Source organism: Nyctereutes procyonoides, unplaced genomic scaffold (genome assembly GCF_905146905.1).
Source record: "Nyctereutes procyonoides isolate TBG_1078 unplaced genomic scaffold, NYPRO_anot_genome, whole genome shotgun sequence".
Lineage (NCBI taxonomy): Eukaryota > Metazoa > Chordata > Mammalia > Carnivora > Canidae > Nyctereutes > Nyctereutes procyonoides.
In genome coordinates, this window is record NW_026575052.1 from 12,349,281 (window position 1) to 12,415,797 (window position 66,517).

At 49.9% G+C, this 66,517-nt stretch overlaps 4 protein-coding genes across 5 annotated transcripts in view; 2 read left to right on the plus strand and 2 right to left on the minus strand.

The window, feature by feature from the left end:
- Positions 1-4,475: 4,475 nt before the first annotated feature.
- Positions 4,476-18,525, plus strand: NUDC (nuclear distribution C, dynein complex regulator). The gene is made up of 9 exons (XM_055332611.1): positions 4,476-4,676; positions 6,751-6,828; positions 15,201-15,404; positions 15,488-15,553; positions 16,362-16,481; positions 16,558-16,752; positions 17,602-17,685; positions 17,768-17,886; positions 18,252-18,525. The coding sequence occupies exons 1-9, from the start codon at positions 4,596-4,598 to the stop codon at positions 18,301-18,303; spliced, it is 999 nt and encodes a 332-aa protein (XP_055188586.1). The 5' UTR covers positions 4,476-4,595; the 3' UTR covers positions 18,304-18,525.
- A 133-nt stretch (positions 18,526-18,658) lies between these two features.
- Positions 18,659-28,087, minus strand: KDF1 (keratinocyte differentiation factor 1). 2 transcript variants are annotated; one of them, XM_055332610.1, is made up of 4 exons: positions 28,024-28,087; positions 21,566-22,633; positions 21,034-21,108; positions 18,659-20,585 (listed from the first exon to the last, which is right to left on the minus strand). In XM_055332610.1, the coding sequence occupies exons 2-4, from the start codon at positions 22,599-22,601 to the stop codon at positions 20,503-20,505; spliced, it is 1,194 nt and encodes a 397-aa protein (XP_055188585.1). In that variant the 5' UTR covers positions 22,602-22,633; positions 28,024-28,087; the 3' UTR covers positions 18,659-20,502. The 2 variants fall into 2 exon arrangements, with proteins under 2 accessions (XP_055188585.1, XP_055188584.1); XM_055332609.1 differs by lacking the exon at positions 28,024-28,087 and adding an exon at positions 27,963-28,007.
- A 25,533-nt stretch (positions 28,088-53,620) lies between these two features.
- TRNP1 (TMF1 regulated nuclear protein 1) lies at positions 53,621-63,054 on the plus strand. The gene is made up of 2 exons (XM_055331986.1): positions 53,621-54,547; positions 59,258-63,054. Exon 1 carries the CDS (start codon positions 53,711-53,713, stop codon positions 54,383-54,385), a length of 675 nt encoding a protein of 224 aa, XP_055187961.1. The 5' UTR covers positions 53,621-53,710; the 3' UTR covers positions 54,386-54,547; positions 59,258-63,054.
- A 133-nt stretch (positions 63,055-63,187) lies between these two features.
- TENT5B (terminal nucleotidyltransferase 5B) overlaps positions 63,188-66,517 on the minus strand; it is a 7,388-nt gene continuing 4,058 nt past the window's right edge. Inside the window, exon 2 of the mRNA XM_055331985.1 lies at positions 63,188-65,106. Coding sequence (XP_055187960.1) covers positions 64,087-65,106 — 1,020 coding nt within the window. The 3' untranslated portion in view covers positions 63,188-64,086. The remainder of the gene's footprint in view (positions 65,107-66,517) is intronic.

The window sequence follows — 66,517 nt, forward strand, 5'->3', positions numbered from 1 at the left end:
CACTCCTCGTAAGATGATGTATGTGAAAACGCTTTGCAATCCTATGGCCAGGGTGCAAGTATTTGCCCTCTTGTTGTGTACAGAGGCCTCAGACTAATTGAGAGGGACAGCCATGAGATCCTAGGGTATAGAGGGCCTGGGTTAAGAATCAGAACTGGAAATCAGAAGGTGGCACTAGGCACCTTTTCATTCCCTGGACATGTCATCTATCTTCGTGCCTGGAAACTTTTGCTCATGCTATTCCCTCTGCCTGGAATGCCTTTCCCTTACTCTGCCTGCCTCGTAAGCTCCCTATCACCTTTCATAGTTTTGGACAAATGTTAATTCTCTAGCACAGGATTCACATCTTTCTCCACCTTTTCAGAAGACTAAATTGCTGCCTTTCTAATTTCCCAGGTCATCCAGCCCACAACCCTAACACGATGCTTAGCACCTGGTGGTACAATCTTACCCACTTACCTGCTGTTGGAGGTGTTGCTGGCTGGTCACCAAGAGGCCTTCCAGGGCAATATTTATTATCTCAACGAATTCACCAGGGTCCAATATCAGGTCTGGGTTCCTCAGGGAGCATTCATATCCAACAAGCATCTGGGAGTGATTTATAAAATCAGAATGCTAATTCAGGGAGACAGAACTCTAGGGTGAAGTGGGTAATGTATGTGGACTCTGGAGTCTGGCTTTGTGGGTTTGAACCCTGGCTCTAGTCTTTTAGTTGTGTGACCTTGAGCACATGACTTCACTTCTCTGTCTCTATTTTCTTTTCCCCCAAAGGGAAAATAACATAGGAGCACTATGTTAAGTCAAATAATGTTTCTAAAATGCTCATACAGTACTAAGTCCTTATGTCAATACATTTTACAGCATTTATTGATAAGTGATATAATGAGATTCAATGGTACCAGGCAAAGACCATTTATCCATTCCCTAAATATTTGCTCAGGCTCTACAATGTTTGAGGTTCTGAGCTGATTGCTCAGATGAATCAAGCAGGTGCTATCTTTCATGAAATTCATATTTCAGCAAGAGGAGATGAACCAACATTTCTTAATTAATTGTTTCAGTGTAGTCAGTAATTACAGAGGATGAGCACAAGGCACTTTGAAAGCAAGAATCACAGAGGTGGAGACTTAATCTGTGTATCAGGTTTAGTAAAGGCCTCACAGAAGATGTTGCATTTCAGTTGAGATCTGATGGACAGAAAGGAGTTGACTGGCAAAGGCCTCAGAACCAGGACAGGGCATTTGAAGAAGTGAAAGAGGCCAATGAGAAAGGAGCCTGATGATTGAAGGGGAGCCTGGGACAAGATGTGCCTGGTAAGGCGGGCAGGGGTTTGTTGGTGTCACTCCTCAGAGGCCATGGTTGAGAGTTTGGAATCTGTCCTGAATGGCAATTCATGAGGGCTTAATTTTAAGCAAGAGAGTGCCAAGATCTGGCTTGTCTTTTAGAAGAATTGCTCTGGCTGCTGGATGAAGGATAGACCAGAAAGGGATGAGAAAGGAGGGAAGGAGACAAGCTAGGATGCAAGAGATGATGCTGGTTTGGACCAGAATAACAATAGCACCTTGCTTCACATAGTAAGCTGAGAAGGGGACTGAGGATTGAGTTTGGAGGAGGAGCTGACAAAACTACTAAAGGATGAGGCTAGATTTTGGCCTTTGCGAATTGGTGGATGAGTGTTTTGGACTTTGGTAAATTGGTGCTAAAAAGGCCATTAGACTACATGGGGAAGACTTTGGGAGAAATTAATTTGCACATGGGGGGAGTATTGATGTTGGCCATGTTAGTTTTTTATTTTTATTTTATTTTTTTAAGATTTTATTCATAGACACACACACACACACACACACACAGAGAGAGAGAGAGAGAGAGAGAGAGAGAGAGAGAGAGGCAGAGACACAGGCAGAGGGAGAAGCAGGCTCCATGCAGAGAGCCTGACGTGGAACTCCATCCAGGGTCTCCAGGATCACACACCCTGGGCTTCAGGGGGTGCTAAACTGCTGCGCCACCGGGGCTGCCCCATGTTAGTTTTTTAAAAACAATAATTATTTTTTAAAAAAGATTTTAGAGAGAGCACGTGGATGCACAAGCAAGGGGAGCAGCAGGCAGAAGGAGAGGGAGAAGCAGGCTCCCCAGGGAGCTGGGAGCCCCAGTGTGGAGCTCGATCCCAGGACTCTGGGATCATGACCCAAGCTGAAGGCAGATCAACTGAGCCACCCTGGTGCCCCCAAACAATAATTCTTGAATATGATCAAATATCTAGTCATAGTTCAAATTTCAAATTGTCTCATAAAATTATACATTTTTTTATTGTGGTAATATATATATATGACATTAAGTTTACCATTTTAACCATTTTTAAGGATACAGTTCAGTGGTATTAGGTACATTCACATTGTTGTGCAACCATTGCCACCATCCATCTCGAGAACTTTTTCATCTTCCCAAAGCCATGTGAGTTTTGAGATACCTATCGGATCATCAAGTGGAGTTTCCAGGAGGTAGTCAGATAGAAGAACCAGGAGCTTAGGTCAGCTCTGGGCCAGAGATATCATGAGATTACCTAAGGAGAAAGTGTAGAGAGGGAAGAGGAGAGAGCAAAGGACAGAGCCGCCAGCATTTTAGTAAATGTCTAGGTGGTGCAGGACACTAAGAGTGTTAGTGCAGTGGGAAGAAAACCAGGTCACTGTGGTAACACAGAAGCTCTATTGGGTTGCTAGAGCTGTATAATAAAATACCATAGACTCTGTGACTTCAACAGCATAAACTTATATTCTCAGCTCAGGAGGCTGGAAGTCCAAGAACAAGGTGTTTGCTTTCTCCACGTCCTCTCTTTGTCTTGTGGAAGGCTGCTACCCATGGCCTTTCCTCTGTGTACCTATGATTTCCTAGGGATCTCTCCCTCTTCTTGTAAGGACACTCTTTCATATGGGATTAGGACCCCACGTGCTTATGAATTAATTTCACCTTAATTACCTCTTGAAATGGCTCTTCGTCCAAAACGTCACACTGGGGGCTTCAACATATGAATTTCGGGGAACACAATTCCATCCAGATCAGAAGCCTAAAGAAAAAAAAAGTGTGTCTAGAAGAAGGGGCAAACTGTGTCAAATACAGCTGAGAAGTTGAGGCATCTGGGTGGCTCAGTGGTTGAGTGTCTGTCTGCCTTTGGCTCAGGTGGTGATCCTGAGGTCCTGGGATCCAGTCCCACGTCAGGCTCCCCACAGGGAGCCTGATTCTCCCTCTGCCTCTCTGTGTCTCTCATGAATAAATAAATAAAATCTTAAGAAAAAAAAAAGAAGTTGAGGAAGATAATTGTGGTTCATGCGCTTTGGCAAAAAAAGTCATTGTACCCTTTGCTAGAGTCTTTTCAGAAAAGGAAAGATGTTAGGTAACAAATTGGAGATACATGTAATCTTTTCAAGTTTTGCTGTGAGAACAGAAAACTGGCGTGGTAGGAGGAGAAAAGCAGGGGTCACAGAATAAAAAAAAAAGGGACATTAGAACAGGTTTGCAAATTGAAGGGAATGATCCAGAAGAAAGAAATCTGTGATGCAGGAGATTAAAAAAAGGATAAGGGGCGTGTCCCTGGGTGGCTCAGCGGTTTGGCGCCTGCCTTCAGCCTAGGGTGTGATCCTGGAGTCCCACATCGGGCTCCCTGCATGGAGCCTGCTTCTCCTTCTGCCTGTGTCTCTGCAGCTCTCTGTGTGTCTCTCATGGATAAATTTTTTTTTTTTTAAAAAAAGAATAATAACGAGGCTAGAATCCCTGAAAAGACTAAGATGATGAAATTCACTGCAAAAGTGGAGGGGTTGGCCATCTTGATGGCTGGGATGTGTCCCCCACTAACGGGAGTGAAGGTGGAGTACAGCAACCATTACGTAATTTGCAGAGCCCAGTACAAAACGTGCTGTTTCTTGTTCAAAAATTTAGATTTTCAGGACTGCATCAGAAGAACATTAAAGCCAAGCACGGAGCCCTTCCAAGACGGACGCCCGCGCGACAGTACGGTTTGTAATCCCACGAAGCTGGTTCTGGCGAGTATGCTGTGACGACGGAGGTGGTAGGCTGTCCTTTGGGCCAGCCCCGGCTCCCTTCTGGGCCTGCACTGCCTCATGGAAGCGCTGGAGAAGAAGACGAAGGACACGTTCAGCCCCGCCCTTCTACAGGCTGGTAAGTCACTCTCAAGGAGGAGGTGCAGAGTTTGTCCCTTTTTAACTTCGAACCCGCCAGATTTGTAGCTCAGGGTTTTCTGGAAGGCTCCAAAGCATCTGGTGACCATAGCAACTCACGCCAAACTCCGGATCCCTCAGCTCCGCCCACCGCTTCCTGAATGGGCCCGTCGATTGGCTCAGCGGGCGGACCAATCGCGGGAGACGCGGGCTGTTTGCCGCGCGGTCAATGGTCGCGGGCCAGGAGGGAGGCGGGAAGAGAGGGCGGGAGGGCGGGACCGGCCGCGCGGCGCGTGCGTGTTTCCGGCTCCGCTGCGGAAGGCGGACGGCTGGAGCGGTTGGGCCGGACGCGACTCTAAGGCGCCGGGAGAACGCGGGCCGCGAGTGCGGAGCTGGGCCCTCGGAGTGTGGCGAGAGGCCGGCGCGATGGGCGGAGAGCAAGAGGAGGAGCGGTTCGACGGCATGTTGCTGGCCATGGCGCAGCAGCACGAGGGCGGCGTGCAGGAGGTAACGGCCCGCGCGGCGTCGGCCTGGCCTGCTCCTACGGCGCTCGCCCACCCGCGCGGCGCTGGCACGCTCCCTCCGCTTCCCTGCCTTCGGGGGCCGAGATCCACCTCTGGGCATCGCGGGTTCCTGGGACCCGCGTCCATCTCCGCGCGCCCCCAGCTTCCGGTCTGGCCTCCCCGCCGCCCTTAAGGCCTCAGTTTCTGTGCTGGGCCCCCCGGCGCCACTCAGGAGTTCCTGTCTTAGCAACTCCTGCATCTCCGAGCGCGGCCCTGGAAAACCTGCAGCGCCCCCCTTAGCCCGTCCCCCGCTCTCACACATGCTTCCGGCCTCGTATCCCTACTGATGGCCGCCCCCGAAGAGCACTTCTTAGGATGAACCATCCCAGTCTTTGGCATTTGCATCTACCAAGACCTGGACCGAGCTGACGAATGCTTGTGGGGGGGTGCGGGGGTGCGGCGGGGCGGGGCGATGTTAGCACGTGGTCCTTTCAGGCCTAGAATGGGGAATAGGAAGCCTGGGTTCACCATTTATCTCCACCACCTACCAGCAAGGGGCCTTTCCACATCAGCAAGCCTCAGTTCCTTTTGTCTTTGAGGCAGCCACAAGTCTCTTCTGAGTAGTGAGGAGAGTAGTGTCTTGAAGTAAAGGACAGTAAGGAATTCACAATAAGCAGGTTTGTTCATTCAACAAATATTTGTTGAGTGATGTGTGTCAGATACTCACCGGATTGGGTCCTGGGTGTATATGTGAGCAGAAGTCTATCCTTGCCCTGATGGAGCTTGGAAAGACCCTTTCAAAAGCACAGTTCATGCGTACTGACCACACATAACACAAAGACGTACTGGTATAGATGCTGGAGTTTGTTTTTTTTTTTGACCCAAACCATGGAAAGTTAGAAGTAGAAAAGCCTATCAGGATCAGTTCCAGAACTCTTAATTCTGAAGAGAAACTGAAGGAACTTGCCTCAGATCACCCAGCAGGTTCCTGAATTAGACAGGACCAGACTCCTTAGGCCAGTGTGCTGGTTCTGTGTGTCACTGGGAGCAAGTTTTCTTTGAGCTTTCCATTCCCATTCTTTTAGCTGGGCACCGGTGGAGACCAAGGACTCTTCAAGCCCTTTGAGGTGGGAAGAGTTACTACTTTGCTTGTGTGTAAAGTTTCCCTCTCCCATCCTCCTAAATTGTTGATCCCAAATAGGATTCGGAGTGAGTTCATTTTTGAATGAATCAAAAAATTATCTAGAAGTAGAAACTCAAACCATGAAGATAAAGTCTAGCATCAGACTTAGAACCACTCATTTGGGCAAGTAAAAGGGCTTGTATATGCTAACTCTACATCACCACTAGATCATTTCATTCAGAAGATTTACTGAGCATATACACTGAGCCAGATCTGATGTCAGGCTTTGGGGATGTAGACAAAATAAGCCACAGTTCATGGTACCTATGTGTGAATCGTTCACTCTGGCAGGAGGTGTCTTGCTCTGGGCCAGACATTGCTAAGGCCCTCACCTCCATTATCTCATTTAATTCTCACAAGATCCCTAGAAATAGGCCCGGCTGCTATTTCTCTTTTAGAAAGGTGACAGCTAATATATTATCAGTGTGATAATCAAACCCATGTGCTTAATTAACCACTTGATACTTTACCAGCCAGAGTTAGTTGGTTTTAACCTTTGAAGTGGCTCCCCTCTTTCTGGCTCTGCCCTAGTAACTCAGCCAGTGCCAGTCTGGATGGACTTTTCACTGTCTGGAAGGAAGCTGGTGTTTCAAGCCCTGGATGCAGAGGAGTGTTCTGTATCCTTAGGCTGTTTCTAGAGCCACAAGGAATGTGAAACACAGGCACACATACACAGGAGATGGAACTGCCTTTCAGGCCACCTAAATCAGGTTAGGTTAGGTCTCCTAGTGGAGGTGACTAAAGTAGGGCCTGCTGGGGAGCCTGTCTTGTCCAATGAGAGGCTCAGGAGGAAACTACCAAGTTTCTGACTCCCTCCTGGACTAGGATCTGGTTTCTGGGCAGCTGAGGGCTCCCTGGGGGCATCTCCACAGCTTCAGTCTTCTCTGTTTTCCAGCTTGTGAACACTTTCTTCAGCTTCCTTCGACGCAAAACAGATTTTTTTGTTGGAGGAGAAGAGGGGATGGCAGAGAAGGTGAGTGTTGGGGCCTGCTGTCCCTTTGGAACCTGTTTCTTCATAAGGAACGCACATGTAATCTTCCTTTGGCATTATAACAACCTTCAGTGAAAGTAAAATGCCAAGGGTAAAGAGTCAGGGAAAGGAAGCAAGCTGTCATGTATTGAAGCCCCTCTCCTTGCCAGGTACTTTATCTACTCCTATTTCCTGTGATCCTTTAGCAGCTTGAGAAGGCCAGGTGTTACTATTCCCATTTTGCAAATGAAATTGGCTCAAGTGTTTGGCACTTTGTCCAAAGTCCTTTTTTTTTTTTTTTTTAAGCTTTATTATTTGAGAGAGCGAGAGAGGGCGAGAGCATGTGCATTCATGCATGCACATGAGCTGGGTAGGAAGGGTAGAGGGAAAGGGAATCTTGAGCAGAATGTGGAGTTTGATGCCAGGTTTTTTTTTTTTTTTTTTTAATTTTTTTTTTTTAATTTATTTATTTATGATAGTCACACAGAGAGAGAGAGAGAGAGAGAGAGAGAGAGAGAGAGAGGCAGAGACACAGGCAGAGGGAGAAGCAGGCTCCATGCACCGGGAGCCCGATATGGGACTCCATCCCGGGTCTCCAGGATCGCGCCCTGAGCCAAAGGCAGGCGCCAAACCGCTGCGCCACCCAGGGATCCCTTGATGCCAGGTTTGATCAAACAACCCTGAGATCACAACCTGAGCTGAAACCAAGAGTGGATACTTAACCAACTGTGCCACTCAGGGAGTAGGATTTTGTATAAGATCTTGAGCTGAATTGTAGAAGAGCCAGGGTTCAAACCCGAGTCTGTTGTCAGACTACCTTCTGCCTGACACCATGCTTCCTGGTTCCTTTTCCATTGAGGAGGTTTTATCTAATTACCTAGCTGGAGATGAGAGTGGAAATTGAGCTTAGAAAACAAATACAGGAAAACTTAAAACCATCTAATCCCAGTCTTCCCAGATACTATGACCCAAAATTCATAGATTTGGGGATTGCGTTTTGTGCTACAGGCTCTTGAGACCTTGAACTTCCTTTTGATTTGTTAGGTTGTAATTATATTTTTGAAGATTGGTAAGTCATGAAAATGTTACCTCACTGAACAAATATTTTTAGGACCATGATGTTTGTTTTTACCTAAAGAGACATAGTAACAAGAAGGAGTTTTGCAAACCGCTTTCTGTGGCTTCAGGGGTTGGACAAACTGGAGTGCTCTATACTGGATCTTAATGATCTGAGGCTACTCTGTCATAGACACTAGCCCGGACATGGAGAGTCCCGAGATCTTGGCTAAGCTGTATGGCTTTGTTGATTTCCCACTAGTTCTCTGGTCCTTTCATTTTTTTTTTTTAAAGATTTATTTATTTATTCATTCAGAGAGAGCGAGAGAGAGGCAGAGACACAGGCAGAGGGAGAAGCAGGCTCCATGCAGGAAGCCCGATGCGGGACTCGATCCCGGGTCTCCAGGATCACATCCCGGGCTGCAGGCGGCGCTAAACCGCTGCGCCACCAGGGCTACCCCAGGTCCTTTCAGTCTACATGTCTGCAAAATGGAAGAAGGTAGACTTACCTGTAGGCCACTTCTGGCTCAAATATTCTTCCTGTGTTAGTATCAGCACCTTTTTTTTTTTTTTTAAATATTTATTTATTTATTCATGAGAGACACAGACTGAGAGAGAGAGGCAGAGACACAGGCAGAGGGAGAAGCAGGCTCCTCACAAGGAACCCGATGCGGGACTCGATCCCAAATGCTGGGATCATGACCTGAGCGAAAGACAGGCGCCCAACCACTGAGCCATCCAGGCGTCCCTTTTTTTTTTTTTTTTTTTTTTTAAGATTTTATTTGTTCATGAGAGACACACAGGCAGAGAGAGACACAGGCAGAGGGAGAAGCTGGCTCCCTGTGGGGAGCCTGATGCGAGACTCGATCCTGGGACTCCGGGACCATGCCTGAAGCTGAAGGCAGACACTCAACCACTGAGCCACCCAGGCATCCCAGCACCAGCACTTTTTGTTTTTCTGTTGGCCAGACTGCATAATAGTAGTCATTTATTCATTCACTCAATGAATATTCATTGAACACCTAATGCTTTGTTTGGTAGGTATTAAGCCAGACCCTTTAGAATAAAGAGGTGAATACAGAAATGGTCTTTGTGTACTTGGATCTCACAGTGTAGCACCCTGCCCCCATCCCCTAAAAAGTGAAGTCATGGGTGTTAGGGAGAAGTCCTGGAAGCATTAAATGGAGACTAACCTATGCTGAGGGCTCAAGGGAGACTTTGTGAGACAGTGGTGCTCGAAGTATGAAGGATGAGTAAGAGCTGGACGAAGAGAGTGTTGAGTGATACGAGGAAGTGGTATTGGGGTGCCTGGGCAGCTCAGTTGGTTAAGTGTCTGACTCTTGGATTTGGCTCGGGTTGTGAGATCGAGCCCCATATTGAGTTCTGTGCTTAGCCAGGAATCTGCTTGACATGGTCTCTCTCCCTCTACTCCTCCCCCCACCTATCAATCAATCAAAATCTTTAAAAAAAGGGAAGTGGTATCTTACAAGTGTGGGGTGATATAACCACCACATATTGGATGTCTGCTGGTCCGTCTTAGACCTTGTCATGCTCCTTGGTTCTTTGTTTCGTAGAAACAAAGCTCTTTCCCAGGTGGTTGATCAGACCCTTGGGCTGGCAGAAACATCCAGCTTTCCTACCTGGTCTCCGTTTGTAGCACAGTAACTTTTATATTGAGTGCCTACTGTGTACAGGCCACCACATACATCATTTTCAAGTGCACTAGTTAGGAGCATGGGCTCCAGAGTCAAGCAGATATGAGTTGGAATCCCAGTTCCCCATCCCTTCCTTGACAACTGTGTGGCATTGGGTGAATCCTTTTTTCTCTGAGGCTCACTTTTTCTTACCTGTAAAGAAGTCTTAATCATTACCTTACAGGGCTATTGGGAGGATAAAAAGAAGTCATGTAGATGAAGTGGGTGGCGTTTGAGAATACAAGTTCATGGTGTTTTTTTTTTTGTTTTGTTTTGTTTTTAAGATTTATTGATTTATTTTAGAGAGTCCATGAGGGGAGGGACAGAGGAAGAGGTAGAGAAGCAAACTCCGGGCAGCCCCGGTGGTGCAGCGGTTTGGCGCCGCTTGCAGCCCGGGGTGTGATCCTGGAGACCCGGGATCAAGTCCCGCATTGGGCTTCCTGCGTGGAGCCTGCTTCTCCCTCTGCCCCTCTGCCTGTGTCTCTGCCTCTCTCTCGCTCTCTCTGAATGAATAAATAAATAAATCTTTAAAAAAAGAAAAAAAAAGAGAGAAGCAAACTCCCTCCTGAGTGGGGAGCCCAACGTGAGGCTCAGCCCCACAACGCCAAGATTGTGACCTGAGCTGCAGTCAAGAGTCGGACACCCAACCAACTGAGCCACAAGTTCAAGATCCTTTTTTTTTTTTTTTAAGATTTATTTATTTATTTGTGATAGAGAGAGAGAGAGAGGCAGAGACACAGGAGGAGGGAGAAGCAGGCTCCATGTCAGGAGCCCGACGTGGGACTCAATCCCAGGACTCCAGGATCGCGCCTTGGGCCAAAGGCAGGCGCTAAACTGCTGAGCCACCCAGGGATCCCCCTGCTTTTTTGAACCTCTTGGGGCCAGATGTGTTTGGGGATTTAGAATTCTTTGGATTTTAGGAGGTGATATAGTTACATATACTATACTTACAGTAGTTTGTTAACAGTGGAGTAATGTATGTAATGTATGCTCCATGAGTTAGGAGCAGCATCCTGTAAAGAAGCATTAGTATTTCTGTAGAGAAATGTATATCAATATTCTTACCAAGTGGGAGATATGAAGACTATAATACCTTCATGTCACAAACTTCTAAGTCCAAAAACACTTTTATATTTTTTTAATAGCTTTTGAGGCTAGGAATTATGGATAAAGGATTGTGGATTTGAGGAAAGCCATATGATCAAATCAGTGTTATTGACATAGGAAGAGACAAATGGAACAGTGAAACAGAATAGAGAACCCAGAAAAAGTCTAACACAGGAGAATTCAGTATATGCTAGAGTAATTCAGTTCCGTACCCAAAAGATGATTAAGTCGTTGCTGCTACAACTGGCTGTTTTTCTATAAAGAACCAAAAGTATACCATCTGTTTTATTCATATGTAAAAATAAATTGCAGACCAAGAAGGGTCTAGTAAGGAAAGCTAGGAAATCGTATGATCTTGTGTGGAGGAGGCTTTGCAAGATTACAAACCTGGAAGCTGGGGCACTGGGGTGGCTCAGTGGTTGAGTTCTACCTTTGGCTCAGGTCATAATCCCAGGGTTCTGAGATTGGGTCCTGCATCAGGCCCCCCATGGGGAGCCTGCATCTCCCTCTGCCTGTGTCTCTGCCTCTCTGTCTCCCATAGATGAATAAATAAAATCTTAAAAAAAAAAAAGGAAAGAAACCTGGAGGCCATAAGGGAAAAAGTAGCTTTTTACCTCTTTAAACATTAAAGATTTTGTGGGTCTGACAAAAGAGACATACAGAGTTCATTGGAAAACCATAGATTTGGAAAAAATGTTCAGTGCAGAGGACAGAAAGTTTAATGACTGATTCAATTTGCAGGAACTCTTGTAAATTGACAAGAAAAGGATAAACAGAAAAATAGGCCATTCCAAGAGCAGATCCAAAGAAATTTGAAAAGATCTCCAATTTGACTAGTAATCAAGAAATCTAGGAGAAATAAACAGTGAGATGCCCCTTTTTTCCTGCCAAACTGACAAATAGAACCCCCCCCCTCGAAACCAATTCTTAACAGGGCTGTGGAGAAAAGGGTAATCTTCAGATATTTCTGGTAAAAGGGAATTATTGTGAAAAATCTTTTATTTTAAAAGATGCTCAACATCATTAATCAGAGAAATACAAATAAAAGCATGCTGAAATATCACCTCATACCCATTAGGATGGTTTCTGTAAAAAACCAGGAAACTCCCAAGTGTTGGCGAGGGTGTGGATAAATTGGCACGTTTGTGTATTGTTGATGGGAATATAAAATGGTGCAGCTGCTGTAGGAAACAGCATGGCACTTCATCAAAAATTAAAAATAGAAGTACTGTATGGTCCAGCAGTCCTGCTTTTAGGTATATACCCAAAAGATTTGAAAGCAGGTTCTTGAGAGATTTGTACGTCCATGTGATAGCAGCATTATGCACAGAGCCAAAAGATGGAAGCAATCCAAGCATCCATCGATGGATGAGTAAATAGTGTCGTATATATGTATAATGGATCTAAAGGAATATTATTCAGCCTTTTTTTTTTTAAGATTATTTATTTATTTATTCATGATAGTCACAGAGAGAGGAGAGAGAGGCAGAGACACAGGCAGAGGGAGAAGCAGGCTCCATGCCAGGAGCCCGACGTGGTACTCGATCCCGGGACTCCGGGATCGCGCCCTGGACCAAAGGCAGGCGCTAAACTGCTGAGCCACCCAGGGATCCCCTATTGTTCAGCCTTTTTTTTTTTTTTTTTTAATTTTTTATTTATTTATGATAGTCACACAGAGAAAGAGAGAGAGGCAGAGACACAGGCAGAGGGAGAAGCAGGCTCCATGCACCGGGAGCCGACGTGGGATTCGATCTGGGGTCTCCAGGATCGCGCCCTAGGCCAAAGGCAGGCGCCAAACCGCTGCACCACCCAGGGATCCCTGTTCAGCTTTTTAAAGGAAGACACACACATAAGAGCACTCATTGAGGGGATGTCCAGTGACAGATGCTTGGCTCTCTGACAGCCTGCCAGTTGACAACACTGAGTAGGTTGACAACACCACCAGGGGTCTCTGCCTGGGGCTGGGCCTAGGTAAAGCTGGGAGGAGGAGATTGGGAGGAGGGGTCAGAGGCTGCTCTGATTGGCCCTTGGTTGTGCCTAGTGGTTCAGCTCTGCCCTCAACTAACCTCCAGGAGCTAGGAAGGAACAGGACAAATGGGATGTAACATGATTCACTGGAGCTGGGAGAGGGAGGGCCCTGTTCCCGCCTCCCCTTGGCCACTGGTTGGCAAATGGCTTGAGTTCAAGGTCTTCCTGATTAGGGATTTGGGACCAAGGCCCTGTGGTGGAACAGCATCTGCTGGCGTAATTGTCTCATGACTGATTCTATTGATAGCAGAATGGCCTGCGGGTGACCCACTTATTTTTCATACGCACCCCATTTTGTTAACTCATTGGGTTTGGGAGATGCTTTGGGCGCCGTTCAGCCTTGCAAAGTATGGAATTACCACAGTGTGGCATGAGGTTGGGAGTTCCGAGGTAGCAGGAAGAATTGACATCAAATGGATAAGAAGCCAGGGGATATTTACCAGAACCTACGTCTAGGAGTCCATTCGTGACTTTGGTGACCCTGAGCCCCACCTAGGTCTCTCAGCTCTTGCAGACCCTTTCCTCCCTCCAGCTGTGGCTCAGAGATGTTTGGAAGATGGTATTGACCATCTGATTGACCACTGATCATGTGCTGAGTGCTCTGCAAGGCCTCTTCCAGGTGTGTGGGCTGACACGGTTGGGCTTTCTGTGTTGGATGTATTCCTGAGCCTACTGAAGGTGAAGAGATGACGTTCTGGAGACATTGGATCTAGTCCTAGAGGATGAGTGGGAGATTGCCCGGTGACCTGGGAGTAGGGACAAGGACATTCTAGGCAAAGAACAGCTTATGCAAGATTGCTTTTGAAAATAATGAAATAGAAGCACAGAGTGATGACCTCAGGGTCACACAGGTACAAGGAATAGCCCGGGAACTCCAGTCCAGGTGTGACTCTCATGTCTGCTTGAGACTTGGGCAGGAGGGCTTGTTAAAAATACAGATTGGGATGCCTGGGTGGCTCAGTGGTTGAGCATCTGCCTTTGGCTCAGAGCGTGATCCTGGAGTCCCGAGATTAAGTCCCACATCGGGCTTCCTGCATGGAGCCCACTTCTCTCTCTACCTATGTCTCTGCCTCTCTCTTTATGTGTCTCTCATGAATAAATAAATAAAATCTTTAAAAAGAAATACAGATTGCTGGGGCACTGGGGTGGCTTAGAGAGTTAAGTGGCCTGGCTGACTGTTGATATCAGCTCAGGTCAGGATCTCAGCCCCCTGTGTCAGGCTTCATTCTCAGCAGGGAGTCTGCTTCAGGATTCTTCCTCCCCACCTCCCACTGCTCGCACACAGATGCTCTCTCTCTCCAAATAAAATAAGTCATATATATATATATATATATATATATATATATATATATATATATATGCTGCTGAGCCCTACCCAGAATGTCTGATGCAGTAAGTCTGAAGCAGGGCCAAAGTTTAGGATTTCTAGCAAATTCTGGGTGATGTTGGTGCTGTACGTGTGGGGTACCACATTTGGAGACCTGTTGGTATAAACAGGTGAGCTGTCTCTCCCACTGCATTTTTTATAGCAGAGAATGTGCTTGTCCCCCGCCCGATCAGCTGACACTGGTTTAGCCTCAACCAGGCAAGGGATGTTGGGCAGCTAACACTTAGTATGTGGCTGTGATATGGCAGGGACTGTGCCAGCTTCTTGGTAAGTGTCATGTTCAATCCTCATTACAGGTGGGAAAATAGGGCTTAAAAAGTGTCAAAGTTGTTCACTTGTCCAAGGCCACACAGCCAGATAGTGACAGTGGCAGTAGTATAGTAGCTCTTGGGCAGCAGGGAGGCCAGCCAGCAGGATGCAGGTTGGAAGCATCCTGGGGAGGGATTTGACATTGTTGGCCTATAGGCTGAGGAGAGGAGGAACCTAAGCTCCTCCCTCAAGAAAGCTATTTCTGACTCCCTGCTACCATGGCAGTCCTGGGTGCAGTGCTGAGTGCTGCAGGGCTGGGCCTGCCATCCTGGAGATGGGTACAGGTGGGTAAGAGATCAGTCAGGAGCTGGGCAGTGTGGGCCTGTGAGCTCAGGAGAGGCCTCTCAGGTGGAGGCTGGAGTTTGGCTTCTAACAGCCCTGCTCTGTAGGGAAGGACTCTGAGCACCACAACCCTATGAGGTTATAGGGATTCATCTTCACAGATGAGAAATCTGAAGCTCTTACAGGTTAAGTCCTTTGCCAAAAATATAATAGCTCGTGTGTAACAGCCTGGGTTAGAACTCAGCTTGTCCAACTTCACTGTCCCGTGTTTTTTTGTCAATAGGTTATTTTTTTTTTAAGTAGCCACTGTTTATCCCTCCAGGTACTTTGCAGGTGTTCTCATCATAGCTTTGAGATACGTGTGTACAGTGTGATCCCCGTTTTATAGATGAGGAACTGAGGTTCTGAGTACAGTGCCTTGCCCAGGTACCCTAGCACATGGAGGTGGGACTCTAGGCCTTGGGATACTGGCCACTGCTCCAGTGCCTCATCGCCTTCTCTCCCTTCCCCAGCTCATCACACAGACCTTCAACCACCATAACCAGCTGGCACAGAAGGCCCGACGGGAGAAAAGAGCTCGGCAGGAGACTGAGCGGCGGGAGAAGGCCGAGAGGGCAGCCAGGCTGGCCAAAGAGGCCAAATCAGAGACCTCTGGGCCCCAGATCAAGGAGTTGACTGATGAGGAGGCAGAGAGGCTGCAGCTGGAGATTGACCAGGTAAGAGTGGGCTCCCCCAGCCCTGTCCCCATCGGCACTGGCAGTGAGGATACTCTTTCCAACTGCTGTGCCCTTTGCTACAGAAAAAGGACGCAGAGAATCATGAGGCTCAGCTCAAGAATGGCAGCCTTGGCTCACCAGGGAAGCAGGTGAGATGGACTGGGAGTGCCTGAGACTAGTAAGGACTTGGGAACTTCCAGGGACCTTCTAGCCTTTCTCTATCTCTGGAATGCCTTCCTTTATGCCTTCTCCCTCAGCTTTGGGGGTCCTTCCCACACTTCAAGATCCCACTCATAGACATTGGACCACAAGACCAGGTTTGAAAAAAAAAAAAAACCCTGGCCTTAAAGTCTTGGCAGGAGAGCCCAAGAGCCAGAGAGGGCAGTGCCTGGATAAGTATCATTCAGGTAGGCTGGGGTCACTAAGCCCAGCCTCGCCCTCTGTGGTGGGCTGCTCTGATACATCTGGGGGATGTATCAGGGCTCTTCCCTCTGACTCAAGTCCAGCTTCCCAAACAATCCTTGGAGCATTAATTTGGCTTTCCAGAGTTTCTGGTTTGACACCACGGGTGTCAGCCCTACAGATACAGAGAAAGAAAATTGACCATTTGGCAATCTGGTTTTATTTTAAAACAACCATGCCCATGGCTACCTTGTGACTTTTTGTTTTTGTGCTAAGCTTTCTTTCTGAGTCCCATGGCTTGGGTCCCTAGCTAGGTTCTGTGGGTCCATCTCTATCACTTTCCCCAGCTGCTTTTTTTTCCACATGGTATGCTGTTCCTCTCAGCCAGAGATCAGAACCATTTTTTACCTTTGGCTCCCAGTGGGCCATGGAGTGGGCAGGGACCAGGTCTGTTTCATCTTGTGGCTGTATGCCCAGTGCCAGCCCTGGGCCTGGCTCAGTGGGGTTCAGTCTGTGTCTGTCAGGTAAGTAGCTGAGCACCCCAACTGTGAGCAGGAGGCTGAGGAGGACGAGGAAGAGGAGGATGAGAAAGACAAAGGGAAACTAAAGCCCAACCTTGGCAACGGGGCGGACCTGCCCAATTACCGCTGGACCCAGACCTTGTCGGAGCTGGACGTAAGTGGCCAGGGCTAGGGTTTGGAGCTTAGGGAGCCAGGCTGGGGCTCCTTCTGACTTCTCTTGCCCCGTGCAGCTGGTCTTGCCCTTCCGTGTGAACTTCCGGCTGAAGGGGAAGGATGTGGTGGTGGACATCCATCGGCGGCACCTCCGGGTGGGGCTCAAGGGACAACCGGCGGTCATTGATGGGGAGCTCTACAATGAGGTGAAGGTGGAGGAGAGCTCATGGCTCATTGAGGACGGCAAGGTGGTGACGGTGCATCTGGAGAAGGTGTGAGCGGCCTGGCCTCTTGGGTCTGCGTCTTGTTGGAGAAAGGAGGGGAGGGTTTCTACTCATTCACTCAGGGACCCTGCTGGGGGCCTTGTAGACATATGAAATCAGCACAAGAGTTTTAATGTAGGTCCGTCCCGTTTTAAAGTCAGGAAAAGGGAAACTCAGAGATTTGCCAGGCTTCTCCCTCTAGGTAGGGATGGAATCAAAATTGAAAGTCTTTGGTACCAAAGCATCTTCCTTACGTTAGGTTTGTACGTGCATTAAATTCAGCAAATAACTTGAAAACCTACTACATGCCAGAGACTCTTCTAACTGCTGGTGAAAGAGCAATGGACAAAATGTAGAGAATTACCCTCAGAAAGCCTCTGCTCATTCCCGCAGTGATGGGACACAAGACACCAGTAAATAAACGTGGTGTCTGTAAAGTGCCATTGGTCCAAGGGAGGCTTCCCCGGAACCTAAGGCCTGTCCTAGCCTACCTGCCTCTTCCTCACCTCTCGGTGCCCTTGTGTCTGCTGTTCCTCCCAACCAGGGTGCCCTGCCATGCTTTTGATCAGCTGTGCTGAGTGTCCCTCAGGCCCGGCCGCCACTCTAACTTCTCTCCCCCTTCCCTGGACGCATAGCTCCCTCTGCACCTTATTTTTGCCCTTATGACACTGATTTGTAACTGTCAGCATGTTTCCCCCAGCCACTACAGAGGGCAGAGACCTCTCCCGTCTGCACCCTGCGTCCCTAACACAGGTCTTCACAGGTCTCAGTTGCAGGCTGTAGAGGAGAGTTGGGTTCTGGAAAGGCGGAGGGGTGGTTCCTAGGGCACAGAGGAAGCTACCTTCCCCCCGCTCACAGATCAACAAGATGGAGTGGTGGAGCCGCTTGGTGTCCAGTGACCCTGAGATCAATACCAAGAAGATCAACCCTGAGAACTCCAAGGTGAGCCCTGGCTGGTCAGGGTGTGGGGTGGGGTGTGGATGGCCCCAGAGCTTCAGCTGTTCCTGTTACCGCCTGCCCTCAGCTGTCAGACCTGGACAGTGAGACCCGCAGCATGGTGGAAAAGATGATGTACGACCAGAGGCAGAAGTCCATGGGGCTGCCCACCTCGGACGAGCAGAAAAAGCAGGAGATTCTGAAGAAGTGAGCAATGCGGAGATGGGGGTTTGGGGGAGGCAGGTGTTGGGCCTGGACCTGGATGATAGTACTTAGTGGGTCACGGAGCGGGACACAGGAGCTGCCCTGCCCCTTCTGGGATGAGGTGGCCGGGTTTATGGATTTATATATAGTGTGAGCTTGCCTACTCTGGTCACTTTCTGAGGTCATCTTGAGGGCAGAGCCACCTCAGGGTAGGAAGGGATGACCCTGAGGTGCTACCAGTGTCTGGCCTGGCTCCAAGTTGCTCAGGGTTCTGAAGAAAATTAGACCTGATGTGGGGGAGCTGGGAGAAAGGGGCTAATTGTGCGGGACGGGACGGCCTGTTTTAGCTTCTTACTTTCGCTCCCCAGGTTCATGGATCAGCATCCAGAGATGGATTTTTCCAAGGCCAAATTCAACTAGTTCCTGTGTTTGCCTCCCTGAACTCTTGGGGCTGAGCCACCAGCCGTCCACCTTCTTTTCCTACCCTTCCCTGGGACTTGGGAGCCTTAAGGCTGGGGCAGGCATGGGACCCGCTCAGGCACACTGGTCCCAGGGCATCATGGGAGAAGGGCTGGGGCCTTGGGGGGGGTGCCTTATCTTCCCCAGTTGGCCTCCTGTTACACATTAAAACTATTTACTCCAGCTGTGTCTCCTCTTCCCTCTGGCCTTTCCTGGGGGGGGGGGGCAGGCCTCACTGTGCCTGCTGGGGGCCTGGAGTCCCTCCCAGATCCTGCCATGTGACCTGGAGCAAGTCCTTACACCTCTCTGGAGCGGTTTCTCTACTTAAAAGGGAGAATTAAAACAAGGCTTTTAGTCTCTGTGACTGAGCATAGGTGAGTTTTTCTGGTTATAGGACCAGAATATACGTCAGATTCTTAAGGGGCCCATGACTCAGCAGAACTTAAGACCAGCTGGACCTGATTCCATTTACATCTCTCAGTGTCTCACTGTAGACACTCTGAGTCTTGGAGAGGCCTGGCCTTGGATGGGACGGCAGAGCTGCAGGAAAGGGGCCAGTTTGTCCCTGGTACTGGGGCCTATGGTCACAAGCCCCTAAGGGGACTGGCCTGTGTGTCTGTAGGGAGCTAGATAAGTAGTTTGGTTGTCATCTTCCAAAAGGGCCTATGAGGACAATAGAAGGACGCTGTGAGGGCTCTAGGTGAGGTAGTGGCTAAGGAGGGGGATCCTGGGCAAGGATGGGCTGGTGGGCTTGCTCTGTCCTCACTGCTGAGAGGCTGAGGACACTCTCCTGTGTGGGAGGGAGGGCTAAGTAGGATCCTTCTGAACCCAGTTAGGCTTGTGTCCAAACAGATCTCGCGGGGATCCCTGGGTGGCGCAGCGGTTTGGCACCTGCCTTTGGCCCAGGGCGCGATCCTGGAGACCAGGGATCAAATCCCATGTCGGGCTCCCGGTGCATGGAGCCTGTTTCTCCCTCTGCCTCTCTCTCTCTCTCTATCATAAAATAAAAAAAAATAAAAAAAAAAATTAAACAGATCTCGCTTCTGCCCCAAGCAGGTCAGCTTGCCAGCTTTGGGACAAAACTGCCAAGAGGCCAGCTTCCAGGTCCAGAGCCAGTTACTAGCTGTGTGACCAAGTTTCTTGACCCCTCAGAGCCCTAGCCTCACAGTCCATCAAAGAATGAGCCCACTCCAGGGTTGTTGGGAAGGTCAAGAAGATTCCAGTAGACCCTGGTGTTTTGTCAGAACCTGGAAGAGGGGGATGGGGCTTCAAGTCAGGCTGGGTGGGGGCTGACCAAGCTCAAAGGATTTGGGGAAGCTGCAAGAATGGCTGGGAACAGGCCAGCCTTCAGGAGTTGGTAGGCCTGCCTAGAAGAACCTCTCAACAGTGATAGAAACCACTTATTAGAACTTTCTCAGGTACAGAAACTACAGAAACTGGCTCTTTACCTGGAACTCAGTGAACCTCCTAGGTGGGCAGTCTTGCTCTCATTTTAGCCTTCTGACTGACCCCATAACGCTAAGGCAGGCTGGGCACTCTATCCTGTCTCCTGCTCTGTGTAGCAGTCCAGCAGATTGGACAGAAAGGGCAGTATCACAGCCGAGATGACCAGGCAGTCATCTACTACTTTTGTACTTGCAACTGTGGTCATGTTAGTATACAGAACATCAGCCAAGAACCAGTAGAACATAATGTGGAGTGGGCACTGCCCACAGAATTCCAGACAGACCCTGCCTGCCCCCAACCCAATCCATTCAAGATAAGCTTCTGTGAGCTATCACTCTTTCCCCCCACCCTCATCCTGGGGAGGAGGAACTTTGTATGATTATGGGTGCATATAATGGGGGTAGAGCTGGGATTCAATCCCAGAAAGGAACTGTAAGTCTTCGCTTTCCATGATTCGGGCTTCTGAAGACCGAGCAGGAAGGAACAGGCCCAGTCAGGGGTCAGGCCAGCAAGGGAACCAGGGTGATGTGGGCACCATGGCCCAGTGAAATGCACATGGTTCAGGAACCAGTCAACTGAGGTGGGAGGAGCCAGGGTGGCCCCTGCTTCTGGTCTTAATGGCCCAGCTTCCTCCAAAAGGGCTCCTGCTTCCCCTCTTCATGCTGTGGGCTGTACTTCTCCCAGAAGGGGTTGCTGTCCTGGGCCCAGTTGGGGTTAGCAGTACACCTGGAGCAGCGGTGCTCCTGATGAGTCTGTGTCTGTACCCTGGAAGGATGAATCATGGCTGGCTGGGTATCCTAAGGGGAAGGGAAGAGGAAACAGGCTCAGAAAGGGGAAGGAGCTCATCCAGGTACCATGGGCAGGGAGAAGCTTGCTGAGAAGGAACAGTGGGACTCAAGCCTGGTCAGTCTAATCTTGGCTGGATGACCCACTCAGCTTCTTGACCTCTCTGAGCCCCAGCCTTACTGTCTGTAAAAGGGTAATGACACCACTCCTGGGGGCTTATGGAGACCAAGAAGGCAGCAGTAGAAAGCACACTGGGTGCCTGTTCATTGCTAGCAGATGGCCTCCGCCTTCTTCACTGTCCCTAGTGACTGGGGGGCTTAGGATGGGGTCTGTGGCTGCTCAGGCTTCTGGCCCCTTTCTGATCCCATCCCCACCCACCCTCTGGGAGAGGGGACATGCAGGGGGGAGGGGGGAGCCCCGGGGCACTCCCATCACTGCACTCTCAGGTCAGGACCAAACCTGGAGCTCCATAAGGCCTCAGCTTCCTGGCGATGGCATCTGCAGTAGTCTCCTGGGAGATCTGCACTGTGAGCTCTAGGGAGGGAACAGGAGGGGGCAGTGGTCATTATCACATCCTTTTAGCCCAACCCCCCACTTTAGCTCCTGCCTGACAAGGGCAGGGTCACCTACTCCTGGGCCGACTTAGAGAACCAATGTTTAAAACAAAGACACAACTTGAGTGTGAGTGTGCTCGCATGCGTGTATGCGTGCATCTGTGATGGTGGGCAGGTGTGGGGATTTTGGTTAGGCCAGGGCAGAGGTCCAAATTCACATGGGTTCCTGGGCTAGGCCTGCAAGTTCTGGCAGGTGACAGCGAGGGGACAGAGGGGCCACTTAGGGGACACAGAGGGGTTGAGAAAGGGGAGGAAAAAGACAACAGGGAGCAGGGACTGGCTGAGGGGTGGGCCCATTGTGGCCACAACCCATTGCAGCCCCCCCTTGGCCAGAGTGTCCTCCACTCTGACCCTCAGCCGTGTGGAACCCCACCTACCATCCTGGCTGAGCCCTGAGCCCACCATGGTCTCATGGCCACTGTCAGGGGCAGCAGCAGGGGCAGCACCCCGCATGGAGCGCCCCTCTGTGGTCTGCGGGCGGGCTCGGCTCTTGCGGGTACTGATGCGAATGATGCCGCGAACCAGGCGGCCCTCAGCGTCCTGCTCATCCAGGTGGTAGTCCTGGGTGATGCTGCTGATAAGGTCCGAGATCTTACTGGTCTTCTCCAGGAACACAGTGTCTGATGTGCACTTGGCCAGCTCGTCTATCTGGTGTACGCTGAACAGCTCTGTCAGCTTCTTGAAGATGAGCACATCAATCTCTCGGCTGGACATGGAGCCGCTTCCTATCTCGGGCAGGTCCAGGTCCGACTCATGGAAGGAGTAGTACTCTTCAGAGCCCCGGGGGCTGCTGGCAAGGGTGCTAGGCAGGCTGTGCCGCATGGGTGGGGGCTCGGCCAGTGGCTCCTTGCAGCAGGAGTCCGCATCCGGGGCTGGGGAGGTGGTGCTGCGGTAGGGATATACAGGGATGCCTTTGAGCTTGACGTCAGGGTAGCTGAAACTGCTACCCATGGTTGACTTGAGCCGTTGGCCATCCCGCCGGCTGGGAGGTGCGCGGTCGGGGCTGGGGGGCACTCCATTGTGGTCTTTGGCCCAGGTGGCTTCAGCAGCCCCCTCGGGGGAGTCCCCAGCAGACAAGCAGGGACTGCAGCCCCGCATGCACGCCCCACAACGCTGGAGGCAACTCCGGCAGCGACGGAAGCAGAGGGCAGCCCGGCACCAGTCCCACACCCAGGGTCGCCAGAGCAGGCAACAGGCTGGGGGCTCAGCAGCCGACTCAGCAGAGCCGGAGATGAAGGTAAGGCTCTCCGGCCCGTGGTGGCCAGGGTCCTTGGGGTCTGGCCTGCGGGTGCGGCGGCTTGGTGGAGGTTGGGACGGCTCATCAAAAGTCTCCAGGCATAGTTCTGTTGGCTGTTCCCAGGGTCCCAAGCGTGGGGGCCCAGATGATGGGCGGGGGTGTCCAGGGCGGGGCATGGCTCATTGCAAGATTTGTTGCAGTCAGGCACCTGTAGAGGAGAGGCCAGGAAGGAGTCAGGTTCAAGGGCACAGTTACGCCCACGAACCTTCACCTACTATCCCTCTCTCCCAAAGAAATTCTCTCTCTGGTCCAACCTACATGTGAAAATTTCCTGGGACAGGGTGCCTGGGTGGCTCAGTCAGTTAAGTGTCTGACTTTTGATTTTGGCTCAGGTCATGATCTCAGGGTCGTGAGATCCAGCCCCACATTGAGCTCCGCACTCAGTGCAAAGTTTGGGATTCTCTCTATCCGTCTCCCTTAGCCTGTCCTCGCCCTCTCATATTAATAAATAAATCTTAAAAAAGATATCTCGGGGCATCTGGGTGGCTCAGTGGTTGAGCATCTGCCTTCAGCTCAGGGTCATCCTGGAGTCCTAGGATCGAGTCCCACATCAAGCTCCCCACAGGGAACCTACTTCTCCCTCTGCCTACTTCTCTCTGTGTCTCTCATGAATAAATAAATAAAATCTGTAAGAAAAAAGAAATGCCCTGGGACTCACACCCAGGGATGCGGTGGGACGGCTGCTACTGAAAAACCAGAGAATGACAGGCATTGGAGATGTGGGGACAGTGGAGCCCTTGTAGAGTGGTGCAGCTGCTGTGGCAAACAGTACAGCAGTTCCTCAAAAAATTAAACACAGGACTGCCATATGGCCCAGCAATCCCAAATCTGGTTATATACACCCAAAAGAATGGAAAACAGGGACTTAAACAGACATCTGTATGCCAAGGTAACACAGTAGCATATATATATTTTGCAATAGGCAAAAGGTGGAAAAACCCAAATGTCCATTGACAGGTGAATGAATAAAGAAAACATGACGTATACATATAGTGGAATATTATTCAGTCCTTAAAAGGAATAAAATTCTGATACCTGCCATAACATAGATGAGCTTTGAGACATTATGCTAAGTAAAATAAACCTGACACGAAGGACACATGTTGTATGGTCCCACTTATATGAAAAATCTAGGATAATCAAATCCTTAAGACAGAAAGTAAATGGTGGTTGCTAGGGGCTGGAGGCAGGGGGAAATGGGAAGTCAGTGTTTCATGGGTAGAGTTCCACTTTGGAAAGATGAAAAAGTTCTGGAGAAGGATGGTAGTGATGATTACACAACAATGTGAATGTGTTTAATGCCACAGAACTGTATGGTTAAAATGGTACTAAAAAACTTAAGATGGTAAATTTTATGCAATGTATATTTTATCACAATCTCCTGAGATACCACTTTCCAGGGAATGGTCTCCCCCAGTTTATTCCCACTGTTGGTGAGCCTACTCAACAGAGTCTCTGAGGTTCTCAACAAATGCCTTTCCATGTGACTTTCTACAGAACCTGACCATCACTACCTTCCTTTCCCCTCTTCCTTCAAGTCAGACATGGGAGTGTGACAGTTCCCTGTCAATGTTTCAGTTTGGATTGGTTTTGCTCTCTTAGCAATATTTAACGCCAAGCACTCTTTTGCTTCCTTTGATTAGACAAGAAAGCCAAGCCACAAAATACACCTTCTTTCCTTTCCTTTTTTTTTTTTCACCTTCTTTCCTTTATTGACTTGGTTGCAAGCAAGCTCAGAGCGAAGATTTCATTCACCCCATAATCACTGAGCCTAGGCCCATGTTAGGCACCATAAAATCAAAGACAAATAAACTACAGATCCTGTTTTTGTGACTCACTAGTGGTTTTGTAGGAAAAACAGATGCTTAAAATCTCCTGAGATAGAACGTGTAGGATATACGAGGCATTATGGGAGTGAAAAACTATGCCTGAGGGAGTCCGGGGACATTATATAGTGATATGTGGAAGGTCCTTGAACACATATAGGGGTCTGCCAGGAATAACCTGGATTTTCTGCAACATTGATCCCTTATCTTTCTATCCTCGATTTAATGGCATTGGGGTCCTAGAACTGGTGATGTGGTGGACATCAGGATATCTGTGTTAGAGTCCCAGTTTTGGCTCTAACAGACAGTGTTTCCGTGGGCAAATAAATGCCACCTCTTTAAACAGGGCCACCATCATCTCTCACCCAGGTTATTGTCAAGGCTCCTATTTCATCCTCTTCCATTCCCTTCTACTTGAGGCAACCAGGGAGAACTTAAAAAATCTGGAGAAACCTGGCAGATTCCACTGTAATCAAATGATCGAAGTTAACGTCACCAATAATAGGATGAACTGACATCATGGGCCTCTGACACTCTACCAAGAGGATACTACATCACTTAAGGAGTGCTTCTGCCTAAAATGCGTAACCTGAATGTAATCATGAGGAGACATCAGACAAGCCCAGCTTAAGGGAATGACAACTAAATGCAATGTGTGATCTTGGACTGGATCCTGGATCAAGAGGAAAAATTGGAAACTGGATGATGTGGATAAATGGTGAAATTTAAAAGGAGACTGTATATTATTTAATAGTATTATGCCAGTATTAAATTTTCTGAATTTGATTACTGTGGTTAAATAAGACAATGTTCTATTCTCAGGAAGTACACATTGAAGCATTTAGGGGTAAAGGAGCATGATGTCAGCAAGCTAATCTCAAAACTTTCCCAAGAAAATCAGAAGGTGCATGTGTCTTAAAAGAGAAGGGGAGGGAGGGAAGGAATGTCGGCCATGGTGTCTGGGTAAGAGAATATGGAAGTTTCTATTCTTACAATTATGGAATCCACCCCCCTGGCCTCATTTGGCACTCCTTCTCCAAGGCCCCTCCAGCTCCCCAAGTCAGATGGGAACACCTCTCCTCATAGCTTTCTGGGGGCTCTGTCAGCTGGGTTGGCCTTGAACTGAAGATAAGCTTATATGACCCTAAGGGGCAGGAGCTGTGTCTGACTCCCTTCCACCTCAGTGTGGGAACAGGGCTGGGCACAGTAAGTGCTTCAGGGGACTGACATGTTCTGTGTGACCTCAGAGTAGAACCAGGACCATTGGGTACAAAGAAAAAGGACTTAGGCTCTAGGCTGACCAGAATGGGGGTAGCAGCAGGCTCGGGGGAGGGGGATGAAATAGGAGATTGCAATAGGTGACTTGAAAGTCCCCTGTGGGGACACCTGAGTGGCTCAGTGGTTGACTGTCTGCCTTTGGCTCAGGCCATGATCCCGTAGTCCCGGGATCGAGTCCTACATCGGGCTCCCTACCTGGTGCCTGCTTCTCCCTCTGCCTAGGTCTCTGCCTTTCTCTCCCTGTGTCTCTCATGAATAAATAAATAAAATCTTAAAAAAAAAAAAAAGTCCCTCATGATCCAGACAGCCCGTGGTTAAAAACCTTTGCCTTGGTTTGAGCAATGTGGGAATGAGTATGGATTCATTCATTCATTCATTCATTCACTCAATTAACAAATATTTAGTGAGGGCCTACTGAGTGCCAGAGACTATCCTAAATTTGGTGGATGCAATGGTTAAACAGACAAAATTCCCTAACCTCAGGAGTCTGTATTCTATTGAATGAGTTGGTTATTGTTTTGTGTGCTGTGAATATATTAAACCAATTTTCACAACTTTATTTGTAGGTATTATTATTGTTATTATTACTATACCCTGAGAGGCCCAAATAGGTTAAATATGTTGTTTAAGCCACACATCTATTTGTACCCAAGCAGCCTAGCCCCGATTCTAACCCACTACCTCATTCCATCTATTACTTGGGAGGAAGGGGGCAAAGTGGCCAGCTGCCAGCCCCATGGACAAGCCTGTACCCATGGATGGACCACACAGGAAAGCCCAAGTCTTTCAAGCTCAGGCCTTGGATGAGAAGGGCGGGTGCCTCTACGCTGTTTGAACCACACTGAGTTCTGGGGTACCTGGGGTTTGTAAAAACATCAAGGGGTTACTGATGATGGTCTGGGTCACTCCTCTGCCTCCAAGGCTTAAGGATTTGCTGCTATTCATTAAATTGACCCACCAAATGTTTACTGAGCACCTATCATGTGCCCAGCAGTGTACTAAATCCTGAGAAACATCAGTGAATGGGCCAGAAACAGGTCCAGCCCAGGAGGATATTCACTTTACCCAACAGTCACAATTGCTCTGTAAGTATTCTGTCTCCACTTTATAGATTGGGAAGCTGAAGCTCAGAAGTGACTTGCCCAGAGACACCCAGCTGGAAAGGGATGGAACAGGATTTGTACTGTGGTTTACCAGACTCTGGAGCCCATGTACTTTGTTTTGTGCCACATACCTGGAATGTGGGTAAGATAGAGGGAAGTGGGGACCAAGACCTAGGTAGGATAAGGACAGTAACTTGTTTCAGTTTCCCCCACCCCTCTAGGTCCAAAACCTGCCTGAAGTCAAACTCAGCCCATTTTTTCCAGGTTCTATCTTCCCCAAGCTGTTGCTGCATACCGCCCCCCTTAAACCCTAGGAACACCCGGTCACTTGGTTAAGTGAGGGGAGGACCCTTGCTCCTATTGTGACCTGGGGCAAAACTCTTGGCCTCAGTTTTCTCCACTTAACAAGGGGAGAGATTAGTATCATCCTGGGTCACCGTAAGGTTTAAATGAGATATTGCCTGCAGGTTGCTTAGTGTGGTGCCTGGCACGTGGGAAGGACTCGGACGCTGGGCGCCCCAGGTCACTGCAGGGATCTTCCCCAGAGTCAGAAGGTCCTAAGCCCGTCCTCACCAAACTTCCCTAGATGCTCTTCCCCCTTCCCTAGTCCCTGAGAAGACGCACACACACACGGGGGTCTGTCTCTGTACCATCCCCCTCCTCCCGAGGTTCCCCAGGACAGGCCCCACCCCCGTACCCAGCCTAGTCTTGCACACCGAGCCGACAGGGGCACCCCAGCCCGCTCGGGGAACAGCCTTCGGCTCTCGCACCCGGCATCCCCGCACCCTCTATTTCCTGCCCCAAAGGCTCAGCCCGCGGCTCCGGCATCCGGGGGCACCTACTCCCGGGCGAGGGAGGACCAGACCCCGGCACTGCCCCTCCGATTAGCACAGCCCCTACGCCAGCAGTGCCCTAGGGGCGGGCGCCGCCGTCTCCAGCTGCAGGGGCCCCCGCCCGGGGGCAGACGCAGCCCCGTGCCCGCCCTGACACCGTTCCTCCGGCTGTGCACGGCCCCCCGCCCCGGCCCGACGCTGCCCCCCGCCCCGGCCCGCCAGCGCAGCCCCGGGGGCGCCCGCGGCCCCCTCTCTGCCCGCCCAGCCCAGGCGCCCGCTCGGGCCGCTCCTCGGCCCGGCCCGCACACCCCGGAAGTGGGAGGGTGGCGCCCGCGGAACCGGCCCCGGGACCCTCCCCCGCCCAGGTGTAGTCTCGGGGGTCTCTCCACACCAGTGTCGCCGTGCTTCGCGCCCCCACGGGCCCGCGCGGGGCTTACCTGTCCCGCCAGGTGAGCCGCCTCCGGCTCGGCCCCTCCCCCCGCCCCCCTTGCCGCTCACCTGGAGCGCAGGTGAGCGTCTCGCGGGAGCGCTGCACGGGCCGCCGCTGGGGACACACTTCCTGCCTCCGCGAAGCGCCGCCGCCGCGCACCTGGGCCGAGGCCCCGCCCTGGGCGCGGAGGGGGGGGCGGTGGAGGGGCACCCGGCTGGGGCGCTCGGCCTACGGACTCGAGCGGTGCTGTCTGCTCCGGCTCAGGGAGGCGGGCAGGGCAGACCGACGCTGGCGTTCAGTCTCCTCTTCTGTTAAATGGGCAGGGCGCCCTAGCAATCTCTGCGCACCTGGAGAGCGCTTGGCAGTTCTTTAAGGCCCAGCTCTAAGGGCATGGGTCTCCTGGGGTGCCTTCTCTGGCCCCTAGGCCTGTCTGGTTTCCCGTTAACTAGAACAGTTCTCTGTACTTCGGTCTTGTAATAATTAGCACACAGTTTTCTTGTCTTCTGACCCCTCCTTTGCTGACCTGAGGACGGGGTCTAGGCTTGCCCCCGATGCTCCTGGGGCCCAGCGCAGGACTGGCACATACTAGGTGCTCAGCAGACACTCTCGATGGAATAAACTGCTGGGCTCCGATTTCTTCCTTCGCCCTGAGGTAGAGGGTGGGCGTCCTCTGCTCGCCGGTCAGTTCATCTCTGTTTGCTGAAATCTGCGGGAGAGGACAACTACCTCTACTCTGGGGCCTAGAAGCAGGGTGGAGGATGCGGTTGTGCAGTCCTGAAAGACACATCACAGAACAGCAGAGGCGACCAAAGTGAGCTTTGATTACCACAACCTATGGAGTCTCTGCAAGAGGCAACATCACAAGGTGGCAAGAAGTCAGGGCTCCGCCTATCCTGGGTTCGTGCTCCCAGCCCCCCCCCCTTTTTAAAGATTTTTTATTTATTTATTAGAGACAGAGACAGGCAGAGGGAGAAGCTGACTCCATGCTGGGAGCCTGATGGGACTCGATTCTGGGTCTCCAGGATCACACCCTGGGCTGAACGCGGCGCTGAACCGCTAAGCCACCGAGGCTGCCCTCCTGCTCCCCTTAATAGCAATTTAATAATAACAGTAGCACCAATAAACAAGTGACTTTCTTTCTTTCTTTTTAATTTATTTTTATTTTTTATTTTTTAAAGTTATTTATTATTTTTATTTTTTTCAGATTTTATTTATTTATTCATGAGAGGCACAGAGAGAGAGAGAGAGAGAGAGAGAGAGAGAGAGGCAGAGACACCGGCAGAAGGAGAAGCAGGCTCCATGCAGGGAGTCCGATGCGGGACTCCATCCAGGGTCTCCAGGATCACGACCTGGGCCAAAGGCAGGCGCTAAACCGCTGAGCCACCCAGGGATCCCCAATTTATAACTTTTTAAAGATTTTATTTATTTATTCATGAGAGACACAGAGAGAGGCAGACACAGGCAGAGACAGAAGCCGGCTTTGTGCAGGGAGCCTGATGTGGGACTTGATATGGGGGACTCCAGGATCACACCCTGAGCAGAAGGGAGGCACTCAACCACGAGCCACCCAGGCGTCCTTAACTTATTTTTATTAAAAAAGATTTCATTTATTTATTTGAGAGAGAGAGAGCACAAGCAGGGAGAGGAGCAAGGGGAAAGGGAGAAGCAGAACAGGGAACTCTGATGTGGGGCTCTATCCCAGGACCCCAAGATTATGACCTGAGCCTAAGGCAGATGCTTAACCAACTGAGTCACACAGGCGCCCCACTTTTTTTTTTTTCAAACAAGTGACTTTCAAGGAGCATCTCCAGGACTCAAGCTTGAATGGTATTATTTAATCTTCCCACTAGTCTGTGAGGTGGGTTAGGTGTTATCGTTCCCATTTTATAAATGTGGAAACTGAGGATAAGGAAGGAACAATTCTCTGTTCAGGCAGTTGCAATAAAACACATGATTTTGGGCAAGGCACTTCCCTTCTCTAAGCCTCATTTGTGGAGATGATAGTATCTTCTCCAATTGGAAGAATGAAAAAAGATAACAGATGCAAAATGAGATAAAGGATATGTGAAGAGATCTTTGGGGTAAGTGTTGGTAGGTGGGAGGAATTCAGCATGGCCTAAGCCTCTCCTGTTCCAGATATACCAGATACACAACCTCCTAACCCTAGATGGAGATACTGCCAACTAGGATAGAGTCCTTTGCTCCGTTTGGGTCTCAAACCTTCCCCTTGTCCAGCCAGGGTGGAGCACTCCTTGGAAGATGATTTCCATGGCAATTGGGTTTCTTTTTTTCCCTATCTTATCTCTCAGGGCACCAACATCTCATTCTATTGGTCCCCTACCATGTGTACACAATAGGTGCTCAATTCCACGAGAAACCCTCCACAGCTCCCACCATATCTTGTCTACATTCTCAGTTGGGGGCAAGTGGCATGGTATATCCTCATTTGGAGCTCAGAAAGCAAGTCACATTGTGTACAGTTGAACACCTGTATATCCTAAGACCTAGCAAGTCCATTCCTGGGTACCACCACAAGAATTGCACACATATGGGGTGCCTGGGTGGCTCAGTCAGTTTAGCATCTTACTCTTGATTTCATCTCAGGTCATGATTTCAGGGTCCTGGAATGAAGCCCCGAGTGGGCTCTGCACTCAGGGGGGGCGTCTGCTTCGGATTCTCTTTGTCCCTCTCCCCCGTCCCTCTCCTTGCTCATGAGAGCTATATTTCTAAAATAAATAAATCTTAAAAGAAATGCACACATGCACTAGGAACCATGTCTAAGAATAGTAGTAGAAACATTCTGGTATCCCCAAAATAAAAACACTCAAATGCCATTGACAGGAAACAAAGAAATGTGGAATAATTATACAACAGTAGAAAATGAATGAAAAATAGCAATGTGGCTGAATCATGGTGATATAATATATATTTTTAAAGATTTTATTTATTCATGAGAGACAGAGAGAGAGAGAGAGAGAGAGAGAGAGAGAGAGAGAGAGGCAGAGACACAGGCAGAGGGAGAAGCAGGCTCCATGCAGGGAGCCTGATGTGGGACTCCATCCTGGGACTCCAGGATGACACCCTGGGCTGAAGGCAGGTGCCAAACTGCTGAGCCACCCAGGGATCCCCCATGGTGATATAATATTGAGTGAAAAATTTAAGTCCTGGGGACGCCTGGGTGGCTCAGCATTTGAGTGTCTGCCTTTGACTCAAGGTGTGATCCCGGTCCTGGGATTGAGTCCCACACTGGGCTCCCTGCAGGGAACCTGCTTCTCCCTCTGTCTCTGTCTCTGCCCCTCTCTGTGTGTCTCTCATGAATAAATAAATAAATAAAATCTTAAAAAAAAAAGAAAAATTTAAGTCCCTCGGAGCTGACTCAGTTGGAAGAGCATGTGATTCTTGATCTTGGCATTTGTGAGTTCTAGTGCCACATCTCTCTCTCTAGTGTAGAGATTACTAAAATTAATTAATTAAAAAAATACAAGTCCCAGAAGAGTATAGATGGAATGATTTCTTTTTTTGTAAAATTCAAATAAAAACAGAACTACTATGTTTAGACATAATATTGGATTGAGCCATAAGAAGTTGCTGGGTTGTGACCTGTTTTGACCTATAAAAATGGCAAATTCATAAGGCTCAACATAATTTATGTGTGAAAAAAACCCTACTTAAAAAAAAGAGCAATAGAATGAAGAATATAGAATTCAGAACAGTGATATCGTGGGGTATGGAGTGGGGGAAACCATAAATAGATTTAATTTTTAGTGATGCTGTAGTTCTCGGGTTGGATGATGGGTTCACATGCTTTTATTTTATTATGAGTAAATGAATGAAAGAATAGATATTTATACTCTAAATAATTTCTTAAAATATTTTATTTATTGATTCATGAGAAACACAGAAAGAGAGAGAGGCAGAGGGAGAAGGAGGCTTCCTGCAGGGATCAGGCCCTGAGCTGAAGGCGGCGCTAAACAGCTGAGCCACCCGGGCTGCCCTGCTCTAAATAATTAAGGGTGTTTTCACTTGCAAAGTTCTCAAGATAGCACAAATGTGAGAGTCTAGAGTCTTAGTTTGTCCCCCATTCATTTATTCGTTCTTTTTTAAAAGGTAAGGTACATTTCAACTCATAATTCACCTTTTAAGGATATAGTTCTGTGAATCTCTAAAAATGCATGCAGTTGCATGGTTACCACCACAATCTCAATATAGATCAGTTCTATCACCCCTCAAAATTTCCCTAAACCTCTCTGTGGTGAGTCCCTCCATTCAATCCCAGCCCTTAGGAACCACTCATCTTTTTCCTGTCTCCATAGTTTCGCTTTTTCTAGGATGTGTTTAGTTGTAAAAGGGCAGAGCTGCACTACAAAATTCTAATTCTGTGCTGCCTAAAATGCTGTAGATTAACATGTAAGAACATGATGACTGAAGCATCTCAGAACTACTTTCTTTAGTTAGAAAGAAAAAAAATGGAAGGAAAGAAAATATGAGCCCTCACCAACTCTGTGGCTTTGGAGAAGCCACTGGCTTTCTCTCCATCTGTAAAACGGGGATGAAAATACTTCCCCCTCTAGAGTTGTGTGGAATGTTTTGCAAAAAGCACAAGTTAGCTGTTATTCTCATGATGGTCACACTGAAACCTCTTTTCTCTGGCCCTTGCTCCGCCACACTTTAACACACTGGGCCCTGTTCCCAGGGCCCTTCCCCCTACCACAGTACATACTGGAAAACTCCATAAAAAACTTGATTTTATATATATATATATATATATATATATATATATATATATATATATATATATATCTCCAAAAGGGTTGAAAACAAGGACTCAGAAAAAACACTTCTATGCCAATGTTCATTGCAGCATTATTCACATTAGCTGAAAAGTGGAAAAAACTCAAGTGTCCGTCAACAGATGAATGGATCAACCAAATATGGTAAATACACACCATGGAATATTATTCATTCTTTATAGAATGAAGTTCTGGGGCACCTGGCTGGCTCAGTTGGTAGAGCATGAGACTCTTGACCTTGGGGTTGTAAATTCAAGCTCTGTGTTGGATGTAGAGATTACTTAAAAATAAAATCTTAAAAGAATGAAATTTTGATACATGCTACAGCATAGATGAATATTTTTTAAGGTTTTATTTTTAAGTAATCTCTACACCCAGCATGGGGCCTGAACCTACAATGCTGAGATCAAGAGTTGTGTACTCCCCTGACTGAGTCAGCCAGATGCCCCAGCATAGATGAATCTTGAAGACATCATCCTAAGTGAAATAAGCCAGACAGAAAAGGACAAATATTGTGATTCCACTTATATTAAATGTTTGGAACAAAGTCATTTATAAAGACAGAGATTAGAGGTTACCAGGGGCTGGGGGGGGGGTGGAATGGGAAGTTATTGCTTAATGGGTACAGAGTTTCTATTTGGGATGATGAAAAATTTTGGAAATAGACCATGGCAATGGTTACACAACAGTGTGAATGTAATTAATGCCACTGAATTGTGCAGTTAAAGTGGTTAAAATGGCAAATTTTATGTTTTTTTTAAAGATTTTACTTATTTATTCACAAGAGACACACAGAGAGAGAGAGGCAGACACAGGCAGAGGGAGAAGCAGGCTCCATGCAGGGAGCCTGACGCAGAACTCGATCCCAGGACTCCAGGATCATGCCCTGGGCTGAAGGCAGATGCTAAACCGCTGAGCCACCCAGGGATCCCCAAATTTTATGTTTTTATATCTTTTACCATAACTTAAAAAAAAACCAAATTGATGACCTTTTTTAGAGATTTATTTATTTGAGAGAGAGAGAGAGAGAACATGCATGCAAGCTGGGGAAAGGACAGAGGGAGAGAGAATCTCAAGCAGACTCCCCACTGAGTGCAGAGCCCACTGTGGGGCTCCATCCCAGGATCCTGAGATCACGACCTGAGCAGAAATCAGAGAGTCAGACACTTACCTGACTGAGCCCCCCAGGTGCCCTGATGACCCTCTTTGAAAACAAAACAACGTACCTTATGGGTCCAGTATTCAGTAAGACAAAGGAAAGAAGTCTACTGGAGTGAGTTTTCCAGATAACAACTAACCTCTCCTGCGCACTTCCCTTTACAGTTTACAAAGCGAAGACTTAAAATTTAATCCTTACAACAGTCCAAGGTAGGCATTGTCATATTCATTTTACAGATGGCGAAACTGAGACTCATCAAGGTTCCCAAGGCCATACTGTGATGGAGTAGTACCCAGCCCTTCTGGCTCCCAGTATAGTGCTCCTCACTGTGACCTCCTCCCAGCCCTTAGAGCTGTGTTTGGGCTCCTTTCCAAGCAGAAAGGCCTACCTTTCTAGCCAGAGCCACCCGAGCTCAGTTTTGTCTCTTGGCCATGACCAGGGGCCATCGTCCTGATCTGCAGCCACCACTGTTGCTTTACCCTGTTTGATGTCTACTCCTCTCGTCTCCTTCCTTAGCCACCATTCCGGCTCCTTGGCTACTGACAGCCTGGAGGGAAGAAGGACATGTCAAGACAGCTGGGGTTCTGGCTTGTGCTGCTGGCTGGCCGGACACGACTGAGGAAGGCCAAGTTTGGGGTGTAAAAGTTTGAGTTAGATTTATTGAATTTGAGGATTTGTGAGATAGCCAAAAAACATCACGATTGTATATGTAGATGACATGCAGAGTGCCATCTAGAAACTGTAAGGTGAGTCAGGGGGAGTGTGCATCAGGCGCATGGGTGTGTGTCTCCCATAGAGGGCACTAGGGGGCAGCATGCCACAGTGGAAATTGCCGGAACTTCCGAGACAGGCTCTGAGTCAGGACTTAAACCTGTTTTGCTGCAGTGTGGATTTAAGCTCTTTGAACCCCAGCATTTCTCATCTGAAAATGGGTTTCTTTTACTTTTTTTAAAAAATATTTTATTTATTCATGAGAGACACACAGAGAGAGGCAGAGGGAGAAGCAGGCTTTATGCAGGGAGCCCGACGTGGGACACGATCCTGGGTCTCCAGGATCACGCCCTGGGCTGAAGGCGGCGCTAAACCGCTGAACCACCAGGGCTGCCCTGAAAATGGGTTTCATGCAAGGTAGGAGAGTACGGTGGTTCAGAGTGTGAATTCCGCAGTCAGAGAGCCTGAATGTGCCCCAGTTCTGGCACTTACTAGCTGTGTGACTTTGGCCAAGTTATTGAACGTCTGTGTGCTTCAGACACCTTATCTATAAAGTGAAAGTAGCAATAGTTTCATGTGGTGATTATAACAGAGGCTGGCACGTTAAGTGCTAAATAGATGATATCTGTATTATTTTAACCCCTTCTTCCCTCTCTGCCTCCCCAGCCATTCTGGGCCAGCACTCTCTGAGGTAAGGCCACCACCTCTGACAATAAGCAGATACAAAAAATTATTGCTGCTGCCTTGACTACCCTTCTGCGTTAGGTATATTCTATGCCTTATTCCATATAACTGCCAAAAAGCTCAGTGAGTAGGTCCCAAATCCCCATTTTTTATAGCTGAGAGAACAAAGGCTCAGAGATTTAAGCCACTTGCTCAAGGTCACACAATTAGTAAGTGGTAGATCCCACAGTTCATTCTGTACAGAGTCTGAGCCAATGCAGTGGCTCCTCTGGGTACCCCAGAAACAGGGTCCTGGAGATTGTTCTAGGCCCCAGCAGAGTGTGGGAATCCTCCCTCAACAATTCCCTTCTGGAGGCACCCGGGTGGCTCAGTTGGTTGAGCATCTGCCTTTGGCTCAGGTCATGATCTTAGGGTCCTGGGATCGAGCCCCATGCCAGGCTCCCTGCTCATCAGGGAGCCTGTTTCTCCTTCTCCCTCTCCCTCTGCTATTCCCCACCCCCTGCTCATGCTCTCTCTCTCTCTCCCCCTCTCAAATGAATAAATAAAATCTTAAAAAAAAAAAACCAACCAATTTCCTTCTGTAATCAGCTCCAGATCTGCTCACCATGTCCCTCTCTCCCAGGTAGAATTTCCTGAAATTCTGAATGGAATAAATGGAATGGAACCAGCAAAAGGGAACCCTTCAGGATGGAAGGGAACAGAATGGTGGAGGATGAACAGAACTGGAATATGGGAAATGAGGCCATCTTGTCTCCTCTGATTGAGCAGATCTGTCTGCACAGGTCAGACAGTGGGTCAGTGAGTTGCCTCTCCCCTTTCCTTCATTGGCCAAAGGTGTGTCCCACTCTGAAGAGAACTCGAGAAGTCTGGAAGTTATGCTGGGGAATGAGGGCCACTGAGCTGGGGTCTGGGTTGGGAGGATGATGTACATAGAGGTGCAGTTAGAGCCCTGGGATTCTAAGGAGCTGGTGGTAGAGGCTTCTGGAACTCTCAGTTAGACCATTGGGTGGGAAATCCCAGGTCCACTTGACACTGGGGGATTCCTGGAGCTCCCTGGCTTCAGCTAGCATAGCACCCAGTTGCTGGGCCTGGAGGGAGCTACAGGCTATGGAGCCATCCTGTACCAGGTTGAGGCACAAAGGCTATTCCTTTGGTCCTGAGTATGGTTCCAATAGAAGTATTTCCTTCAGACTCCTTGTGCTTAAAGAACCTTCATCCAATTCCCTCAATTTACTGATGAGGAAATGAAGTCCATGAGGGGAATGACCTTACCTGGGATGATATAGTGAATATGCAGCAGGCCGTGGAGGAGGTGGACCTCTGCCCCTACCCTGTGCTCTGTGTGGTGGCAGGATAGGCCTGGGTTCCGATCCTGCCTTTATCACCTAGTGGCTTTGTGAGCTGGTGCAAGTGACTCAGCCTCTCTGGACTTGTTTGCACATCAGTAAAACCCACTTATTCATTCAACTCTTTTCTTGTCTATCCTCTACCTCACCCCTGGTACTGTTCCCTCACTGTCTTACACACACACACACACACACACGCACACACGCACACACGCACACACACAGTGGGACATGGACAGGACAGGCATGGCCAACACTGAGTCCTGGTCACTTGCAGGGAACAATAGGCAGCTCTGGCCACTGAACACCACCCCCACTCCTACTTTCTAGCTCTCCCCTCCAGTCCATCTCAAGTCCCTTGCTAGGCCTTCCTGGAGAGCTCCCAGCTTGAAGGCTGCCTTCCTGAGCCCCACGGCTGCCTGAGCTCCTCTGTTATCCTTGACATCCTCTACTGCTTTCTCTGTCCCCAGATGGGAGCTCTCAGAGGGCAAAGTCTGGTCTGATTCATCTCTGAGTCCTCAACACCCAGCCCAGGGCAGGGTCCAAAGGCTATAGCCGGGAGTGTTTGTAGGATTAAGTGAAGGAGGCCCCTCTGACCTCTCTCCTTTCTCAGGTGTCTGCGACCACCACTATCATCCTCCCCAACTGCTGATGTGGCAGGAGGAGCCCTGCAATGGTGGGGGGGGGGTCACATGGACCTAGGATGGAACATCAGCCTGGCCTCTTCCTAATCATGTGAACGTGAGAAATGACCTCACTACTCCGAACCTCTGTTCCCTCTTCTATGCTTAGCCTTCCTGAGGGGACATGTAAGTTGAGAACAGAAAGACCTAGATGGAAAGAACTACAGGAAGTCTTCTGGACAGACTGGTGTGAAGGCCCTGACAGGGGGAATATGCTTGGCATGTTCAAGAAACAGAAAGGAAGCCAGTGATGCTGGGGTGCAGTGAGCAAGGGGAGAACCGCTGGAGATGGGGATGGAGACGTGGCAGGTGCTGTACTACACAGGGCTCTGAAGGCCATGGAGGAGTCTGTGTTTTAGTCTTAATGACAGGGAACTTACTGGAGGGTCTTGAGCAGGGGTGCGGATTGATCTGACCAAAACCCCAAAACCTGTTGCTGGACGGTGACTGTAGGAGGAGAAGACTGGAGGCAGGGAGCCCAGTGAGGAGGCTGTGGCAATGGTCCAGGTGAGAGATGACAGAGGCCTGGACTAGGGGGTGCCTGGAGATGTGGTGAGAAGTGATGAGATGTATGACATATTCTGGGGGTGGATTCCACTGGACTGGAGAAGGTGCAGGATTGGGCCTTGCTTCAGTTATCTACTGCTGGGAGAGAAACCATCCCAAAACTTAGTGGCTTAAACAATGATATATTCTTTTTTTTTAAGATTTTATTTATTCATGAGAGACACACAGAGAGAGAGGCAGAGACATAGACAGAGGGAGAAGCAGGCTCCCTGCGGGGACCTCGATGTGGGACTCGATCTTGGACCCTGGGATCATGCCCTGAGCTGAAGGCAGATGCTCAACCTCTGAGCCACTCAGGTGTCCCCCTGATACATCATTTCTAAAAATTCTGTGGTTTGGCCAGGGCCAGCTGGCCAGCGCTGCTGGTTTAGCCTGGGGTTGCCACGTGATTGCATTCAGCTGGGGGCAGCTGCGGCTGGATTACCAAATGGCTTCCTGTCACCCAGGACCTGTCTTCACCTGACCTCTCATCATTCAGATGTCTAGCTGACCGTCTTCCAGCGAGGCAACTGGCTTCCAGGAGGACAGGCCCCAATGTGCAAGTGTCTATTGAGTCTCTGTTCACCCTTCTTGATGTCCCATTGGCCAAAGCAAGTCATAAAGCCAAGCCCAGAGTCAACATGGGAGGGTACACACACAAGAGCATCCAGACCTGGGAGCCCGGTGCATGGAGGCCACCAATGTAACTGTTTAGCACACTCCCCTGGGTTTGTGGCCTGAGGAACTGGGTGAGATTCAAGGGTAGAAGGAAAAGCCAGGGCTTACCAGAGGTCCTGGGGTGGTATTGTGTCCTGCCCCAGGACCTCCCAGGCGAGATGCTGAGGAGGACAGTGGGCTCGGGAGACCAGCAGCAATAGAGACACAAAGTCCCGGGCAGGTATGGTGAGGCTCAGGGTGGAGATAGGGAGGGTGTGGTAATCGAGGTAGATGCCTCACTCAACAGGCATCACCGAAGCACCTACTCTGTGCCTTCCTCTGGCCTGAGCACTGTGGACACAGAGAGAAGTGAGACTTAGCATGTGACCTTGGGGAACCCACAGTGTGTGGGGGAGACAGACCACACTCCGAGGTGCCAACACAATGTGAGAGGTGACAGCTTAGTGCTACAGTGGAAGCTGGTCCAAGGTCCCAGGGGAGGGGTTCCAGAGTGGTTCCCAACAGAGAAGTACTGAAAGAATAAATAGTCAGTCAGACAAGATTTGGGAGCTAGAGCAGGGAGTCCAGCCTGGGCCCCAGCCTGGGCCAACGCCTCCCCGTCCTGGCAGTGAAGGGGTGAAAGTGGACCCACAAGTGAGCTCTGGGAAGACCATCTGCAGATATTCTTCCCATTTTATGGATGAGCAAACTGAGGTTCAGAGTGGGGAAATCATTCTACCCAATCAATCTGGCTCCTCACATCTCGTGCTTTTTTCAACTATGTTTGATTCTTGCCAAAATCGTAGGGACAGTGGGGGAAAGGACGGCTCTCTCCTGAGCTTGCAGGAATGCCCGTAGAGGCTGGTGTGGGAGCTGCTGTGGGGGGCCCCTCCCTGCCGTGTCCCAGATTTGTGCCATCTCCCCTAAGGCAGGCAGAGTCCTGTGAGGAGACATATAGGGAGGTGGTGACATGACTGGATGTGGGCAAACCCAGACTTGGAGCCCCCAGTCAGAGCAGACAACCCCACTCTTTCCCTCAGGACCCTCCTGTGGAGTCCAGCCCTCAGGGCACCCTGTCGAAGGGGTGGGGAACATGGTCTGAAGGATGAAGGATGGAGAGGGACTGTGTGGAAGTTGGGGGTCAGAGGTCAGGGCCAGGGAGGGCATGGGGTACATCTGGCTCTCTGGTTCCCTCTCACATGCAGAAGGGCAGGGGGTTGCCAGGTTTAGCTCTGGGCTCTCGGGTATGAAGAAGGAGGGAGGCTGGGAGCTTAGAGACTGGTCTAGCTCAGCCTCAGCCTGAGTGACCTGGAGTTTGTCCCACTCTTCTAGGCTGGTGCCCAGAGTCTCCAGAGCTCTGCCCAGTGAGGCCACCAGCACAGGAGCTCAATAACACAAAAGCCTGCTGAGCTCTGGTGGCCCCACAGCTGACCCCAGCTGGAGCCATGTTGCTCCTTCCTCCCAGCTTGTCTGGAGGCAGCAGTGGAGGGGGCTGCTGGGTTCAGGCCTCAGATACCTGTGGCGTGGAATAGGAGTGGAAGGAGACAGAGGGAGGGGGAGGGCAGGTCCTGGCATCTGATGCACTCACAGCCAAACCCTCTTTTCCTCGGACCCAGAGAGCTCTGTAGTGGAGCTGGAAGCCAGACCCAGGGAATCTGAAAGAGAGAGAAAGGAGAAAAAAGGCAGAAGTAGGTGTAGCGGGTATGAATATGCATGCACGCATTCAGGTAGGCAAGAAAATAGGCCATGTTTATTTATATTATTTTCTTAAGAATTTATTTACTTATTTTAGATAGAGAGAGACAGCTAGCATGTAAGTGAGCAGCGGAGGAGCAGAGGGGAGGGAGAGGGACATGTGGACTCCAGGCTGAACCCATCTTAATTTCACTACCTGAAACTTTGACCTGAGCCAAAATCAAGAGTCAGACGCTCAATTGACTGAGCCACCCATGTGCCCCAAAATAGGCTATTTTTAAAAACTTACTCACAGCCCTCATAGTCAATTGGGTGGGTGTCCAACTCTTGATCTCAACTTAGGTATTGATCTCAGGGTTGTGAGTTCAAGCCCCATATTGGACATGGGGCCTACTTAAAAAATAAAACATAATAAAAACTTACTCAGAGTCCTCATTCCATCTGGTGAATGGGAAATCAAGTCTCCATTATTGTTGGGCTCTCTCAACCTATGACAGCCCTAGAGTTAAGGTATTATAGAACTAGGTGTGGACAAGGTCCTTCTATCTGGTCACCTGGCTGGCATGACCCCATTAGGGGTGTGCCATTCAGTGCCAGGCATGCTTGAGGCATGAAATCTTTGGTGATCTGGGGAGTCACTCAAGTGGCTCTAGTCAACGTAGGATCCAGTCATCTGAATGCCACTGGTCCCCTTGAACCTGGGGCCTACATCCATCCATTCCCTGGGACTGACTGGGGAGCCTGAATTGTCACTCCCACCCCCATATAAAAGGTTGGGGAAGATCCTCCCATTCTGGTCCCTAGAAACCCTAGGCTATTGTCTGTCCCTCTGGCCCCTGAGTCTGGGGCTCTGTCCCTTAGCAGAGTCCCTGTTCCTCAGCATCCCATAACTGAGCAGCCAGGGCCAGCCCAGCAAACCCACTGGGGCCTGGAAGCTTTCGACCCAGCCCAGAGAGCCTGGGGGAGGATCCCCAGAAACTCCACTGGCCACCATTATTGTGATCTTCACAGTGGGCCAGGCCCTACCCTGGTCAACAAGGCCCCACATGACCTGGTTCTTACACATTGTATTATAAAAAAATTTATTGTGAATAATTTGTAGAATAATATATGTGTATATATACATAGATATAAAATAATACAGGTGACCCTTGAACTCACAGGTTTGAACTGTGCAGGTCCACTTACATGCAGATCTTGGTAAGTACAGCATGGCACTATAAATGTATTTTTTTCTTCCTCATGATTTTCCTAATATTTTCTTTTTTCTAGCTTACTTTTTTGTGAGAATACAGTATATGAGACAAGTAACACAAAATATGTGTTAGTTGACTGTTTATGTTATCAGTAAGTCTTCCAGCGAACAGCAGGCTATTAATAGTTAAGTTTTAGGAGAGTCAAAAGTTATACATGGATTTTTTGACTGTATATGGGGTCAGTACTCTGACTCCCACGTTGTTCAAGGGTCAACTGTATATATATATTTATATATGTATCTATATAGAAGTATATATACTGTTTAAAGAATAAAGATAAAAGGAACATCCAGGCACCCGTGGCTAGTTTAATGGGACATGTCAGTACCTTTGAAGCCCATGTATGGCCTTCTTCTGTTGTCTCTCCTTTCTCATCCTCCCAGAGAAAACTACCATCTTGAAAATGGTGTCAAACTTTTTTTTTGAACATTTTATTTATTTATTTATTTATTTATTTATTTATTTATTTGAGACACAAAGAGAGAGGCAGAGACATAGGCAGAGGAGAAACAGGGAGACTGATGCAGAACTTGATCCCAGGACCCCGGGATCGTGCACGACCTAAGCCAAAGGCAGCTGCTCAACCACTGAGCCACCCAGGCACCCTGGTGTTAATCATTTGGGCTGATTGACCCATTGGGCACAGCACCTAGGACCCATGATACTTCTAGAAGCCCATAAAAATGTTTTAATTTCTTTTAAAATCAGAGATAATTGAATGAATGGGTTAACAGTGCTTTATACTTAATTGGCTAAGAATTTTTAAAATAAATATTGTTGAATTATCAATACATTTTCTGTATAAATTGAAATATTTACTAGTGGTTTTTCTCAACTAGCATGCTAATATGATTAATTCCACCAGTAGATTTTATAATGTTGAATCCTAGAATAAGCTCAACTTGGTCATGATGTATTTATTACCTTTTGAATACATTGCTAGATTGAGTTTGCTGATATTTCATTGTGGGCATTAACATCTATATTCTTAAGTAACATTGCTCTGTAATTTTTCCTTCGTCCTTGACTGTTTTATTTATTTTTATTTATTTATTTATTATTATTATTTTAAAAGATTTCTTTATTTGTTCATGAGAGAGAGAGAGAGAGAGAGAGAGAGAGAGAGAGAGGCACAGACACAGGCAGAGGGAGAAGCAGGCTCCATGCAGGGAGCCCGACATGGGACTGGATCCCAGGTCTCTAGGATCACACCCCAGGCCGAAGGTGGCGCTAAACCGCTGAGCCACCTAGGCTGCCACCTTGACTGTTTTAAAAAAAGATTTATTATTTTTAGAGAGAGAGAGAGAAAGAGAAGGAGCAGAGCAGGGGGAGGGGCAGAGGGAATGGGAGAGAAAATCTTAAGCAGACTCCCCACCGAGCGTGGTGCTCTATCCCAGGATCCTGAGATTGTGACCTGAGCCAAAATCAAGAGCCAGGCACTCCACTGACTGAGCCACCCAGGCGCCCTGTCCTTGACTGTTTTTGAAATAAATTTTTATTTTCCCGGGAATTTGCTGATTTTACCTTTAAGTTGGTTGTCATCAAATTGTAATGTTCTGTTATCCTTTAACTTTCGGCTACTGCTGTAGTTCTGTAGTCTGTTTTTCAAGCCCAACACTGTTTAATTGTGCCACCTTCCACCTTCCTTTTCTTTCTCAATCAGTCTTCCCAGGAATGTCTCAGTTTTGTTCCTGTATCAGTTCAGAATTAGATTCAGCTGGAAGTTGACCCACCCACTGTTCTACTATCCCCAGAGTCAGGTCCTTGTCATAAGGTCCTGGATGACACCCATCACATCCCCATTTCTGGCAACAGGATGGGGAAAGGAGAAACGGTTGCTTGCCAACTGAGTGCATAGACTCAGTCCTTAGGCCTCTCTCCCTTCTTCATCCCATGGTCCCAATAAATATTGCCTATGTCCTGAGAATTTGGAATTCACATCTGTAGCCTACTCCTCTCTCTCTTGAGCTCCAGACACGCAAATTCAACGGCCTGCTCAAAATTTCCACTTGAATATCTGTCTAATAGGCATTTAAAACTCCATAGGACCAAAATTTAACTCCCTAGAAAAGAAAAATCCAATAAGATGCTGGGGCCTCAAAGGGTCCCTTTCTTCTGAATGCTTCCTGATTGCAGCTTGGAATTTGATTACAATTTCACTCTCCCTTTCCAGATAGAAGGCTCTGCAGCTCCTGGCACTACATCATTTAACTCAACTAGCACTTATATATATATTTTTTAAGATTTTGTTTTTAAGTAATCTCTACATACAATTGGGCTTAAACTCACAACCCTGGGATTGAGAGTCACATGCTTCCCTGACTGAGCCAGCCAGGCACTCCAAGCAGCACTTAAAAAAAAAAAAAAAGAAATAAAAGAAAAAAAATATATTAACACAGAATAAACTAGACGAGGAAAAAGAAATGTGTCTCACATGTAATTAGGGTGAGTACTGCTTATGAATCTCTTGTCTGCATACTGAATCCTATTATAAAATGTCTTATGTGTTGAAGTAAAACATTTAGACCAGGCCTTGGGGTTCAATAGATGCCTTTAGGGCAAACACCAGCTACAAGACTCTTTTATTCCTGGGGAACTGTCCTTTCTTGTCATTTCTGGCCTCTGTTATTTCCCTTACTTTGTGGTCAGCTCATCAATGTTTTACAAAAAATAATTTCAAAAATGTATCCATTGTTTTTTAAATACTGTACATGGGGAAGTGTTTCTCTGCTCCCCTTTCTGTCATTTTGCTAGAAATGGAACTTTCTTCCTGTGGTTCTATCCCATTTCATTCCACACCACAGCTCATTATTCCACACCCAGCTTCACTTGCCTCCTTTGTATTCCTCAAATGTGCCAAACTCTCTTCTGCAGAGAATCTCACACTTTCTGCTCCTTCCACCTGGATTGTTTCTCCCCAGTACTTCTAAGCCTGGCTCCTTTCCATCTTTTTAATTTTTTTTTATTTTTCCCCCTTTCCATCTTTTAAGCCTTCTTCATCAATCAGGATTTATTCAATTATAAATGAAAGAAAACCCAGCTCAAAACAGCTTCAGGGAAAAGAAAAAAAAAATCACTTAACTGAAGAGTCCAAGGGGAGTACCACCTTCAGGTACAGCTAGAATCAGGGGCTCATGTGATTTTTCCACTCATGAGGTCTCTGTTTCTGGGGTCTCCTGCCAGGCACCAGGCAGGTACTTCCTTTGTGGTTAGCAAGATGACTGCCTGCAGCTCCCGGTTCATAATCTATGTAGCCAAGAATTCCCAGGTAAAGAAAGTCTCTCTTTCCCAGGAGTTCTAACAAATGTCCTAGGATTGAGTTTTGTTGGCCAGGCCAGAATCACAGGTCCATTCTGGAGATAGGCTGGGGTTAGTCCCACAAAAAACATGCACTGAGCTTGTCGGAGAAGTGGTGCCCCCCGAAACATAAAGGTGTTATTGTCAAAAGTAGGGTAGATGAATGATGGGAAGGCAAAAACCAGGGATCCCTGGGTGGTGCAGCGGTTTAGCGCCTGCCTTTGGCCCAGGGCGCGATCCTGGAGACCCGGGATCGAATCCCACATCGGGCTCCCAGTGCATGGAACCTGCTTCTCCCTCTGCCTGTGTTTCTGCCTCTCTCTCTCTCTCTCTCTCTCTCTCTCTCTCTCTCTCTCTGTGACTATCATAAATAAATAAATTTTTTAAAAAAAGGAAGGCAAAAACCATAGCTCCCTAATCCATCATCCTTGACTTCTCGATCTACAGTACGTCTTCTTGGTTACTTCCGGTCCATCACCCTGTTTACTTCCTTCAAAGCACACAGGTAACCCAATCTGAAATATTTGTATTGATTCCTTGTGGCCTCCTTCTTTCCTTCTGCACCGAGAGTGCTCAGATTGCAGGGACCTGGCACCTCTCGATCACTGCTATGTTCTAGCGCATAGAGCACAGAGTTAAGTGCCTAATAAAGGCTTTGGGCAGGAATGAGCCTGTGAGAAAGCCATCTTCTCTTACTTTCTTAAGCATCTCCCACCTGGGGTTGATGCCAGGCAGCTAGATTCCCTTCTCCACTGGATCAATCCCATCAGCGTATCAAGGTGTTCCTTGTAGTTTACAGAACTCCTGTTCAACCCCAGTTTCTTGCCTGCTACTTCTCTGTTTGCTTTCAAAACAAAACTTCACAGAAGAGCAGAAAAGTGGTCTACATTTGCTGTGAGTACTTCCTCACTCTCAATTTATTCAGCCACTTTTTTATTTTCCCTTTTTATCACCAGCCGCTCCTGCTCAGGCTCCATGGCTCACACTCCTCACCATTATCCTGACTCAGGCCTCTGCTTCTCCTCTCTATCAGCACTTTCTCCCAAGACCATTCATCCTGCCCCATGGCTTTAAGTGCCATCTATATGTTGATGGCAAATTTAAGTCTCCAGCCCTGACTCTCCAGTGCTGACTTCCAGATGCATCTATACACCTGCCTACCTACCATGGATATCCAGTTTGGGTGTTATGAAATAATAGAAAAAAATATATAGGTCTCTGCCACTGGTTCCTGGCACAGGGGTCCTAAAATCCTTGTAATTTCCCAAGTGATAAAAGCATAAGGAGCATTCTTTTCCTCCAATATTCAGTCTTTGACCCCAGTTCCTGACATAGATCTCATAGATCCCTTGGAGTTTCCTGGGTCATAGGAGCATCTTTTGCTTTAATGAGGTGACTCTTAATGGGCTCCTGGGTATCTTCAGAATGGGGACTGGTCACCAGAAAGATCAAGCCACGATTAGAAGCTTGAAACTTTCAGCCCCATCCTCTGGAAAGGGGAGAGAAACTGGAGATTGAATTAATAGGAGATTGAATTAATAATTGATTATGCCCAGGGCGCCTGGATGGCTCAGTCAGTTAAGAATCTGACTTCAGCTCAGGTCATGATCTCAGGTCCTGGAATGGAGCGGCAGGCTCTGTGCTCAGCAGGGAGTCTGCTTGTCCCTCTCCCTTTCTTTCTGCCCCTCTCCCTGGACATGCTTTTCCCCTTCATGTAAATAAATAAAATCTTTAAAAAAGAATTTATCATGCCTACGTCATGAAGCCTCCATAAAAATTTACAAAGTATTAGTTTTGGAGAGCTTTTGGATTGGTGAAAACATATACATGCTTGGAGGGTGGTACACCCTAATTCCCTGGAGACAGAAGCTCCTGTGCTTGGAGCCCTTTGGACCTCGCCCTATGTATCTCTTCTTGATTGTTCATTTATATCTTTTTTTAAAAAGATTTTATTTATTATTGAGAGAGACAGAGATAGTAAACAAGAGAGCAAGAGAGAGCATGAGTGGGGAAGAGAGGGAGAAGTAGGCTCCCCACTGAGCAGGGTGCCTTACACAGGGCTCGATCTCAGGATCTTGGATTCATGACCTGAGCTGAAGGCAGACACTTAACCAAATGAGCCACCCGGCACCCCTCATTTGTATCTTTTATCACATCTTTTATTGTATAATAAACTGGTAAAGATAAACGTTACCCTTAGTTCTGTGAGCTATTCTAGCAAATGACTGAATCCAAGGAATGGCTCCTGGGAAACTCTGATTTGCCAAGTCAGACAGAAGTTTTGGGTAACTTAAGGGCCTACAACTTGCAAGTAGGGTCTGAAGTGGAGAGCAGTCTTGTGGGATTGAGCCCTGTCCTCTGCAGTCTTCATTAACTCCAGCTAGTGCCAGAATTGAATTGAAATGCAGGATACCCAGCTGGTGTTGCGGATTGGTTGGTGTGGGAAACACACACACACACACACACACACACACACACACACACATTTGGTGACCAAAAGTGTCAGAAGTGAAGTATTCTGTGACTAGGGTATTGAGAATAGAGAAGAAAATCAGAAAATAGGGCAGCTCTGGTGGCTCAGCGGTTTAGCGCCGCCAGCAGCCCAGGGGATGATCCTGGAGACCCGGGATGGAGTCCCACACCCGGCTCTCTATATGGTGCCTGCTTCTCCCTCTGCCTGTGTCTCTGCCCCCCCTCTCTCTCTCTCTCTCTGTCTGCCTCTATGAATAAATAAACCTTTAAAAAAAAAGAAAATCAGAAAATAATTTCCAAAATGTGTCCAAACCAAACTTCTTTCCAAATGTATCCCTATCCCCTATGTGTGTAGACCTTTACTAGAAATATATTTTTCCTCTCTGTATTTTTTTTGAGTTTTCCCTTTCTACATTAGATTGATACTTAATGAACATGATTTTACAAGTTGTATTTCCATTTTCCAGTGCACAGTAACTCACACCATATTCTCTGAATGCTATGTCAATGTCACTTATTTCAAATAATATTTCACCTTTGAAACTGTGTGCATCTCTCCTGTAAAATATATTTCGTAACTGGACTAAAAAATGGGAAGATATAATGGGCTATTACCATAGACCCCTTTTGTTCTTATTTTTGTACCAAAGCAAATGAACATTTAGGGGGGGAAAAAGAAAAAAGACCCTTTGGCCTTGATTTCTCCTTGAAACCCATCTTTTCCATCTTATCAAGGGCATCAGAATCCATTTGGTGCCCTACCCACAAACCTGGAGGGCATTCCCTGCCCCGCCCTCTCCCACCCCCACTAATCCATCCATGAGGGTTCTCAGTTCACCTCCAAATAAAGCTCATATCCACCCGCACCTCCCCCTCCTGCCATTACTCCTGGCCTAGCCACATCCTCTCAGCTGGATTACTGCAGTAATCTCCTAACTGATCTCCCTCATCCAACTCTTGCTCCCTTGCAGGTCACTCTCAATACAGCAAACAGAACAATCTTTTAAAAACCAATCAGATCATGTTGATCCCCACTTAAACCTTTCATAGGCTTCCCCTTAACCTAGAGTACAATCTTAATCCTTGCCCAGACCTCCAGGTCCAACCTGCTCTTCTGATCTCACCTCTCCCCATTCTCCTATTGGCTTATCAGGCACCAAGCACACTGATCTTTCTGTCTCAGGACCTTTGCACATAGTACTTTTTTTCTGCTAGGAAATCTTTCTCCCTGATTCCACATGACTGACTCCTGCTCATCTCTCAGGTCTCATTTTAACTGTCACCTCCCTGACTCCTCTATCATGTCACCAGGTGATTCCTTGTTCATGATTTCTAGGGAAGCACTATAGATAGCATCATGGTTGAAAATAGATTCTGCAGGGCAACTGTCTGGGTTGAATCCTCGCTTGGTCATTCCTTGGCCATATGATCTCAGTCACATTTACTCAGTCTGTTCTTCAGTTTCTTCATCTGTAAAATGGAGTGTGCTAATAATAGTGTCTCACAGGATCTGTACCTGGCAGAGTAACCACTAAATAAATATTAGCAGGTATTTTCTTCATGGCACACTTCTTAGGGTTCAATTATTTGATTCTGAAACATAAACTTTGGGGGAACGGGGATTGTGCTTCTTTTATTTATTGCCATGTACCTTGCACAGTGGCTGGTCCATAGCGAGTACTTGATGATGCTGTTGAAGGAATGCATGAAAACAGATGCACTCTCACTCCTCTTGGAGCTTACGATCTAGACATCATGGAGTCTTTGTTCTACTCACCCTTTGACACCTGGCCACTTTAGAGATGTGGAAATTGAGACCCATAAAAATGGAGTGATTTGAGCAGCAAAATTTCAAGGAGAGAGAGGTATTGCTCTTCCCACAGGGAAGTAACCTTTCTACTTGTCAGAAATGTGATGGGTGGGATGCCTGGGTGGCTCAGTGGTTGAACATCTGCCTTTAGCTCAGGTCGTGATCCCGGGGTCCTGGAATCAAGTCTCACATCAGGCTCCTCATGGGGAGCCTGCTTTTCCCTCTGCCTGTGTCTCTGCCTCTCTGTGTGTCTTCTCATGAATAAATAAAGTCTCTTAAAAAAAAAAAAAGAAACGTGATGGAGCACCAAATGCATGTGGACCTGCTGCATCCACTGTGAACACAAGTCATAGCCTTTTATTCTAGAAACACAAACTGGGGCAAAATTCTCATCATGAGAGAAATAAAAAACAAGGATATCCGTGAGCTCTCCAGATGGAGCGGCTTGGTGGGTTGTGGTGCAGTTGGCTTAAGCAGAACTGACCCTGCAAGTTGTGACTTCCTGGGAAAGATGTCCAGTCCTCTCTCTAAATAATTGCCACCCTCCAAACATTTTATTCATGTTACATCTAGGAATTCAAAGGCCTCATTTTATGATTATGGGAACAGAGACTAGGAATGATGGGACTTAAACCCAAGATTCCTGTAAGCTCTAATTAATATGAAAGCTCTTAACATGAGGATGGAGAGAAAGAGGTGAGGAGGAGGGAGGAGGTGGAGGAGGAGGTGTAGATTCACGTGCTCACTGGCAGGCAGCAGCACTAACAGGTATGGGGCATCCGGAAACCTTGTGGGGAGGGCAGGGGAGTTTGAGGAAAGAGGAGATGGAGGCTGGGGCCCAGCTGGGTTATTTTCAGAGCTGCTATCTTTGTCTGCATCTGCTAAATTATTAAACTGATATCACATCCAGGCCAGGTTGCCAGGAAAAGACTGAAAAGGAGGGGTTACATTTCTTGGCAAGGCCTGGAATCTTTTAGGCTGGGAGGGAAGCAGACTCCTCTGGCTTTGACCTCCTGCCCCACCCCATTCTCAGCTGATGGAGGGGGATCCTGCTTTGGGCCATAGCCTCTGTCAGGCTCTGTCTTTCTCCACTGGCTTCTGTCCTGGGAGAAGCATGCATATAATGGATAGGACTCTGTATTCCCCGGGCTGCCTCTTCTCTTTCTGGTCTCTGACTCAGACCACAGAACAGATACAACCAGCTCATGGGACCTTGGACAAACCCTTGCATCTGTGTCCTTGTCTGTGCTGTGGGTATTGGCAATTCCATTCCCTAGACACTGAAGTTCACAGAGAAAAAGTGCTCTTGTTAGGGTTGCACAGCTAGGAATGGACTGAGCTTTGATTCAGACTGCAGTCTCTCTAATTTCAGATGCCTTTCCCCTCCCTCCCTATTGCTTCAAAATATTTTAATGCGTTCTTTGTTTCTCATCTTGTCTACAAAAGGAATGTATAACTTTTATAAAGATCGGAAATTCCAATAATCATTACAATTTATAAATATGTTCCAGGTGCCTGGGTGGCTCAGTAAGTTGAGCATCTGCCTTCAGCTCAGGTAACGATCCTAGGGTCCTGGGATCAAGCCCCGAATCGCATCATCATCATCATCATCGGGCTCCTGCTTTCCTGCCTCCCTCTGTGTTCTCTCTTGCTTTCACTCTCTCAAAAAAAAAAATCCCCTAATTCCAAATGTTGTGTTTGCCAGACTGGCTGTGTCCTTAGAGGTGGTTAGCAGTGGCCCCTGTCCACTCCCAGGAATGGGAGTGCAGGCCAATTAAGGAAGCCGGGGGGTGGGGGGGCTGGGACGGAAGCTAGTAGATGCCAAACGTCTCTCACATCTGGTCCTGTGCACATAGTGTTCCCATCCTGAGTAGTCTTCCCTTCCTGTCCTCCCCACCCCCATCTGTGCATCACTCAATTTGATTCATCCTTCAGGTCTCAGTTTAAATATCATCTCCTGCAGGGAACTCTCCTGAACCCTTTCCTACCCAGCTGGGCTCCGTGTCTGTTCTAGGTCCTCATAGCTTCAGTGTTCCCTCCATCCCAGTAGATATCGCACTGAAATGCCATCACCTGGCTATGTCCCCCCCCACTAGACCCTAAGGGCAGAGCTCCAGCTGATCATTGCGGTACCTGCACCAGCCAGCCCAACAAGGAGATAATGATCAAATTTTTAAAAAGATTTATTTATTTACGAGAGAGAGTGAGAGAGAGCTCAAAGTGGGGTGGGGGGTGGGTAGAGGGAGAAACAGACTTCCTGCTAAGCGAGGAGCCTGAAGCGAGGAGCCTGAAGAGTCCTGGGATCATGACGTGAGCTGAAAGGCAGCCACTTAATCCACTGAACCACCCAGATGCCCCTCAAATTTATTGAATGGGAGAAAGAAGGAAGGAAGCAAGGAAGCAAGGAAGGAGAAAGGGGCTCCTATATTCTAAACAAGCTCTACCATGATTTTTCAATTCAATTCCTAGATGTAGCATGAACAAAATGTTTGGAGGGTGGCAATTATTTAGAGAGAGGACTGGACATCTTTCCCAGGAAGTCACAACTTGCAGGGTCAGTTCTGCTTAAGCCAACTGCACCACAACCCACCAAGCCGCTCCATCTGGAGAGCTCACAGATATCCTTGTTTTTTATTTCTCTCATGATGAGAATTTTGCCCCAGTTTGTATTTCTAGAATAAAAGGCTATGACTTGTGTTCACAGTGGATGCAGCAGGTCCACATTCCTCCTTGCTGAGCCTCCATCAACCCCATGGAGCTCCTCTGACTCCCTGAGCCCCCATCCCCCTCACTCATGCTCCCTTCTCACTCTGTGAGCCTCTTCTGGCACCGGTGCACCCACTAGTCCTCTCCCCCCATTGAGCCCATCATGTTCACTGGACCCTTTTTCTTGCCCTCACTGAGCCCTTCCCTCCACCTCCACTGAGCCGGGTCACTGAACACCCTCCTCACTCCTTCCAACTCCTCCTTCCTCTTCCTCATGAGCCTGGTACACCGTCATGGACCACTCCCCTCTCTGACCCCCTTTGAGCCAAACTTTCTCACCCATGAGTCTCCATCATTCAGTCTAAGGTACCTGAGAGCACTTAGAGAACATGGTGGGGGGCAGGCCTCCCTAGTCCTCCTCCCCATGAAGCCCTCCTCCTCACCAAGTGAGTGCAGCTCCCCCATCAGCCTCCTCTTCAGGCTGAGGCAGTTGGCACACTGGCTACACATTTTTGGCAAGTCCTCCTGAGATGGATTTGCTGGGTTTCTTCCCAGTCAGTTTTAGAACTGGTCTCTGGCCTCCAGTCCCTGCCCCCGCCCACAACAGATATCTCTCATCTCTCATGGCACCTTCAAATGTATGGAAACTGAGGCAGGGCCATGATGTCTGAGTGTTTGGAGGCAATAAAGCAGGGTCACTTCTTCTCCAAGGAAAAATGGGCAGGGCTCAGTCTTTTTCTTTTTTTTTAACATTTTTAAAAAAGATTTCATTTATTTATTCATAGAGACAGAGAGAGAGAGGCAGAGACAGGCAGAGGGAGAAGCAGGCTCCATGCAGGGAGCCCAATGTGGGACACAATCCAGGGTCTCCAGGATCACGCCCTGGGCTGCAGGCGGCGCTAAACCGCTGCGCCACCAGGGCTGCCCAGCAGGGTTCAGTCTTACCATTTTGCCAAGATGACTAAAGTCCCATTTAAGGAGGGTCCCTCAATGACGAGAGACCCAGGTATCTGAGCTCCCAGAGGGCATGAATGGCCCACCTGGTCTCATTCAGTGGTCCAGATTCAGCCACTGACCTGCAACGGAACCTTGGGCAAGGTACCACTGCACCTTCTGGGGCTGTTTCCCCCTCTGTTTCTAGATGTTGGGATATCTATATTTTGGGAGGAGCAAATAGGAGCAAGGACACAAAGAATTTTGCACACCATGGGGCCTGGGGCTCCTTTGTGAAAGCCATGCCAGGCTCAGCGGGTGCGCTGTAGGTTGTTCTGCAAGTCAAGGACTTCCTTGGCGGGGAACCAACAGGGCCATATCCCCACAGGGACGCCAGCCACCCCTCTACATTAACCTCGCCACTGACCAGGGAGATTAGAGAAGGGGTCCTGGCGAGACTGGTGGTCCAGACCCGGCAGAACGCATTAGGCTGTGCGGTACGGGAAGGAGCACTGCGCAAGGAGTCAAGTCTCCTGAGTTCTAGTCCAAGACTCTCACCGCACACGGTGTGGCCTCAAGAATCCCCGCCCTCCGCCCCACCCTACGCCGCGAGCGGACTGGAGTCCATGATTTCTAAGCACCAGTTACCAGAGCTTATGCCTCAGGGACCCGAGCAGAAAAGATGCGGTCCTCTTTCACCCCAAATTTTGGGGGAGGTGGATGGGGATCGGATGCCCCAGCAGGGCAGAGCCGGAAGAAGGACCAGGGGCCCGAAGGGTTTGGGCAGGGTCCTGAGCAGGCGGGGCCGGGGAGGCGGGTTCGGGAATGCCAGTCTCTGATTGGCTGTGCCGCCCATCGCCCCGCCCCGTGCGCTATAAAACTCGCCCGCGGCCGGCGCGGGGGCTGCCGCGGCATCTCTCTCTCGCGCGCGCGGAGTCGGTCTTCCCCCTCGCGGGGGGCAGCTGGCCAGACCCGCGGACCCACCGCTGCAGGCCGCCGGGGGGCGGGGGATGCCGGGCTGCCGCATCAGCGCCTGCGGCCCGGGGGCCCAGGAAGGGACCGCGGAACCCGGGTCCCCGCCGCCGCCGCCCCGGGAGCTCCTGTCGTCCCCTCAGCCCCCGCCCCCAACTCCGACCTTGACTCCGACCCCGGCTCAGGTCTCGTCGCCGGCCGACGCGGCCCCGGCGGACGGGCAGGAGCTGCAGCGCTGGCGCCAGGGCGCTAACGGGGGCGCCGGGGGCACCGGGCCGGCAGGGGGCGCGGCGGCGGCGGCGGCGGCGGCGGGGGCGGGGGCCCGCGCGCTGGAGCTGGCCGAAGCGCGGCGGCGACTGCTGGAGGTGGAGGGCCACCGGCGCCTGGTGTCGGAGCTGGAGAGCCGTGTGCTGCAGCTGCACCGCGTCTTCCTGGCGGCCGAGCTGCGCCTAGCGCACCGCGCCGAGAGCCTGGGCCGCCTCAGCGGCGGCGTGGCGCAGGCCGAGCTCTACCTGGCGGCGCACGGCTCGCGCCTCAAGAAGGGCCAGCGCCGCGGCCGCCGCGGCCGCCCGCCCGCGCTGCTCGCCTCGGCCCTGGGCCTGGGTGGCTGCGTGCCCTGGGGCGCCGGGCGCCTGCGGCGGGGCCACGGCCCGGAGCCCGACTCGCCCTTCCGCCGCAGCCCGCCCCGCGGCCCCGCCTCCCCCCAGCGCTGACCTCGGCGCCGGGACCCCAGGCCCCCCGACAGGCCGTCGCGGAGGTGCCGACGACGGACCGGCACGTCGGCTGGATGGACGGCGTCGCCGGCGAGGATGGACGAACTGACAGACCCCAGGAAGAGACAGTCGGGGGCCGGGGGCGCAGTGAAGGAGGCTGAGGTGCGGTCTCAGCGGCTGGCGCGTCTGAGGGGGCGGGCGGGGCGGCGAGTCCCCCTTCCCTGGGGCTTCTGGAGGCCTCCGGGTCCCTACTGAGCCGGCCACTCTGTTTCTGCCTCTCCCAGCCCTCCCGGGGAGTGAGGTGGTTGCAGAACGTCCCCGTTGTAGAGCTGGATAAACTGAAGATGCTCAGGTTCCGGGAGGGGCTTGCCGGCAAACTTTTTCCCAGTTGGAGCCTGCGGCACTGACGCAGGCCTCCCCCGCCCCCCCCCGCCCCCAGCCCCCCGCCCGCGTTGCCTTTCCTGGGTCCCTTGTGGCTGTCAGGAGAGTCTTGCCCTTGAGACTGCTGCTTTCTGGAACTGCCCAGCTCCACACCTTGGGGAGGACAGAATAATGAGGTCCCGGGATGGGGTAGGGGTTGGGCCAGCGACGTACCCCCGAGTTCTCTCCCTAAGCCCCTGTTTCCCATTTGAGGGGATGGAATCCCAGAGAAGTTGAGGATTTGTTTCCATCATACTTAGGCCCTTCCACTTCTAGGAGGCAGATGTTTTCTCACGCTCTCAAGCAGTTTTGCCAAGCGTACCTCCTGACGTAGATAACCAGGGTAGGGTGTTTGGTAACTGCCTAACGCTGCACCTGCTCTCCTAGGGGCCCCGCTCCTAACCTGTCTCTAAGATGGCTCTGCCAGGAATGGAGCCAGGTTACATCCTTTAACAGGCCCCAAGGGGGCAGGTATGTCATCTGCTTCTAGAAAGGGGGGCCTTAAAGGGCCAGACCTGAAATGAGATTGACTTCTCTTCCTGTCCACATGCCGTTCAGGAACCACCGGCCCCTACTCGACCCCCTCCCCATCCTCCAAGCGGTAAATGGCCAGGCTGCTGCTTTGCTGCTCATCAGCTGATTGGACTTCAACCTCCCTTTTCCATCTGTGAAGTGCTTATCCTCACCTCTGGGAAGGGCTGTAGTGAGGTTAACACAGGGCAGAGGTCCTTCTTCTCCCCCCCCCCTTAAGTGATGGAGGAATGCTTTATTTTTTAAAAATCACACCTAGAAACAGGCAGTGCTGTTGCTGGTGGAGCTAGGAGCTACTTTTTAAAGTACTCATTTTATGGAGTGGCAAGGTCACATGTCACGACTGGACAGAACTAGGTTCTAGGCCTGTGTGTGTCCTTCCCATAGTGTCTCCTCCCTGCCCAGGGGCAGGGGCTCCAAAGAGCTGGTGTGCAGCCCGTCTGCTGTGTGGCCTAGAACAACTCTGCCTCCTCTTTGGGCCAGTTTCCTCAGTCCTTCTCTGTACACAGCTGTCCTTCCTCATGTCAGGGCTTGGGAATAGGGAAGAGAGGGTAGGATGAAAACTTCAGAGTCACAGGAATCTGGTTTAATCCTAGAGTCTTGAGGGTCAGGTGCATTGTTCTGAAAGGCAGAGCCCCGGGGCCCTAACCTAAAGTCTCATCAGCACTTCCTCTCTCTCTCCTCAGGTACCAAACTTTAGGGCTGCTTTCTGACAACCAGGCCTTTCCAAACCCATTCTCATAGGGAAGGGAAGTCCAGGAGGCAGTCTCAGGGAGTCTTAGTGTGGGGTCCAGGAGAGCAGTGAGGGGCCCTGGGATCCTCTGGCCTCCGTGGAAAGGGAGAACCTTCTGAAGCTACTTAGTTCATTTGGGGTCTAGAGGCCCAGAGAGGACAAGGACTTCTTGGAGGTGACAGTGAGGAGCTCAAGCTGCAGCACTGGACTGCAGCCAGCACTGTTCATTTTCTGTGTTGTACAGGAGAGGGGCATTTGGTCCAGAGAAGCTTTTAGCTAATGGTGTAAAGTGCTCTGTGCCATGACGATGTTGCCTTTCTCTGGGATTTATTGGTCATCAGCTTTGTCCCGATTTGGAGGAGGTGGGGAGGGAGGAATTAGAGATGGCTCTTGCTGAGAAAGTGATGCATGTCTGTAGGAGATGGTGATTGGTCCTAGTGTCACAGGCAGCTCTGTCCCCCTCCCCCCCTGCCAGATGTCCCACTGCCTCTCACCAAGGGCCTTGGCCCAGGCATACAGTGCTCAGTGACTTGAACTCACGATTCAGTGCGCTGCCCACTATTCCCCAGCCAGCTAATAAAAGCCACTTCCCCACCCCTGTCTGGCCCACCCAACCCCGTCTGAGAGGCTCCATTTTTTCCTCAGTGTAATCAGTCCAGGGGCTCAAGAAGGAACACTGATTCAGAGGGTCTCTGCTTTTAAGGGTTGGTGTCTCCCAGCTCTCCTCGAGGCAACCATCCCTGGTGGTAACTATCCCAGGGGTCCCTCTGGGACTGGGCAATTTGTGTTGTTGGAAGGCTTCACAAATAACTATAGCCTCTGGTCTGGTGACTGACAGCATCCCCCACCCCCTTCCCAGCTTCCTGAACACTTTAAAAAAAATTTGAGAGAGAGAGAGAGAGAGAGAGAGAGAGCATGAGCAGAGAGGAGGGGCAGAGGGAGCGGGAGAAGCAGGCTCCCCACTGAGCAGGGATCTCGCTGTGGAGCTCGATTTCAGGGCCCTGGGATCATGACCTGAGCCTGAGCTGAAGACAGACGCTCAACTGAGCCACCGGGGTGCCCTTCCTCAACACCTTGTTGATGGCCACAGCCCTGGGAATCTCGAGAATATCGATGGCCAGCAGTGAATCTGGGATTTCAGCAAAGGGAAATAAGAACAGGAGCCCTTCTTCAGCCCAGTGCTTAGGGCTGGGAGAAAGTTGAGGGTTCTAATTTAAACTTGCCCCTCCCCTTGGATAAGCCTTTTCCTCTTTTGGAGGGCCCTAACCAAGCGAAGGCATCTCTGGGCGGCGCCACCAGAGGGCAGTGTGGGGCTGCTTCCCGGGGAGTGGGGGCGTGGCCTGGAGCAAGCTAGGTTCCCCAGGGTCCCCGCCCCCGACCAGCCCCCTCCCGTCACGCAGAGCCTTCCTTCACGCAGGTCTTGGGTTTTAAGGTCTGTCAGAACGAGCGGGTATGGCGGTCATTCAGAGAAGGGGCGTAATGTTGGGCCTGTGGTTGGGCCGGGCCTCGGACCTCAAGAAAAAGTTTCACGAGGAAAGACTTTCCTGGAAAAAGGTCGCCCTGGTTGGCAGTCACCGTCTGAGGGAAAGACTGTAGTCCTTTTCGCTCCTCACAGATTTGTTACACCCATCATTGATCCGAACATCCCATTCTTCAGCCACCTGGGGACCAGGGAGGCTTCCTAGAAACTAGGCTTAAACAACAGGTCATCATGACCAAGGTGCTTCCAAGCTTGTAGTAGGCAGTCTCTAGGAGGCTTCCCTGCCCCCCTATTCCCACCTGCTGGGTCCCTAGAGAAAACCCAATAGCCAGGCTTCTCAGATTAATGAGAGGCTCCCTGCTTTACAGCCCGGGGGAGGAGGCACTTGGGAAAGCTGGGAGATCTCCAGCCTATTTCTTCCTCTACTAGTCCTTGAACTTCCATTAGTCAAACCCTGGCCAAGTTCCTTGGTTCTGAAATATATTAATCACCTCCATGCTAGGCACTGTGCTGAGCACTTCACACCCTTTATCTCTTATAATCCTTCCAGCTACTCTGCAAAGTAGGGGTTATTATCCTCATTTCCATGGATGAGGAAACTAAGGATCAGGGAGGGCAGATGACTTGCTCAAGGATATAGAGCCTGTAAATAAGAGGTCCTTTAAACATTAGTCTATGTGGCTTTTCATTTATCAGGCTAAAAAGGGCTCCATTTGAGGGGGTTTCTGGGTCTTACTCTTTAAGTCTGAGTACCGTGACCCCTGAACCTCAGATCTGGGAAGGATGTGATGAGATGCGGGGAGGGTGGCAGAAAGTGCATCCCCCCACCCCATCACCACCACCAAGGTCTGGGCACACCCCTGGAAGTTGGCTCCCCACCCTGGTTGTCTGGGCTCTGGGGGGGGGGTGAGTCAGGCTGAGTCAGCACACCTTGCTTCAGGCAAGGGCCAGCCAACGATGCTCAGGGCCTGGGCTTGCCTTGGAGGGTTACCTCCTCTCTCTGCACGCCTAGTTAGAATGTTGGGTGCCCAGGAGAGCAAACAGCCTGGGATGGCAGAGGAGGAGGATGACAGGCTCCATGGTGGGGGCAGAAAGCACCCCTAGTTTGGAATAAGACAGATCTGGGGTTCAGTGTTTGCCTGTAATTTCTCAGCTGAAAGACCTCAGGCAAATGACTTCCCAGTTTCATGTGTATGTGTATGTTTTATTGGGGAGCTGGAGAGGAGATAACTCCTGACTATTGAATGGCACATGGTGGAGATTCATAAATGTTTGATAGATCCAATCTACCTAGCCCAGTAGAGGCTGCCAGGACAGAGCCCCCAGGCAGTGTGGGCCTTTGCTTCCCCAGAGCATCGCCATATCAGGAATCCCTGGAACAATCCCCCTTCTCCCCCCACTGTGGGCTCTGGGGAACTCCATAAGGGGAGAGGTGGTGGAGGGGCAGGCTTTTCTTCCCAGGAACATTCCATTCCAGCTGCTCAGACCAGTGGGGATCCCAGCCAAGGACAAGGCCCAAGGGAACCTCTGCTTACCCCAGGAGCCCCCATCCCTTCCAGAGCAGGAGCCAGTGGAGCCCTGTTCCATAATATTGCTCTGTACCTTCTATCCACATTGGTCCCTCTTGACGCAAATGTCGAAGAGTTTGGGTGGGGTTGGGTGGCTGCGGGAAGAAGGTAATTAAAGCTCTTGAAATGATTCTTTCTAGCTCCTCCCAGCTCCTCAGAGCCTTCACTCTATGGATCTGGACTCCTGGATTCTGCTCCTGCTCCTGGGCACCTCCTCCAGGAAGACGTCCCACAACCTTAAACAAATTGATCCCGTATGATCTTGGCACCATCCTCCCATCACGAGGGCCTTGCACTCAACGGCGGCTAGGTGCTCGGTTCTGGGGAAGGTGCCTGTAGTCTAAGCCACATTTGACTTTGGCTGACACTGTGTGATTGGAAATGTTACAACAGGTCCTCTGAGTTGCAATCAGATTATTTAAGAAAGCAGCAAACATTTCCAGTGTGAAAATGAAAAGGCTTTCTTTTAAAATAGAGTTGTCATTCTTAAGTCACAGCACAGCTGGGGTCTCCATTGTGGTCGATGTCATTGCTTCTCACCCTGACAATGCTGGGAGGCCTGTTTGAGGGGAAATATTGGTCTGAGAAATCTGTTTCCCTCCTCCACTGTCCTTGCCTTCGCCTTCTCTGCCTAGGGGTGTGCCTTTGGGCCCCTCAGAAAGATGATCTCAGCTGGCTCCAAGGGGAGGGGCACCTCATTCTCAGGGAGAGGTGGTGGCAACCTAAACATTCAAAACAAAGTTTTAAATAAAAAAAAAAGGAGCATATTTATTCAAATATCCTGAAAATATAGGGAAGGGGCGGGGGGCACATTTACTCACATACAACCCAGAAATTGTATTCCGCAAAATGAATGTATGTTGAATCAGTCCCCTGATTTATACATTCAGGAAGAATAAATTTCAGTGACGTGAGACAAAGGCATGTGGTTTTGAGGTTGACTTTGCCTAGTGTCCCTACTGCCCTTCCTTTGTGTGTGTCTCTCACGACTCTTTTAAGTTGGCAGTTCCTTGAGCAGCTTCGGTTTAGCTGGGTCAGCAGTCTGGCCCTGTGGACTGGTTTGCAGAGTGCTTTCCCCTTGCTCTGGCTCCAGGCTGACCCTCCCTGGGAAGTCTGCCCCAGTTAAGGATGGGAGGAGGAAGCTAGGGGGTGGGGGGTGCATACATGAGACCATGTCACATGGAGAAGGTGGTGCATGTCTGTGATAATGTGACAGCATGAGGATTGGCGGGGGGCGGGGGGGGGTTGTGTGTGACTGTGTTGGTGATGATAGGGACCTGTTTGTAAGTCAGGGCCCCAGCAGCAGATGAGCCACCCTCAAACTGGGAAGAGATTTAAAAAAAAGTATTTCCAAACAGGTGGGCTTAAAAAGAGAACAAGGGATGGGTGCAGCTCCCTGGGGCTAGCAAGAGTGGGGAGCCTTTACAGGGAGAAGGGGGAGGGGGAGGGAGGGCACAGGACCAGAGGGGGTAGCTGTGTGGAGGGCATCCCTGACAAGAGCAGTGGTCTTTGACAGAGATGCAGCCAACTATGGCAGCCTGGTGCAGGGGGGGTGGGGTGGGGAGAGATAGCAGGCGGACAAAACACCCCATTCTCCTCCTTTCAGTCTCCTGCTGGGGCCTCTCATTGCCTGAACTCAACAGGAAGGTTGAGAACAAGAGAGCCATTGATACACAGTCCACAGAGGGCAGCCTCCTCAGGGCTCAAAACATGGAGAAGAGAGTGTGGGACTGGAGGGGTCACACTCACTGCTTGAGGGCATGTCTTCTGTTCCCCAAAGTTCATAGCAGTGCCTCTTTCCCCTTTGAAGCGCTGCCACCCACCATGGCCCATGAGGGGTGGTGGGTGGACTGTTGCTGGGCAAGCACTGCAGGGGATTGGGGCGTGGGCTTTCCTCCTGCAGCCTTCCCCTCTCTGGCTCTGGTTCCCAGTTCTTGATTTCCACCTGTCCTGGCATCTTAGATGGCTGCAGGAACTGTCCATGAGCAAATAATGCCAGCCACTGAGTCATTGTTTTTTTCACACCCAGAAACATGGCACCACCCCCAAACACACCCACAGGCACACCTGCTGCCATCATGGGCCTCTGACATGGTCACTGCAAGCTATGGCTGGTGTCATGTACATCAAGAAATTGTACATCTCAGCACACTGCTACACTGCCCTAGTCCTACATAAAATGGTAAATGCACAGCAGTACAAACTGTCACACACCAAACATGCTCCATCACATGTATGTACAGAAGACACACTGTCTCACTTATCCACATGAAATCAGAGTGTAGGAGCAGGAGAGTTCAGGGGTTCACAGCAACGGCTCTGGAGCCAGCCACACTTTGACCTCTCTCTGACACCAGCTTCCTTGTCTGTAAAGGTGGAAATAACAATCATTCTTCTCTCAAGGATAAAATGAGAGGTAGTGACCGTGAAGCCGTTAGCAGTGCCTGGCCTAGAGGAGAGGCTCCAGAAACAGCAGCTGTTACCAGGAACTCCTGCTCAGGCTCTCCCACATTTCACACCCATGCATGTTGCAGACCAGCAGCGGTGTGCACACACGCCTGAGCAAGGTCGGCCAGACACCCTCAGGCACATGTGTCCTCCCCCAGACACGCCTGCCAGGAGCATGTGCACATTAACAGATTCTCTCTGCCCAGAAGCTCTTTCCCCAGACACCGCATGACTTGCCATCCAGTCTGCCTTTAAGTCTTTGTTTGATTAAATGTCACCCTTTCGATGAGGTCCAACCTGACCTTTAAAAATCAGTACCCCAGCACTTCCAAACCCTTGCCCTACTACATACTTGTAAGCATCATTGACCTTCTCAGACTATATAATTTAGTTTATTTTCTGTAATCTTCATGGGAGTAGGGAATCTTGATCTTTTGTTTGCTGATGTATTCTGCTCCTACCTGGGTCACTGGCACATGGTGGTCTGAATGCAGTGTCTACACACATACTGTGGGTGTCTAGCTTTCTTACTAAAACAACCATATCCAGGTGAACCCTACTGCCCACCCCAACAAGCCAAACCTGTGTTCTTACCCGGTGAACACCCCCCTCATGCCCCCATTGGGAGCTGGGAGAAACTTATTCTCTTCCAGGCCCGGAGCTGGGTGGGCACAAATAGGGTGGGATGGCAGGCTGCTTTCAGTTACCAAGCCAAGAAACTCTTTCCACGCAATGTCCTAGCCCTTTCGAGCACTGCAGGGACTCATTGAGCAGGTGAGGTGGCTGGACTCACCCAAGTCACCTGGGGCCTCCTCTGTGGCCTTGTTTTTTGTTTTGTTTTTTGTTTTTTTTTACCCTGGCTGAAACCATCAAAGCCACCACTTCAGAAACCACTAATGAGGCTGAATATGTTAAGGGCTTTGCAATCCCTGGATCAAAGGGGCTGGGTAAACAGTGGGCAGCGTCCAGGCCAGTGACTGGCTGATGCCCTGAGGGAATAGCTCCCCGAGAGCCTGACAGGGCCCTGGCTGGATTTGAAAAGGAGAGACCCTGTCCCTCTAGGAGACCTGTTTAGGGCAGGCCAGAGTGTGCCTATCAGTGCTTGGCAGTTAGAGAGGGAGCCAGAGAACTGATGGAACCCCTTTCTCAGGTAGGGAGGCCAAACCTGAGCTCTCATTCTGGAAGATGCTAGAAGACCCCCAGTCTGAAGGGGTCTCCAATTCAAACTCACTCAGCTTGTCTGCCAGCCTCCTGAGAAGGAGTAGGGTTGGGTGGGCAAAGCTGGAGTCAAGCAGTCCTAGCCCTGGAGTGTGAGGCCAAATCCAGGGTCATCAGGACTCCAGGTAGGAAATACTGACAAATTTACTCTTTAACAAGAGACTTGCTGAGGCAATTAGCAGGTATAAGTCACATGTTCTAGATGAGAGCTCCTGGCATAGTCCTTCAGCCGGGGCTGGGGTTGAGAGAAGGAGATGCAATCCCTCAGCCACAGCCCAGGATTCAGACACCAACCCACCTAAATGTCCCTGCCCACAACACAAGCCAGACACAGGCTGGGAGAGGCAGCCAGAGCCCCCACTGCCAGGGAAGGTCCTTCTCCCAGGAGAAATCAGGGTGCTAGGTTTAGTGTAGACAATCTTTATTGGCAGGTGTTAAGAGTGCAAAATGGTGACAAATCCAGAGGGATGGGAAAGGAGGTGGGGGGCATGGTTCCCTTCCTCCAAGTGCAGACCCTGTAACCAGGCCAGTGGGGTGGGAGCACTTGACTGTGGCCATTCTGGGCCCAGCACCCTTTGAAGAACAAGCTTCTAGACAGAGGGATCCTCACAACACAGAGGAAGAGAGCAACAGTCCAGAAAGGGCATGGGCTGTGTCCCACCCCTGGCAGCTTGGCTCTTGCTCACCACAAACCTCGACAGCTTGGGGTAGGGGTGTTTGGAATCTGGGCTAAACTTATCCCTCTGCAAACCCAGGTAGCTGCCTCCTGCCTCAGTTTCCCTCCTCCCAGTGATTAATCAGGTTGGATCGCCAGGCCCTCTTAGGGGCCTGGCTCAATCCAAAGTGAGTAGTTTGTATAACATACCATATTTTAGCTATTGTGTGGGCTGTAGGTCTTCAGAGGCTGCTGGGATCACTATGGGCTGGCTTTACCCAAAAAGACCCTTTCTAGGCCACAGAAATCAGCCTAAGATGATGAGCATTGAGGCTATCACCCCAAACAGGTTTTGTCTCCTGAAGGCAATTGACCCCCAAGACAAAGAGCCCCCACACCCCATAGTTATGCTGCTCCAAAGTGGGGTGCAATAACCCAAAGGCCAATCAAGAACCTCAGCTTGGCCTTAAGCCCATGGGGGCCTCACTTGGGGATGAGTGGGGTCCAGTGTGTTCAGTCAAAGGCCCAACCTTGCAGCAGTGCTGGGCCACTCAGCACAGGCTGCCTGTTTCTGGTGGCATCCTCTGCACACTCCTGGAGGCCCCGCTCCATCAGCGTGGGCCCAGTACTTTCTGGCCAGGGTCTGAGTCAGTTACAAGGCAGCCAGGTGGGGTAGGAGTGGGCCCGAGCCAGCAGGGGCTGCACAGGAGTCACGTAGTAACTCACGGTGGTGGGAACAACCCCGTCGGGGCCCGAGGGGTGCCAGGCCAGGGCGGCTGCCGTGGCCGGGCCCTGCTCAGCCAGTGCCTGGAGCGCCAGGGTGGCGATGAGGTCCAGTGTCTGGCGACGCTCATGGCTCATGAGGCACACAGTGCTCTCATTGACCACGCGGTGTAGTGTCACCAGGCAGGCGTAGCGGCGGGCTGAGTCGGCCCCACTGAAGTGGGCCTCCAGGTAGCGCTCCAGTGTGCGCTGCTGCTCCACCAGGTCCGGGAAGTCGATGAAGAAGCGGGAGCACATGTAACGTTGCAGGGCGCGCACGTCGGTGCTGGGCCTTGGCCTGAAGCCCCGCACCAGGAGGTGGCAGTACTTGAGGAGGCCACCGCCACGAATCTCCTCGGGGCTGCGCGTGGCGATGACACGGTGCCGCAGGTGGTCCAGGGCCTCGGCAAAGTCCCCATACAAGCTCTCGCCTGTCACCGTTGGGTGGAAGGCCTCAGACATGGGGGTGGATGAGCACTGGCCAAACAGCAGCAGGGAGTCCAGGATGATCTGGAAGGAGTCTATACTGAACTCAAACTGGCGCCTGACCGAGTCCACGAACTTGAGCTCCACGTTCTTGCCACTCTTGTTGGACAGCGAGATGAGGCTCCAGCGGTCCGTGTCGGTACACACTTTCACTAGCTTCTGCACGTATGCCTCCTTGAGTGTCAGTGGAGTGATCTTGGCTCGGTTCACACCGGCCGGCAGGAAGTCCAGCAGGCAGGCCAGCACTACCTCCTTGATCAGCTGGAAAGACGCCTCCCCATGCAGGTCCACACGGAACACCAGGTCCAGGTCCTTGTAGCCCAGGCCACTCTCTGGGTGCAGCACATGGCTGGCAGCAGAGCCGTGTAACCGCACCCCATGCACTCGTAGTCCCTGCTCCTCCAGGCTGCTGCGGACCACCTGCCGGAGAGACAGCAGGAGAGAGAGGGGTCAGGATCCTGGGCCCCCCGGGCTACTACGGGATTCCGTGTAATAAGCACACCAACATTAACCGCGTTGACCGCTTATCAGCTGTCATGCCTTTAGAAAGTCTTTTGACCCTCTACAGCTTCGATTTCCTAACCTGGAGAATGGCTCATTTGGAGGAAAGACTCCAAAAGAACAGCACTAATGATAGCAAACACATATGTAGAATTTACTAAATGTCAGGTCCTGTCTAAGCACTTTATACGTTAGGATATAAACTTGTATAATTCTCACAATTAGTACCTACCTCAAAGGGTAGGTACTATTATTCCCATTTTACAGATGGAGAAATAGAAGCACAGAGAGGCCAAGTAACTTGCCCAAGGTCACATAGCCGGTGAATTAAACTCAGTTCAGGTCTTAACCACTAGGCTACTCTACATCTCTAAAGCTGCAAGTAAAACACTTCATTTTGTGCCAGGCATGATGCTAACTGCTCAAATGTGTTGGGAATGTAATTGAGATTCACATGCCTTACTACATTAACCTTCATAAAAATCCTGTATTTGAGAATTATTATCTCAATTTACAGATGGGGGACCAGAGGCACAGAGAGGTTAAGAAACACGTCCAAGGTCAGAGAGTAGCCAGGCTGAGCCTGGAGCTCAGGTCAGTTGGATTCTCCAGCCCTTGCATGCTCTTTTGACTATGATATATTCATCTTAACTCATCTTTCCAAGGACTCTGTGAAGCAAACACAGCACTTGTTTTAGAGCCGAGGAACCTGAGGTTTGCAGTGGTGAGACCTCTAAGGTTCGAGTGGGGAGGATATTCGGAAGTGGCGAGGCTGGGGGTGAAAACCCAGACCTTTTCTGCTCTTGGGATGATCATCTCAGGAGGCGTTCAGCGCCCAGCCCAAGTGGGAAGAGATGCAGCAGACCTTGTCTGCTGACACAGGAACGTGACCGGCAAACCTACCAGGCATCTGGAGTCTGTTTCTTTGGCCAGAGGCATCTCTCTGGGCCTAGGACCATGTGGGGAGAAGGAGCTGGGCCTGGACATTCAGTTTTCTCAGTAACCCAGGGTGCTTCACGCACAGTCCTGAAAGTGACCAAGCAGCATTCCTGCCCTGAGTGATTCTGCAACCCCGCCTTGCTGCCAAGTCAGCGCGCACCACTGGGCTGGGCTGCCCTCCTTGCTTCTCAGGAATTACTGCGAAGAATGCACTTAAGTGCTGAGGAGGCAAGCCGCAGTGGGGCAATCTGAGGCGGGCGGCTCCCTCCAGGAAGGCTTCCGGGAGGAGGATCCCGACTAGGGGAAGGTATTGTGATGGCTACGGGGGTCAGCAACTGGCCATCAGGAACATGCTGAGGAGGAGCTGTGGGGATGGGGGGTGGGAAAGGAA

Coding starts and splice junctions, on each gene's coding strand:
- NUDC (XM_055332611.1), top strand. CDS start 4,596: ATGGGCGGAGAGCAAGAGGAGGAGCGGTTCGACGGCATGTTGCTGGCC. Junction 16,753..17,601: donor TGACGGTGCATCTGGAGAAG/GTGTGAGCGGCC, acceptor CCCCGCTCACAG/ATCAACAAGATGGAGTGGTG. Junction 17,887..18,251: donor AAGCAGGAGATTCTGAAGAA/GTGAGCAATGCG, acceptor TTCGCTCCCCAG/GTTCATGGATCAGCATCCAG.
- KDF1 (XM_055332610.1), bottom strand. CDS start 22,601: ATGCCCCGCCCTGGACACCCCCGCCCATCATCTGGGCCCCCACGCTTG. Junction 21,109..21,565: donor CTCAGGGCTCAGCCAGGATG/GTAGGTGGGGTT, acceptor TTCCCTCCCTAG/AGCTCACAGTGCAGATCTCC. Junction 20,586..21,033: donor GAGGCCTTATGGAGCTCCAG/GTTTGGTCCTGA, acceptor CCTTCCCCTTAG/GATACCCAGCCAGCCATGAT.
- TRNP1 (XM_055331986.1), top strand. CDS start 53,711: ATGCCGGGCTGCCGCATCAGCGCCTGCGGCCCGGGGGCCCAGGAAGGG.